This window comes from Lontra canadensis, unplaced genomic scaffold, assembly GCF_010015895.1.
Source record: "Lontra canadensis isolate GAN:19392208 unplaced genomic scaffold, GSC_riverotter_1.0 scaffold133, whole genome shotgun sequence".
NCBI lineage: Eukaryota > Metazoa > Chordata > Mammalia > Carnivora > Mustelidae > Lontra > Lontra canadensis.
The window spans coordinates 2,997,744-3,068,000 of record NW_022631127.1 but is presented as its reverse complement, the minus strand read 5'-3'; the positions used below and the strand labels follow the sequence as shown (position 1 = coordinate 3,068,000).

General features: G+C 50.0%; 3 protein-coding genes across 3 annotated transcripts in view; 1 reads left to right on the top strand and 2 right to left on the bottom strand.

Moving 5' to 3' along the window:
- Positions 1 to 34,570, bottom strand: part of UROC1 (urocanate hydratase 1) — a 40,282-nt gene extending 5,712 nt beyond the window's left edge. The window contains exons 1-18 of the mRNA XM_032842831.1: positions 34,368 to 34,570; positions 26,571 to 26,701; positions 25,377 to 25,470; positions 24,251 to 24,310; positions 23,806 to 23,934; positions 23,617 to 23,678; positions 19,571 to 19,637; positions 19,341 to 19,484; positions 17,721 to 17,809; positions 15,190 to 15,252; positions 14,704 to 14,883; positions 14,289 to 14,386; positions 13,461 to 13,533; positions 11,685 to 11,806; positions 9,986 to 10,056; positions 6,802 to 6,900; positions 4,438 to 4,537; positions 1,411 to 1,492 (exon numbers count right to left, since the gene is read on the bottom strand). Of these exons, the coding sequence (XP_032698722.1) occupies positions 1,411 to 1,492; positions 4,438 to 4,537; positions 6,802 to 6,900; positions 9,986 to 10,056; positions 11,685 to 11,806; positions 13,461 to 13,533; positions 14,289 to 14,386; positions 14,704 to 14,883; positions 15,190 to 15,252; positions 17,721 to 17,809; positions 19,341 to 19,484; positions 19,571 to 19,637; positions 23,617 to 23,678; positions 23,806 to 23,934; positions 24,251 to 24,310; positions 25,377 to 25,470; positions 26,571 to 26,701; positions 34,368 to 34,493 (1,790 nt within the window). The 5' untranslated portion in view covers positions 34,494 to 34,570. The remainder of the gene's footprint in view (positions 1 to 1,410; positions 1,493 to 4,437; positions 4,538 to 6,801; positions 6,901 to 9,985; positions 10,057 to 11,684; positions 11,807 to 13,460; positions 13,534 to 14,288; positions 14,387 to 14,703; positions 14,884 to 15,189; positions 15,253 to 17,720; positions 17,810 to 19,340; positions 19,485 to 19,570; positions 19,638 to 23,616; positions 23,679 to 23,805; positions 23,935 to 24,250; positions 24,311 to 25,376; positions 25,471 to 26,570; positions 26,702 to 34,367) is intronic.
- Positions 34,571 to 39,844: 5,274 nt separating this feature from the next.
- Positions 39,845 to 63,756, top strand: CHST13 (carbohydrate sulfotransferase 13). Its single transcript, XM_032842842.1, has 3 exons — positions 39,845 to 39,959; positions 59,065 to 59,144; positions 62,709 to 63,756. Exons 1-3 carry the CDS (start codon positions 39,863 to 39,865, stop codon positions 63,552 to 63,554), a joined length of 1,023 nt encoding a protein of 340 aa, XP_032698733.1. The 5' UTR covers positions 39,845 to 39,862; the 3' UTR covers positions 63,555 to 63,756.
- A 6,162-nt stretch (positions 63,757 to 69,918) lies between these two features.
- The window catches only part of CUNH3orf22 (chromosome unknown C3orf22 homolog), a 5,045-nt gene continuing 4,706 nt past the window's right edge, over positions 69,919 to 70,257 (bottom strand). The window contains 1 exon segment of the mRNA XM_032842849.1: positions 69,919 to 70,068. Coding sequence (XP_032698740.1) covers positions 69,980 to 70,068 — 89 coding nt within the window. The 3' untranslated portion in view covers positions 69,919 to 69,979.

Genomic DNA, 70,257 nt, shown 5'->3' with positions numbered 1-70,257 from the left:
CCTCATCTGTAAAATGCATTTTCTTCTACGATTAGGTGAGAGAGTAGATTCAAAGAGTTTAGCAAATGCTTGCCACACCATCCTTGTACAATAAATATTATTCATTATTCTTTGTGGATGTGATACTGTGATTTATAATGAGTTATATATTTGGTCTTCATCCCATTTCTAGCACAGAGCTCCTAAAACTTGGAATTCTGTAAGCGTTGAGAGTGGTTAAAGTCTCTTTTGTTATGTGAATGAGGTGACTTTTGGATTGCATTTAAAGAATGAGGGGGGGTTGCTAGTTTCCAGCAGAACCAACCATATCATTACAGGATTGGAACTTTCAGTCCCACACCCCAGACTTTCAGTGAAAGGAGAGGGGCTGGAGGTTGAATCTGGGGTCAATGATTTAGTCAATCATGCCTAAATAATGAAGCCTCCATTAATACCTAAAAGGATGAGTTTGAAGAGGTCCTAGATTGGGGAACCAGAGCACTCCCACGTGCCACAGTGCTAGGCCCCAAACTCTAAAAGGACAGAAGCTCCTTTGTTCCGGGAACTCTCCCTCTGTATCTCTTCAGCTGGCTCTTCACTTGTACCCGTTGATATTCTCTGTAATAAACTGGTAATCTAGTGAATATACCGGTTTCCTGAGTTCTATGAGCTGCTCAAGCACATTAATGGGACCCAGGGAGGTTACTGTGGGAACCTCTGATTTGCAGCATACCGGTCAGATGCACAGGTGACAACCCAGACTTGTGATCGGCATCTGGTGGTGGCATCCTTGTGGGATTGAGCCCTGACCCTGTGGGATCTGGTACTGTCTCTGAGCAGTGTCAGAATTGAGTCGAATGGTGGACACCCATTTGGGCATCAAAGAATTGCCTGGTGGTGTGGGAAAACCCCACATGTTAGAACTAGGAGTGCAGAATAACAGCACACCTCTTTATGATGGAATTGCCACTGTCAGCTGGAATAAGACCCACCTACTAACCCCAATTTCCTCATGACACAGACTGGAAACAGGCCTGGCTGGGCAGAGCTGTGAGCCAGGGACCCAGGAGCCCAGAATCCAGGTCTCCCGCCTCCCAGCCCAGCTGCCCAGGACACACATCAGTGAAGAAGGCCTGGGCTAGGACAGCACTGAGAATTCCTGAGAAAACATCTGGGAAAGCAAAGGGAAAATGGACAGGATAAGGGTAGGGACGGTTCTTACAGCCTTTGTGTCCAATGTGACAGGTAAGACCCTGAAAGGTAGAGTTACTCGGCTATGTCCTGTGATTTCCAGCTCACATGAGGAACACATCACAGTAAAGGCCTTAGCAGAGGGAGCTTAGGGGAGGCAGGGCCCAGGACCCTTGAGGGAACTCCTGAGACCTCGATACCAGCCCACACCCATAGCACCCAGTTCTCCAAAAACCTTACCAGCCGACACCCCCGCCATTGTGAAGAGCGACCCATGTGGCACCGCGAAAGGCATCTCCCACGAAGTTCTGCACAGCCATGTCTGCAGAAACAGAGGCCACGCCCCGTTATTCCCTGAATGCCGAGGGCTAGAGGCCAGGCCAGGCTCTGACCTGGGCGACAATGGGCTGAGTGGGGCCTGAAGGACAGACTCTAGAAATAGCCACAATGTATGTTTGCAGAGCCACACAAAGCTGGAGCACTGACAAGTGCCCAAGTACCCACTGTTAGCCTGTACAGTTACGCCCTCCAGCGCTGAAGGCCAGATAAAGTGCTCCAGAAGCAGAAAGAACAAAAGAATTAAAGGGATGGTGGTACTGATTTTAGCCCATAGATGCAGAGAGCCAATAGAGTCACTCCCACCCTTAAAACGAAATAAAAACAACAAAAAATAAGTGACTACAAATTAGTGATTGTCCTTGACCCCATCAGAGAACTGAGGTACCAGGCAACCAACTCATTTCAATCTGGGGAGAGAGAGGCCCTTGCACAGAGAATCTGGTCACCTTACACGTGTGTCTAACAAATTGCTAAAGGACAAGCATGAGCTTGCCTGAAACCTTGAGGCCTCTGGGACACAGATATAAGAAGATGTGCGTGTCCTAGCAGGCTCTTCTTCCCAAAACCCAGCTGGGTGTTCCCAGAGAAGATCAGGAGGAATCCTAAGAACAGTCTCCTCCCTATACTGGGTTGTGAAATGCAAGAAGCGCACCCCTAAAACCTAATAAAGGCCGGGAAACATTGTCCTCTAGGACCTCCTTAGATGTCCCGGCCCAGCCACATCTTGGCTTTAGCTCACCAGATCTGATTTCAGACTTCCAGCCTTCAGAACTGTGAGAGAACACATCTGTGTTGTTTTAAGCCGTTAAGTTTGTGGTACCTTGTTACAGTGGCCACAGGTATGAATATAAACTATATTAATATCAGAGAATTTCAGAGCAAGGAATATTATTCGGGACAAAGAGAAACATGACACAATAATAAAGATGTCAGTTCTCCAAGAAGACATCAGACACTGAAACGAGTGTGCACCTAACAGCATAGGTTTCAAATACTTGGAGCAAAGATGCTGAAGACCCTAAAGGAGAAACAGACAAATCCGCAAACACCGGTGGAGACTTCACCACCCTCTCTCTGTGTAATTTACAGAATAATTAGGCAGAAAATCAATAAGGATACAGATGACCAGAAGAGCATTATCAACCAACCTGACCTAACTGACATCTGCAGGATCCACCAAATAACACAGAACATATATTCTTCTCAAGTGCACCAGGATAGACCATCTTCTGGCCACCAAACAACCCTTAACAATTTTAGAAGAACAAAACAAATATAAAGTAAGTCCTCAGAGCATAATGGAATTAAACCTGAAGTCGGTAACAAAGGTATCTGAAAAATCTCCTAAAACTTGGAAATTTAAAAAGGTGCTTCTAGTTGTGCCAGGATGGCTCAGTCAGTGAAGCTTCCTACTTTTGATTTCAGCTCAGGTCATGATCTCAGGGTCATGAGATTGAGCCCTGTTTCGAGCTCCGCACTGAACATGGAGCCTGCTAAAGATTCTCTCTCTCTCTGTGTGTGTGTGTCCTTTTCCCCCTGTACTCACACACTCTCTTTCTTAAAAAAAAAAATTCAATTAATTAAAAAAGATACTTCAAGTAACCAATGGATCCAAGAGAAAGTCTTACGGGAAATTAACAAATATCTTGAACTGAATGAAAATGAAAATTTATAGAAATTGGCAGGAGGCAGCTAAAGCAGTGTTTAAAAGGAAATTAGAGCATTAAATACCTCTATTAGGAAAAAAAAAAAAGTTTCAATTCAGTAACCTCAGCTTCTGCCTTATGAAGCCAGAGAAAGAAGAGCAAGTCGAACCCAAAGCCAGTAGAAGGAAGGACATACTAAAGATTAGAGCAGAAATCAATTAATTTGGAAGCAAAAAATAGAAAAAAATGAACAAAACCAGAAGCTTCTTTTTGGGGGGAAGATCAACAAATTTGATAAATTTCCAGCCAGACTGATCAAGAAGAAAGAAAAAATACAGAGATGACCAATATCAAGAATGACAAAGGAGACATGACAACTGACCCCACAGACATTAGACAGATAAATATAGGAATACAACTCTATACCTATAAATTTGATAACTTACATGAAATATATCAACTCCTTGAAAAAAGTGATACAGATGGGGTTCCTGAGTGTGTACCTCCTTTCCTTGAGATCCCATCGTAATGGAAGGAACCCCCAAGTACAGGGAATGAACGAGCTATGCCAGGACTAGAACCCACCAGCCTCTGTGGTGATTATAACTGTAGTAGGTTTAGAAGCAGAAACAGTAACATCAGGTGCAGCAGATAACCTCACCAAACGCCAGCTGCAGGACATCGACCTAAAGCTGCACACGTATTAATTCATCTCATTCTTCACAACAAACCTCTGAAGTAGGGGCGCCTGGGTGGCTCAGTGGGTTAAGCCTCTGCCTTCGGCTCTGGTCATGATCTCAGGGTCCTGGGATCGAGCCCCGCATCGGGCTCTCTGCTTAGCGGGGAGCCGCTTCCTCCTCTCTCTCTGCCTGCCTCCCTGCCTACTTGTGATCTCTCTCTGTCAAATAAATAAATAAAATCTTTAAAAACAAAAAACCTCTGAAGTAGGTACTATAGTTATTTCCATCTTACACATAAGGAAATTGAGGTTCGGAGACTAGGAGTGTCTTGCTGAGGACCACCTAGCAAGTGACAGGGTCAGGAACACACCTGAGTCTACAGCATCCAACTGTCCCATTTTGCCTGACACTAGCCCAGTTTAAAACCAGAAATCCCAGATCCCAAAAACCCCTGTGTGCTGGGCTGGTCACCCTATGCCAAGTCTCTCAGACGCCAGAACCTTTTTTGCATCATTATGACTGACTGAAATGAATCAATTGATTTTTAAACAAAATCAAATCCAACATAAAAACAATTAAAAAAATATTTTTGTCTTTCTCACCTGCACAGAAGGCAGAGCCATCGTAAATGTTGGAGGTCTCCCTAAAGGGGCTGTCCGTGCCACTCACATCATGATGATCTCGGCTCAGGACCACCGGAGCCTGCAGCAGGGAAGGAAATGAGATGTCAGCAGACAGTGTCTACCATAGCTGCCTGGCACACACCAGAAGCCCTCCAGATTGCACCCCCAGGAAATATACCTTCCTCAACAAGAGGAAGCATAGATGTTTCTGATGGCTTCCTGTAACTACCAACAGATTCATTCCACAGATTGGGTGCTTTCTATACGTTCAGGCCACCCACATGTTATGTCCGTGTTGGCTCACTGGGTAGTCTCAACCACTCTAACCAGATAGGTATGCCTGTTACCATGCCTGTTTTATAGACAGGAAAACTGAGGCCCAGTGAGGAAAAGAAACTTGCCCAATGACATAGAGCTGGTGAGTGGACAGGTTGGGATTTAAATCCATACACAGTATACTAGATCTGGGCTTTCCCCTGAGTCTGCGCTCTAAGGATAGGGGCAGACAGATAGCCCAGGGGTGCCGAGTGGATGCTTCCTTTCTGGGCCTTGGTTTTCTGGACAAGGAAATCACCAAGATCCTTTCTGTGCTGCCGCTCTCTGTGAGGACAGAGATTTTTCACATGGTGAAAGCACAGGGGGTTCAATTTTTCAAATGCATGTGTTGGCAATTCTTCCTGTTCCCGAAAGATCTCAGTCTGCTTGGGAGTCTGTGACGTGCTGCAAGGAGGTGGGCAGCTCTGCACCCCAATGACAGAATACAGTGCAGCCCTGATGGCTGAGTGGGGCCATGGCTAAGGACAGGCCAACCAGGCTCCCTTGTGCCAGGCACAGGGTGGTTCCATTACAAAAAAAGTACTAACTGGAAAAATTAAGTGGTAGAGGTGAAGGGGCTGGGGCAAAGGGGCACATTCTGTGCCCACAAGCATGAGGTGAGTGCTAGCCAGTTACACCTTCCACTTGGCTGTCCTCAGGAGGAGGAAGGCAGTGGAGCCCACAGCTGCAATAAGCAAGCTCTTCCCAGCACCAACCTGGGATCTTTCTTGAGTGTCTCACAAAGGAACCATGGCTAGCCCTATGAGCATTGGTCTTCAGGGCCCTCCCCAGTGGTCATAGAATTGCATAGGCTCCATGTGTAAGAGGAGATATCTTGCTGAAAGGGGAACTCCTCATTGCTCTGAATTAAGAGGCCCTCTTCTCCTTTCCTTGAACAGGCCAAGCTTGCTCTTCACATTTGCTCTGAACTGCCAACCCCCAGAGATTCTAGCACCTTCCAGATATTCAGCTCTCAGTTCTACAGCCGTTAACTCAGAAGACCTGTTCTGACCACCCCGTCTAAAGTCAACACTCATTCCCACCCCTCACCTGCACCCCATCATCCCCACCGTGTCTAAAGCTACCGCTCATTCCCAACTCTTCATGCCCTCCCTGCCACTTCTACCCCATTACCCACACCCCATCACCACCATTCACTTTCTTCTCATGTTCATCACCATCTGATGTTCCCTCTGAACTTACACCTTTATCCTGCATCATCAGTTTCCCTTCCCTAGTGTGTGGATGAGGACGGGACACTGTCTATTTGTTCTCTGCCATGGGGTCCCCAGTCCTTTAGAATAAGCCTGGCACGGAAGAGGTGCCCAATCAAGCGTGTGGAATGAATGACAAAGACTCCCTGCTCTCCGTGCTAACCGGCCAACTACAGCCTGGACATGAGTGTGCCTAGAGAGAGGTCCTGGTGGAGCGGCCCCAGACCTCCTCCTAGGCATGCTGAGCTCGGGCAGTGCTCCCTGAGATGGGCTAGGGCTGTTGTCCCTGCCACCACCACAACCACCCACCAGGACAGGCATCACAGTCATCAGTCTGATTTCCCTTTCACAGCTGATCATTAATACTGGCACTCCCAAACCCAGGGCCACCAGCAAGAGCTCTGTGGAACAGCCTTCCAAATGGGTGTCCCCAGAGCTCCATGTTCTCCATGGTGGGCTGCTGACTGGGAGGAAAATGGGGGAAAGCTAGGAAAGTTTGTCATGGTTTATAAAAAGATAATTAAAAAAAAAAAAAAGGTAATTCAAGAAAGAGATCGCTCGATCCTCACACCTAGGCTTTGGGGTTAACAGAAAATGGCACCTGAGGCTCAGAGACAGCAGCTAACTTGCCCAAGGTCACACAGCAGGAACCACATCAGAGGCTGGCTTTGAGGACAAGCCTCCTCACTCCTGGTCCCCAGTTATCTGCCCCCCAGCCTGACACAAACACAGACCATGGGGCCTCCGGGCCATGCCGGCGCTGATGGCAAGGAGACTAGGGGAGGCCTCCAGCCTGCAGCCCAGGATGTGTCACCTTGATCTCCCCACGGGCGATGGCTTGGTTGAAGGCCACAGCGATGGCCACACGGCCTTTCTGGTCTGAGTACAGGATCCTCGCCTGGGACCCCACTACCTGCGGGGAAAAGGTAGAGAAGAGGCACTTCGGTGACCTAGTGATATGCAGGCAGCAACTTGGGTGACAGGTCCACCAGCAGCCAGATAGTGCCCTCGAGGCAGGTTGTGGAGCACCCCAGGGTGTGTGATAGCTCTTCAGTCTGTGGGCCTGAGGCGGGCCCTCACGTCCAGTCCCCCCATGCCACCACGCTGACCCTCTGCATGTCCACACACAGTCGGGGCCCCCAGATGTCCCTCTGTGATCCAGCACCTCATGGCTTAACCCCATGAGGGGTCTCTGAAACCCTGACCTGCCCATCTCTAGGGGTGTTACCTATTAGGAGTATACCCCCGCTTGAGTCCTCTCAATAAAAAGAATATGAACACCACCTAAGGCAATTTCAGATTGTGCCCAGCACAGCCGCAATTTCTCTGCACACTGTCACTCACTGGTGCGTTTGTGAGGAAGGTGCTGGGATCCTCATCCTCAGCTCCACTTTACAGATGAAAAAACTGGGGCACAGAGGCTGAGCCACCTGCCCACGACCACCTGAGCCGTAAGCAGCATGGCCAGGGGCCTGTGGACTGAAACACTGGGAGCAGCCCCTCTGGAGGGTGAGACAGGTCGCTCCCATGAAACGGAAGTGGCAGCAAGTGAAAATGAACAGTGGTTCTCAAGCAGGGGCAAAGCCTGGAGACACATTTGGGTGCTGTTGGCATGGGCATGGGAGGGGTGCTGCTAACCATCCTACAACATGACCCCCTGCCCCAACGGAGACTTGTCCAGCCCCCAGGCACTCGAACTGATATTTGAGGCAGCTGGCGGTAGTTCTTGTTCACAGCAGCATTATTCACAACAGCTAAAATGTGGAAGCACGCCAGGTGTCCATTGATGATGAATGCACAAGCAAAATAGATACACTCTGTGCAGACAATGGAATATTACTCAGCCTTGAAAAGGAAGGGAATTCTGACACACACTGCAGTGTGGATGAACCTTGAGCACATCATGTTGAGTGAAAGAAGCCAGTCCCACAAGGACCAGTCCTGCAGGATCCCACTCACATGAGGTCCCTAGAGCAGTCAAATACACAGAGACTGAAAGTAGGGTGGTGGCTGTGGCTGCCAGGGGCTGGTGGAGGGGAACGGGGGGTCGTGTTGAATGGGGGTGGAGTTTCAGCTTGGGAAGATGAAGAAGTCTGAAAACAGATGGTGGTGATAGTTGCACGCAATGTAAGGTACACAAAGCCACTGAGTTGCACCTTAAAAATGGTTAAAATGGAAAACTTTATGGTAATGTATATATTGCCACAACTGAAAAAAAAAATGATTTGGCCCAAACATCAGTTGTGCTGAGACTGGGAAACCCTGGATTCTCCAAAGAGGATGTCGGTGTTTCCCTCAGCTGCCTAGCCAGTCGTCCTGGAATGGGATGGAAGGTTCGGTAGTGGGTGCCGGAGGGAGCCGCAGCCCTGACCCTGAGCTGGAAAACAGCTCCGTATGGGCCGCGGCACTGGCCAGCACAGTGAGCTGAGCCACTTCTCCCTTGCATGTGGCTTGCTAACGGCCTTACTAGACTCCTGCCAGCTGCCTCAGAGCCCTGGGGGAAGGACTATACTAGAAATCAGCACTGCAGAGATTTTCAGATGTCTTGGATCCAGAAAAAGAAAATCAAGAAGGAATGGGCATAGGATTGCCAGCTTCATCAAGAGTATACCTTAAAAGAAACTCAATTAAAATATTTAAAAAAAGGATGGCCTTCTGTGATCACCATCTTTCCCTGAGGCAAAGAGCAATGTGAAATAAGTATGGAGAACACAACTTCCAGAAAACTTCAACTCAAACAAAGAAGAGACAATCTTGCTTCTCTATCACCCTTATAGCGGCATCCAGAGGGCCATTCCCCATGGCCCTGACCTCCCAACCTCCCCTCAGCCCCTTCTTGCTCTGTGGGAGCCCTTCCCTCAAGGCCAGGTCCTTGTCTTCTCCAGGCCACCTCCAGACTGGCCCTGCACATTTCTGCTTCTGCTCCAACCTCCCCACAGCCCAGATTCTCAAGTCCAACAGTGGGGTGGTTGTCTCAGATTCTGAGCAGTCACAGAGACCACTGTTGACAAGGGGGTTGTGGCTGAAACACGCATGCCAACCATTGGCCAAGGAGGAGTCTGGGTGGGTAGTGTTGGGCCCCAGGAGCCCAGGACGCAGGGACAGTGCTCAAGGGAGTCCCCCTCTGGCCCTAGGACCTCCAGGCCAGGAACACACTAGTCTGGACGTGTGTCCACCAGGCAGAGTCTGGCCATCGAGGTCTGTGGCCAAAGGCGTGTGAGCCAGATGCTCATGTTTCATTTGTCCCCAGTACACTAGACCTGCTGCTGCCTCAGGGCCTGTGCTTCTGCTGGTCCTGTGCCTCCCTGACTGTCACAGGGCAGCTCCCCCATCCCCCAAACTCCCAGCCTTCAGACCCAAACTCACAACTCAGCTCCATACTTACTATGTTCTCCATACTTATTGTGTACTCCATACTCGCAGACACCTCTCTGACCAGTCTGTATAAAGCAGTCCCCACCCAGCATCACCTTGATCCGTGTTCACGTGCATGTAAGCAGACACGAGGCAGCGGTATGCCTCTCTGCTCAGCCCTGGGCCCAGCCATGCCTCGTGTACAGACTGTCCCAGAGGGCCTGCTCCAAGTATGTGCACCACCACAGCTGGGGCATGCACACGGTCACTGGCATCTCAATGCACAGCTGAGACGGGAAGCTCAGAGAGACTGAGCCACTCACCCCAGGTCACACAGAGGAAAAGCCAGGAGGCCTGACTCAAGAGAGCTACATGTGGAGTAACTGGGTGAGCAATGACCTAACTGACCCTGGTCACTGCCCCAGGGCCCCAGGGCACCATTTTGAAAGGCACCAGGCTTCTTTGTTCAGAGGTCTGCTGGATGAGGCCGCTGCTGCTGCCTCCTATGAGGCCGAGGACGCTACCACCTAAGCAGTCTCACAGGGTATGTTGGCACCATCTTGGGGCTCATATATACCAGCCCCCCACCTCTGGGAGGGCAGTCCAGAGGCCCACCCCTGCTTCCCGCCAGGCCAAGCCCTCACCAGCCGGTGCTTGGCGGCCTCCCGGATCCAGCGGATGTTGTCCATATACTGCAGCTTCACAGCCGGGTTCACTGCAGGGAGAAAGCAGGGTGTCACAGGCCCCAGGGGTCCCTGTTCTGGGGGGCTCAGGCATGGGCCCTCCCTCTGGCAAGTGCTCAGCACAGCAGACATCTGTCCTACAAGCATCATGGAGCCCAGACACGGGGTCAGGAAGCTCCCATCCTCAGTACCCCAGCAGGCCGTCTGAATTCTGGAATCAGTAATGCCAACAGTCACGTGGATTAGCACAGAGACGTGTGCGACCCCCTGCCTAATACATTCATTCCCTCAGCAAACATTTATTGAGTCCTCAGCGTAGGCCAGGTGCTGTGCCAGGCACTGGGAACAGAGACTGCTGCATGCCAGGGAGGAAATAAAAGTGTGGTGAGGTACTCACTGCGGTGGGTGGGAGGGTGTCGGGGACCAAAGGCGTCTTTGCAGAGGTAATGGTCAAGCTACCTCCTAAATGCTAAGAAGGAACTAGCTACACAAAGATCTGAGGAAACAGTGCTCTAGGCAGAGGGAACAGCAAATGCAAAGGCCCTGAGGTAGAACAAAGCTAGGCCTATCTCAGTAAGACAGGCCAGTAGGGTAAAGTGTGGAGGGCGAGCTGGAGTCAGAGGGTAGCTGTGTTCCTCGGGACTTTTTTTTTTTTAAAAACTCACACTTTTAAAAATTTTTTATTAAAAATGAAGGCGATGCTCACAAGTCATCACTGCCAAATTACTTCACTACCTTTTACCAGGTTCTGTGCTCTTGAGGTTACGTGTCTGGGGGAGAGCTGGCTGCCGCTCCATGTGCAGCCTCGCTGGAAACCAGAGTATTTACACCGCGGCGGCCAGGAGGTGCACCAGCTCAGGGCTTCCTCCGGGAGAGCGTTTTGGTGAACACCCACCAGCCAGCCTGCTCCCCGAGCACCTGGAGGTGTCCGGCCGGATATCTAAGAGCGCACTAGGGCTTCCCTCCCCTTTCCCAGGAGGCCTTCCCGGCACTCCTCTTCCTCCTCCCCAGCGACGCCTCCTCCCCGACCCTCCCCGCCCCGCCCCGGCCCCGCCCGGCTCCTCCCACACAGGTGCACGCCCACCCTGCATCCGGGTAACCCGGGCTGGCCCCAATCCCCTGAGCCTGGAACGGTGCCTGGGAACTGAAAAGGAGCCGCCGAGGCTGAAGGACCCACACACACAACTGGCGAGAAGGTGCTCGGGACCTTCAGAAAAGCTGTGGAGAAGTGGGGGTAGGAGCTAGGACGGCTGAGGAAGTTTCCTAAAATTCTTGTCTCCTCCTCTCCACGTGATAAGCAACACGTCAAATCCACTACACATAAAGGGGCTGAGGTTAAACCAGGGGCGGGGGCCGGTCGTCCGTGGAGGGTCAACCACTACCATCCGCGCGGGAAGGCAGGGCCGCGCTGTGTATCGGAGAAGCCGCGGGCGGGCGCAGGAGCTCCGACGCGGGGAAAGCAGAGCGGGCACAGCAGAAAGGTGCAAGAACCAGGAGCACCGTGCACAGGCCCGACCCCGAGGCCCCCTGCGCTCGCGCCTGCGGGGCGGGGCGGCAGGCTGGGGGTGAGCGGAGAAGGGGGCCGCGTCAAGGGGGTGGGCTGCCCTGGAGCCGCTGCTGGGCCACATGCCTGTTAGCGTCGCCCGTCCTACAGCCTCACCTCCATCAGCGATGGCCTTCTCCAGCACGCACGTGGCCAGCTCATCTGTGACTGCCAGGTCCTGGGGGTCCCCTGACGTGCACACCCAGCGGAAAGGCCCAAATCCCAGGGAGAATATGTCCCTGCAAAGACAAAATGCCTCCTAGCCTCGGGACCCCCCAGCCTGGCTGCCCCCACTGATGAGGGCGGGGCCGCCGTGAACCAGGAGGCATGGCCTGCAGGTGCTCCAGAACTGAGAGGGGGTGAAGGTTGTATGCTGGCTGGGGGATGTGTCGGGGCGTGGATGTGGGCACACATAGTGAAGTTATCCAGTGTCCAGAATTGTTGCTGGAAGCCCCTGAACCACTAACTGGACAGCAAGTTTAGAAGCCTTCAGGTCCCCTCTCCCCCTCAGCCACCACCCTCCCTCCCCCCGCCGCCCCGCCCCGTCAGCCTCTCTCCCCTGTTCCCTCCTCCCTCTCACCTCCCTTCCCCAGTTCCCTTCAGTCTCCCTTCCCACCTCCCTCTCAGCCTCTCTCCTCCCCTCGATCCCCTCCCCCCTCAGCCCCCCCTGATGTGGGAAACAAAGGCAGAAGGAAAATGGTTAAATTTCCTCACGCCTACAGCCCATTGATAAGTCCTTGAAACAGGCAGAGTTACATTCTTCTAGGGACTGAACTGCCTCCATGTTAATACTTGACTAAGGGCAAAAGACAATCCTAGCCCAACTACTCATCCCCCAAGGATCCGGTAAGTCTACTTTAACATATAAAAATTCCTTTGGAAATTTCCTTTATCTCTATCCCCTAAGATACATGTTGGCAATCACCCCCCAGGCATATGGGCCACTGATATACATCTGAAGGGTCTCACGACTAAGGTTTTATTAGACAGTAATAAATTATCTTTTCCCAACAACAGTTAGCCTCCTCAAGGTCCTGGAAACCTTGCTTCCAGAATTCCTTAGAGGCTTTTGCTATCCCCTAACCCCCACCCAACTTGAAAGTAAATAATGTGCCACTCTTCATGACACCAATGCAGCACTTTCTGCCCATGGGTCCTGTCCCCATGCTTTAAGAAAACCACCTTTTTGCACCAAAGATGTCTAGAAATATTTCTTGGCTATTGGCTTCCAACCCTAACATCTTTCCTACATCATTCCCCCCTCCCCATCAGCCCCTCTGCCCTCAGTGTTACCCCTCTCCCCTCAGTGTTTCCCCTCCCTCTGGTTCTCTGTCCCTCCTCTTAGAGCTGCATCATTTCTTGCTGTAGGAGCAGGGAGCTGGGATACAAACAGGCAGAAATTCCTTTATAGTGTTCTTACAAAGACAACCTGAAAATCAATGAGCTAAATCGAAGTAGTTGGGAGCAACATTAAATGGGGGGCTTGACCAGGTTTTCCTTAGGCAAACTGACCTTCCTACGTGGGCTCTAGGCTCCTGGCCTTACCTGTCCCCTGAGCCCACCTTCCTCTCTGGACAGCCCCCCGCTGTATGTAGCTTGGCAGTGTGGCCCCCTGAGCCTCTGCTTCCTCACCCACAGTGAACCTGAGAAGGAGACCATCGCCTTTCTTCCCTCCCTCCCTCTCTGGTCCCATCTTGTATGCAAATGGGCTGGTGAACCTTCCAGAAGCATCCTGAGGCCTCCCATCCCCTGTCCCTGTGTTGCTGGGTTTGACCCTGAGGCCTCCCCACTCAGCCAGATCTCCCTCGGGTTATCTCCTGTTTCTCCCTACCTGAGGACTTTCCCAACCTGAGTGTCTAGGACCTAGAGGCTGGAAGTGACCCCATCACTTACCCCATGATGTGCTGGACATACGAGGGGTAGCGGAATTCCGTCTTGCTGGCACCTTTCTTCTCCACATCAGCTCCTGTGGGCAGAGCCAGCCGAACAGAATCAGCGGGAGGGTCTGAGGGCTGGGCCACACCGCCCCGAGGCAAGGACTCATGCCACTCTCCTGCCCTTGCTGTGGGGCTGGGCAGGGGCATGTCCACATTGCCCTCACGTGCCAGGTCCTTCGGTGCCCCCAAAGGCCCACCAGAACTTTCGAACTCCAGGAGGGGACCTGGTACAGGGACAGGGCTGGGAGGGCCACCTTCCTCTGTGTAGTTTTGTATCATCTAAACTTTACCTTCCAGCATGAGCCACCTGTACTACAGAAAAGTTTCCCACAGACATTAGGGAGGGCACATGATGGGACAAGCACGAGGTATTATATAAGACTGATGAATCAATCACCTCTACCTCTGACACTAATAATACACTGTATGTTAATAAATTGAATTTACATTTTTAAAAAATAATTTCCTTCTCAGAAAAGTTAAGCTATATTTCCCCCCCACCAGAGCTTATATCCAAGCATCCTACCAACTCTTTGTGGCACCAGATGTTCTTAAGACAAATGGAAAAACTGAGGCCCATAGGCCAAGGACCTGGTGGGACCAGCTCCCAGAAGGTTCAGGGCAAGGGCACAGTGAAAGCTGCATGCCGTGCCCCTCTTCCCCCGGGCACCTTCCAGGTCCATTCCTGGCCGGTGAGAAGGGAGAGTGCCCAGTGCCAGGGTCTTGGCCCCTCCCAGCCTGCGGAGACTGGGGGCCCCCTCACCTTGCCTTCGTTGTGTCTCACCTGCTCTTTGGGCCTCCAAGAGGAAGGCATTGCCATAGTCCCAAAAGAAGAAGTTCTCCTTGGCCAGTCTGTTGATGGCTGAGACTTGCCTCCTCAGGCTGCAAGAGCCCAGTGGTTCACAGTCAGCCCTGTCCCCCACCCCACCCCCCGAGAAGTCGCGAGAGCAGGCTCTCTGTTCCTCACCCGTCACCCCTCCACCGCACCCCACGGGGCTCAGCCAGCTCAGCTATTTCCTTCCCATCAGAGAAAGGAGGAAACAGATTCAGAGAGGTTAAAGTTCTTGCCTAAGGCCACACAGTTGGCCCCTGGAGAACCAGGCAGAGGCCAAAGTCAACCAGTCCAAAAGCTCCTGCCAGCTGTGTGCACCCCTCTCCCCCCACCACACACACCCGGAGTAGCCCTGGGACCTCATCACCTTTCCTGGACCAGGCCCTTGAATGCAGCAGGGTCAGAGGCCATGAGGCTCTGGGCCTCCGCGAAGCCCAGCTGCACAGGGTAGTAACCACCATTGAATGGGTTGTGGCAGGAAGTCTGGTCTGATCCCAGGTCCACCAAGAGCTCCCCTGTTGTGTCCAATTCGTGGACCAGGCGCTCCCTGGGGAAAACAAGGGGCAATCAATGTGGGAGGCATCTGCCCAGGGCAGGGGTAAGCATGCCCTGGGGCCAGAGTTCACAGGCCTGCTGGGAGGAGATTGCCCTCCTCTCTCAAAGGTACATCTGCAGGAAGTCTGCTATGAGCTCAGGCCAGGATCTGGGCCTTGAAAACTGGGAGCAGAGCTTAAGCTGAGTACATTTTAGAAGCTTTGTGTCCGGGGAGCACATGGCCACCATCAGTACCCTGTCTGGAGGGGGGAGGTTCACCCAGGGTCCCCCAGGCTGCCAACTCCCATCCCCCACTCACCAAAGATCCACCACATTGCCATGGTAACCAAGACTGAGCACCTCCTTCCTTTTCCTTGCTTCCCTAGAAGGGCACAAGAGCAGAGCAGATGGCCTATCACACCTGCCCGCAGATGCCCACCACCACCAACACCAAGCTGGCGAGAACACCGAAGAGCCTGGAAGTCACAGAAAGCACTGTGTGTGTCAGCATCCAGCCCGAGGTACAGCGACCTCTGAGGCGTGTCTTCTGAGGACCCGGAACTGTAACAGCAGACTTGAATGCTCCAGACGAGAGAACGGAGATGACAACAGTGACAAGCCTTCTCCAGGGGATTCACAGAATCAGGGCTGTTGCTGTTAGCGCTCTGTTGGGGATCATTCTAGAACTCATGCAAGGTGATCCTAAAATTGCAGGCATCACTAAAGGGGATTCCAGGGGCGCCTGGGTGACTCAGTCTGTTAAGTGTCTGACTCTGGATTTTGGCTCAGGTCATGATCTCAGGAACATGAGACTGAACCCCACAGAGGGGCCCTGCCTCGGGTTCCATGCTCAGTGGGGAGTCTGCTTGAGATTCCTTCCCTCTGCCCATCCCCACCGCGCTTGCATGTGTTCACACTCTCTCTCTGTCTCTAAAATAAATAAATTGTAAAAAAAAAAAAAAAAAAAAAGACCGGTATCTGGGTGGCTCAGTTGACTGAGCGTCTGCCTTCAACTTAGTTTGAGATCTCAGGGTCTTGGGATCGAGCCCCACTTTGGGCTCCGTGCTCAGCGGGGAGTCTACTTCTCCCTCTCCCCTTCCCCATCCCTCATGCTCACTCTCTCTCTGTCTCAAATAAATAAATAAAATCTTTTTTAAAAAAATGACTCCAAACGTTATTGGGAGAAATAAAAGGAGAAAAAAAAAAGGCAGCATATTTAATAGCAGAAAAACACAGAAGATTTAATACATGAAGCCCCACAGGTAGGAGAGGTGTCAGAAAGCAACAGTACGTGGGGAGCTTGGGCGCCCACTCAAAGGTGCAGGTTGACTACACACTGCGCTTGGCAGAGAGATGCCAGTGGAACCAACATGCTCCTCACTCCCAAGTGGAAGAAAACAAAGCGGGAAAAGGCATATGGTCCCAGAGCAGTGAGGAGCACAGAAGCAGTGACCAGTGGAGAAGGAAGACGGGATTGATCCCAGCAGCAGGACCAGCATGGGGACAAGGTCCCCACTCCCAGAGGTTCAATCCACTCCCATCTGTGTCTTCCGCAGCTCAGGGAGTAGAAGTATAACCCCACGGGCTACTTGTGGCACCCTGTTACACGGTTCTAACCTGATTCTTTTGGGGTGTGTGTGTGTGTGTGTGTGTGTGTACGAGTGCAAGCACATGTGTGCAAGTGTGTGAGTATGTTCAGGACGCTCAACAGCATTAACAGGGATAGGAGTCAGATCAGGCCAGACCCATCCATGTCCCACTAGAAGTCTGGAATTTCTCCTATATTCCTATATGCAATGGAAACTCACCTGAGAGTTTTACACAGGGGTACAATGGGGTCAAAGTAGGATTTTTAAAAGATCCTGGTAATGGGAGTATCTCCCAGTTCAGCATGTGCTTGAACATTTTCCTATAAGCCCCTTTTAAAGAGCCCTGAGCAAATCTAATTGCTGCAGGGCTGGAGAACGGCTGGGCGGTGTGTCCTCCCCAAACAGAGCTCAGTTCTGCAAAGTAAATCAGTTGAGAGGATGCTTCAAAAAACCGGCCCCCAGGGGCACCTGGGTAGCATAGTAGCTGAAATGTCCAACTCTCCATTTTGGCTGGGGTCATGATCTCAGTGTCATGAGACCAGCCCTACCAGCTCCATGCTCAGCAGGAAGTCTGCTTGGGATTCACTCTCCTGCCCTAGTGTTCTCTCTCTCAAACAAACAAAACGACCTTGGATGAGCCGTCCCCAGGGCAGTCCTCCCCCATTCCCACTGAAATACCTTAGAAGACATCACACCAGAGGGAAATGTTGCCAAGCCCCTGTCCTCCACCCAGAGAACCAGAGCATGAGTGAGGAGGAAGACCCGCTTACACCCAACCTGTAGTCGTGCTGAGGAACGGTTCCATCTTTCAAAGGCTTATTTTCCTCCAGCAGATTAGATGAGCACCTGCTATATGCCAGGCTCTAGGCTGGGCACTAAGGCCACAGCGAGAAATACAAGGCACAGTCTGCAAAACGGTGGCTCAACCTCAAGAAACTCATTTAGCAGTGAGTGTCTGACCACCAGGTACTGGAATTCCAGGGCTTCCTGCACCCTGGCCCTAGTGAGATATTCTGATGGAGTTAGAAGGGGAGCCTGGCTCGATCAGCAGAGCCTGCAGCTCTTGATCTCAGGGTCGTGATTCAAACCGCACAGTGTGTCCTGTGATGTTAGTACCATCCCACCTCTGTGGGGTCCCTTGGTGAGGCACCACCTGTGGCCGAGTGTAAGGCATTTAACAGACCCATGTAAAGCAGCCCAGCTTCCAGGCCCCTTCTTGGGGTCTCCCCACTTTTCCACACTCATGAGTCAGGCACTGTACCTGAGTCTTTCAATGCAGTGGTCCAAGCTGCTGGTCACTTCCATCAGCCATCCTTGCTCGTGGCGTTTCATGAGGGCGGCTTTATCCACCTGGGACCATGAGATGCAGGGTCCCCAGTTACAGGGCATGTCAGCCTCCACTGGGAAGATCTCATCCCCCATGCAGGTCCCCCAATTTTGTAACACAGCATCAGGGCAGATGCTGTGAGCTGCTTTCCAATGTGTGTTCCCCCTCCTGCTCTCCTTATCAACAGAATCCAGATTTTCAAGAAGACACTATGTTCAGCCCCAGTCTGAACAGCCCTCTGTCCACTGTCTCCAGCCTCCCTTTTAGGTAAAAACTTCCATTTGATACAATACTGATCAATGAAGTATAAGAAGGGGTTTCTCAAATATTATTTTCCTGCTAAAATAGAGTCAGTAATAGGTGGCACTTCCTTTCTCCCTCCTTCCTGTCTTAAATGGAGATGAGATGGCTGGGGCTGGGACAGCCATTTTGTATTCACAAGGGAAACCCAAGACAATCTAGAGATGTTGGCTGGACATCACTGAGCTGCTGGACCAATGCCAGCACTGGTGGCTGTGTGAGAAAAACAAAACCTTATTTGTGGAAGCTGCTATAGTTTGATTTTCTGTTACCTGAAGCCAGGTGGGCTCCTAAGAAGTACAAGAATGTATGACACAGGCTTAGTATCAACTAAATAAATGTAAGTCACAAAGGTGTGTATCACCAAGGCTTCTCTCTCTCTCTCTCTTTTAGGATTCCTTATTTACTCTTTGGGAATCTTATTACAAATACTGAGTGTTCTCTCTGTGGCAAACACGTTTTGAAGATACAGGGGAAAGGAGATGAGGATGAGGGTTGAGGATGAGGCAAGGGGAAGTCAAGGCTTTTTAAAAACGTAGGCTGTTTTCCTTCAGATTCCAGGGGATGAGCTCTTTGTGAGCTAACGTTAGCTGCTGTAACTTATTTTCTGTGTAGGAGCCAAAAGCAGGCCCCCCAAAATGTGCCACTCTGGCATATTGATTATTTTAAGTACAAGTCACTTAAGAGACGCCTGTGCAAGGACACTCAGGCCTTCTTCTGGCCCCCAAAACAGGAAATACATCTCCCATGAGAAGGTACGCCCTACCCCAACCAGGTTTGTCTTAAAGCTCCTCGCCTCCTCTCCCTGGCCCCCTTCCTCTCCTTGGCACTCCCAAAGAAAGCCGTGAGAGCCACTGAGCAAACGCCACCAACACTTCTCCTGAAGTCTGCACCCCCTACCCAACTGTGACCTGTCTGAACTGGAGAGGTCTATGTTCATTTATCCACATTTATTATCCACCGGCCGTGTTCCGGGATTTGGTGGGATAAGGGAAGTGCCCACAGAAGGCCAGTTTCGTGGGAGAGCATCAGCAGACGTTGACTGTGGAAGGTAATGGGCACTTAGCAGGCAGCAGGCATAAACTGCTGTGGGAAACCCCCCCCCCCCCCGGGGAGTTCTGGGTGGCGGAGAGAGAAGAGACAGCTAGGAGTGTGAGTGTGAGTGTGAGTGTCTCTAGACTGAGGGAGGAAGCAGGTGGGCAGAGAGCAGGATTTCTCCTATGTTCCTAGACATACGTCCGCCGCCGGGCTCACCTCTGCTATCACACCGATGCACCCCACGATGACTGCGGCTTTGGCTTGCGCACCACTCATTCCGCCCAGCCCAGAGGTGACAAAAACCTTCCCCGTGAGGTCCTTGACACCCAGGTACCGTCGGCCAGCATTCAACACAGTTAGCTGCCGGGAGAAGAGGCAGGCACTCACTGTCCCCTCCAGCACATCAGCCTCCCACCCCTGCAGCCAGGCATGGCCCTGTTTCTCACCACTGTGCCGTGGACAATTCCCTGGGGTCCGATGTAGCAGTAGCTGCCTGCTGTCATCTGGCCGTACCTGCCCACAGAGAAAGCAAGCCTAGGGGTGAGCCCAGAGCCAGGCACAGCTTCCACATGTGTTACATGGTTTAAAATTCCTTTTTAATTCCCCACAAATGCATTAATATACTTTCCTTTAAAAAAAGGAAACAGAGATAAAGCTATAGTCCCCCCAATTCTGGTCCCCTCTGGCCTCCTGGATCTTTCCTAAACAGATTTTTGTCTTATTCAAAACTGTACTATAATCGGTAAAATCACTTTGGGGACTACGGGGCCATATTGATGGAGGATGAGCGTGACCCAGCACCTCCACTGTGCAGGCTCACGCCCACGTAAAGACAAGCACACCACTGTTCCCAGCAACTGTATTTGCAGTGGCCAACCCCATGAAACAGCTGGAATGCCCATCACAGAGGACAGAGAAGCGACTGCAGCCTATGAACACAATGAAATGCTACATGGCAAAGAAAACGACCCACGTCCTCCTGTGTGTCAAGTGGCTCCGTGAAGAAGCCAGACGTGAAGAAGTACGTTCTGTGGGATTCCATCCTGTGACCTTCAATGACCTTCCACTGGGGAGTCTACCTGCGGGAGGGCTGGCACTGAGCTGCAGGAGGCAGGGGAGGTGTCTTCAGAGAGGGGCTGGCACAGCTCCGGCGTGTATCCGAACTCATCTGGCCACAAACGTCAGGTGTGTGTGCTGTGCCTCAGTGAGGCAGACTGCCCTGAAGGGCACTCAGATCACCGTTTGCTGTGCGGTTACTGTCGTTAGTATGGGTGTTATTTATATAAATGGTCTCACTGAGTAGGTAGCGGTACTGTTTCCGCAGGGGGCACAACAGCAGTGGGGGCCTTCCCACAACTGTCCACACAGATCCTGCCCACTCCTATTCATGGCTCCACAGTATGCAATATCAGAAGCCACAGAATGTTCGACCCTCTGACCTCACTCTGCAAACAACGCACCCCGCAGTGGCAGTGAGATGCCTCCTATCCCTCTCCCTGGGCCCAGGGAAGGAAGCAGGAAGAAGTAGTGCTAGGTCGTCAGGTGCAAACATTTCAAATATGAACAGATACTTCTCAAGTGCCAAAGTGACTGTCACCAGCAATGCATGTGCATGCCTGCGTCCATCACTTGATAATCATCAAACTCTTGAATTTTCTGGCAATGCAACAGGGGGAGGACAGCACTTTTCTGTTACCTGGACCTTCCTCCTCCCTGAGGACCACTGACGAAAGGAGATCCTCCAGGGCTTATGGATGCTTGCTTTACTCCTTCTTCAATTTCAAATCCCTATCTCATTTCTATCGGGTTCCTGTCCCCCAGCAACTCTCTCCAGCCCCTCCTCTCTGCTGAACCAACAGTGGATCCTGATTCTTGCAGATCTGTGTCTGATGCTGCGTCTATCCCATAATTTGGATAAGGTGCCGGACCACGTGGGACCTCTGCATCTTCTTCTCAAAAAGGGGGAGGCATTATCCTTGCCTTGGAAGGTTGTCTATTAAACAACATAAAAAACAGTGCTAAGATGGTAAATACCTTCCCAGGGAGAAGGGTGAAACCATCACACGGCCCACAAGGCTGCATGGGCCCCTAATGTCTGCCAGAAGGAGGGCTCCCTAGTGGGCTCACAAACATCAAGCAGAGTGCTCAGGGGGACTCCCTTTGCACTACGTGGAAAACGGTGTCCCTTCTATCTTTCATGAAATCTCACGAGAATCTTTGAGGCAGGAGCTATTAAATTCCCTCTTTAGAGACAGGATCCAAGTTCCAAGGTTACACAGAGATATGCACCAGAGCTGGAAAATTATTTTTAAATCCTTCTGATTTGGTCCTTTGTGCTCAAGTTATCCACTGCATGTTGCTCCCAAAATAGCTCTTGGAGGTAAGACTGTCCACTGTTCCAAATCCACTGCACTTGGAACTTTGACCCCAGCTGCTGAGATGGCCAGTCCTCCTGGCCACCCCCAGCCTTGCTGGATGGACCTCGACCTACCCACAATCTGAGACTGCCTGTTTTTCCTCCCTGGGACTCGTTGCTATCTGTAGCTTTGTGTTTGTCTGACTGGTAGCGAGGAGGCTTTGCTTTTGTTAGAGGCTCTCAGATCCCGGATATGAGTAAACCTCTTCCCACCCCTGTGGGCATTTTGCATCCATTTAGTCAGTTGCCCATGGCACCTGGGTCAACCCTCAGGTGTGGCAGACGGGTCTGACTCTGCAGTTCCACTCTCTTGAAACTTCTGTCCTCAACCTACAAACCAGAAGCACACCCACTTGTCCAACATCACACTGAGGAGGCACTGGACCCAAGAGGCAGACCGTGGATGGGACCTCTGACCCCGCAGCTGCTTCCACAGGCACAGAAGGGGCTGTCGGGCCTCAGAGGAAATAATAGTAACAGTAACTACTTATGACCAACCAGAAAAAGAATTGAGTTTCTGAGCCTCAGTTTCTTCCTCCACAAAATGCGCTGAGAAGGGCACCTAGTGCTGAGGCTTGGGTGGAGGACCGAATGTGAAGATATCTACAAATCTTGGTGACTATTACGATGATTATATTATAGAGTATTAGCCCGAGGCCTGGGTAATTGGTTCTCAATACGACAGACCTGATCACGCTTGGTCACTGGTGAGACCCCTCAATCCCCGAACTCAGGACTGACTCCTGAACTCAGGAAATGCCTAGAGGCCCCTGCCTATCAATTTCCTCTTCTAGAAACAAAGGAAGGAACTGCTGGAATGGGAGAAGAAACATTTGAGAACAACCCCCTGTGCCTGACAGTTACCTCAGCCTCATTAGAACATTAAAATCCCGCTCTGAACATTCATCCCAAGCCGTACTAAAAGGGACCTGCTTGCCCCCACTGGGAGAGTGCCTTTGGACGTTATTCCCTGTGATGTTCTCATTTGTATGAATAAAGTGGCCTTGTGAGGCAACACTGCTTGGTGTGGTCTCTGTCCGTAGCTCACGGAGGAGGGGAACCACTTTTTTGGTCCCGGTAATGGCTTCACATGGTTAGTCTAGAGCAACACTTCCAGATATCCACAAAAATATGCAGATGAGGACATTCACTGTAGCATTCTTTATAACCCCAAAGAACTGGAAACAACCCAAATCAGGGGGAAAGGGGGCCAAATAAATCATGCTACAGTTGAACAATGCAGGTAAAATAAGGATCACTTAGACTCACAGTCCCTGAAAGAAAACAATATTGTCAAAGGTAGAAGGGCTAGTGCAGAGGGCCTGTAATGGTCTACCTACAACTGTAACCACCTGTGTAAGAAGTGTTTGGAAAGACACAGACTTGAATCCCTTGAAATGGGGAATATAGGATGGGAGAGGGATTTCCCTTCCACTGTAGCTCTTTTTATAATGTTTGAAGGGGAAAGTCTGCAATTCAGAGCCTGCATTAATTTTATGACAAATGAAATGGTTGTACTTTGTATCTTGGGGTTAGGGTTGCAATGTGCACACCTTTGTCAGTCTTATCAAATGGTGCACTAGGTTGTGTGCATTTCATGTAAATTTCACTTTAAAAGAAAAAAAAATTGTAAACAAATATTGAATTCCAGGCCATCATATCAGCAGCTTACTTTCAGATGCATCAAAAACCAAGCTGGCCAGATGGATGGATAGAAGGACGATGGATAGAGAGACAGGGGATACAGACTTCAGTAGTGTGTTAAACACAGAATCTCAGTGTTCAATGTTAATTCTTTCAATGTTTTGTCTATTTGAAATTGTTCATAACATAACAACAGGATCCAAATTGTTCCCTTGCTCACAAATGTATGAAAATTGTAGTATGCATATCCACAAACACTCCTAGGCAATATGTCAACATGAAATCGTGCTTTGGTACTGCCATTGTGACTGTTTTTCAAATTGTTTTTAATATTGCTATATAGTTTTATAATAAAGCATGGCTGAAAAAAAATAAAGCATGGCTGAGGTGGAAACACCTTAAGAGAAACTGAAACAGTGAGATGGGGCTTACATTGTGACTCCCATGGCAAAGAGCTTCTCATACTCTGTCCTGGAGGAGTAGTTGGGAATGACCTGGAAAAGGGATGGGAGCCAAGGGCTGGGGGACGCACAGAGGAAACAATGGGGAGGCAGATGTTGGGGGCACCCGGTTCTCCCCCTGCCCCAAGGCATGACCATGCCCAGCTGCCCCAGGACCCACCATCCCATTAGTGATGACCAGCCTGGGGGCCCAGGGGGTGCTGGGGAAGAGGCCCAGTGGGTGTCCACTATACATGACCAGGGTCTGCTCCTCCGTCATCTGCGACAAGTAGGACATCGTCAGCCAGAACTGCAGGGGAGAAGAAAGCATGGAGGGATGTGTAAGGTGAGGGGCACACCGCCTCCCAAGTTACCACCCAGGCCCAGAGAGCTCACACAGCCCCAGGAGTCCTGCCACTGCCCCATCCCCCAGGCCTTCATTACTCTCCAATGGTTCCGGGTGCCTCCAGTAATGCCTGGAACCTTCAGTACGCTGAGAATCTCCAGTGTTGGCATCTCAGGCATCAGAGAGGCAGAGACCTGAGTCCAGAGTCCTGAGCCCTGGGTTGTAAGCTCCTACCAGGCCAGAAGACACGGTGGGGGGAAAACCATACAGTCCAGCGTACCTGAGCCCAGTTGCTGAACACCTGCCCATTTCCTCCATAGGTCACGAGCTCCTGCGGAAACTGGAGAAGACATGGTGTCATCTGAGATGGGGGGCTGGGAGGGCCCCCACCTCTACACTGTGCTCAACAGGGCAAGGTGGCTGATGGCCCTTGAAGAAGGAGTGTTAAGGACAGGGGGAGAAGGCAGAAAGGGCAAGGCCCAAGGACAGCAACCTCTGCGGGAACGTTGGCCCACCTGTGACTGGATACGATCTCAATGTGAGGAGAGGGTCAGACCTGGATCTGGGATCCCTCTGGGAACTCAGCCCAGGGTCAATGTCAAGGGTCCATCTGTGACCAGGTTCTGAGGCCAGGGCCAGGATTGAGGAAGCTCTTGCCTCAAGTGGAATATTTAAATTCTAGGGCCATCTTGCCCTCAAGTTTAATACCTGGACACTCACCCCTGCAAAGGCTATCCTTTCTCAAATATGGGTGTCTGAGGTACAGACTGGCCCCCAAGGATGTCTGTGCCAGACACACGTGACCAGACTTGGCCACCCATGTGTGGCTATCGCACACTTGAACCGTAGCTCATCTGACATGCTCTGAATGTAAAATACACCCAACTTCAAAGACTTAGTAGGAAAAAAGGTTGTAAAACATTTCAATAATGTGTATGCTACAGGTTAAAATGATAGTATTTCTAATACATTGGGATAAACAAAATACAATAGTAAATTTTTTTTTTACTTTTTTTTTACTTTTTCATGTGGCTTTTAGAGAATTTAAAATGACACGTGGGTCTATTATGCCCATACTGATGCCCTGGTGTTGGTGCTGCATGGCGGTTACAGAAGTTACAGGCCCTGGGAGAAGCTGGGAGCAGGTTCTGTGGTCTCCTCTGCATTGTCTTTACAACCTCCTATGAATCTATCCTTATTCCTTTTTTTTTCTTTGCTATTTTTTTAAATCATTTTTTTAATTTATTTTCAACATAACAGTATTCATTGTTTTTGTACCTCTATCCTTATTTCTAAATAAAAAGCTTAAAAGCGTTATATATATGTCTTGAGTTCCATTTCTGTCGGGCGGTGCTCCTCCCAACAGAAATGGAACTTTTCCCCCTGTTGTTACCCTCAGTTGTTACCTGGGCCACAGCAGGGTCCAGGTTGTTCATGACCATGTGCATGATGGCCGCCGCAGCTCTCGTCCGACAGGGGTACTGCTCGATGGGGTAGGCCCTGCAAGGGGAGTCCAGCCACCAGGTGTGATGATGGGAGGGCCCGGGCTGCCTGCCTGCTAAAGCTCAGGCCCACACAGGCCACAGCCCAGCACCTGGCCACGCAGGTGTGGACAGCAAGACGGCATCCTGCAGAAGTCGCCCGGGACTTGCCCGCAGAAGGCTGTTCCAAACTACCCAGGCCAGCCCACTCTGGTGCTCACTTTATGCTTTGCACACCTGCCCTTCCAAGCACAGGAAGTTAGGCCCCTGCCCACCTGGACCTCCCTTCCTCCCCACTTAGCAAGGTCCAAGTGGCAGAAAATGGACTTCGAGCAAAGCTGGTGTCTGCTTTCCAGAAGCCTCTAATCCAGGTGGACTTTATGCATCCCAGCTTTCCTTCATGCCACCAGTGTTCCTGGGCATCAATTCCAGAGCGGATGCCAGGCTGACAGGCCCTGACAGGAATGAGGGGACGTGGTTCCTACTTTATGGGCATTCCCTGGGGTGGTTCCAGACAGATCTGGCATATCCAAGAACAATGGCACTCAGAATGTGAGCTCTGAGTGGGGGCAGCATTGTCTGGGAACCGTGGGAATGGCAGCTCCTCCTGCCCCCACCCCCCAGAACTGCCAAATTCCACAATGTGGGGTGAAGCCCAGCCACCCACATTTTCTTACAAGGCCTCCAGTGCCATGCACCGCTCAGCCTGAGACCGCTGGAGGGAACCGAAGCTATTTGAAGACACTGACAGAGGTGCCCCTCTAAAGCTCTCCTCATCTCAAGGCAGGACAAGACATGAGGTTTAGAGAAGGGATTTCGTATACAACCGGGCTCCAGAATTGCTCAGGATTGACTCCCCTGGATGGCAGGCCAGAGACACCTGTCTGAAAAGGATTCCCTCACCTTTTGGCCAGGTTCAAGGCTACAGACCCTGCACAGACGACAACACAGCCACCACCCCCTCTCTGTGGGAGGGCTGTTGACTCAACCTACCATGACTATGGGCCTCCTAGTGTGGACAGCCTGGATCCCCCCAACCTGCTAACCTCCAGCACAGTCCCTCCCTCACACTTCCTGCTCTGGGTCCCCTTGGAAGCTGTACCCGTCCCCAGCACTGACCTCATTTTCATGGTAGGGCAGAACCGGTACATGTAAATATGCCCATACAGTCGCAGCTCCTGGGCAAACTCAGGGGCCAGTAGCTCCTGGACATCCGGGGGGAAGTAGCGCAGGGCATTCCTCAGCGCGAGCTGGGGGAAGAAAAAGAGGAGAGGCAGCAGGGGGCAGGGGAGCTCCGGGCCAAGCGCTGTGAGGCCATCCTCCTTCCCTACTTCGATTTGCCTCTGTTCCACTGAGAAACCTGTGGCCCCACCCAGAGACGACCTAGTTCTCACTCCAAGCCCATCTACAATGTCACCTCCTACAAGAAGCCTTCTCTGATTGCCATACCCTCTTCACGTAGACAGACCTCTAGTCCCTCCCTTTGTTCATCCCAGTCAAGGAGCAGAGAGGGGCCTGCCCTGAGGCTTGCAGTGGGAGATGGGGACTCAGGGGTGGGGAAAGCAGATCTGCTAGGAGCCCACAGGCACTTTGTGCATTTGTAGGGAAGAAACACTCCACCAGCGGCCAGCTTGGCAACCAGCCTCAGATGACGCACAACTGCATAGAGACTGCTCTGGAAAAGAGATCGCCCCAGATGCCAGCAGGCCTGGGGCAGAGCCTGGAGCCAGAGACAGCAGGCCAAGAGAAAGAAGAAACCTTCCCAGGGTTTCTCATCCACCCCAAATCCCAAGCCGTCTTGTCACTCCTCCAGACATCCCTCATGATCCTGGTCTGGCCGCAGGGCCTTGGTACTTAGACTTCCCTCTGCCTAAACCCTATCTGCCACCCTAACTTCTCTTGGAGGGTCTCTTCCTTCACTCGGGCCTCAGTCCAGGTGCCCCCTCCTCAGTGGCCTGCCCTGACCTCCCCCTCTTGACTCCCAGCCACTCCACCTGCCTCTGTCTCCATCCCAAGCTTTTCACTGTTGGATGTTCTAGGGCTTGCTTGTTTTATTGCTTAAAATCTGTCTCACTAAGCTCAAGGAGGACCAGAGTCCTGGCAGACCCCTTCGTAGCACTCCTCCTTCCAACACCTGGACTAGCGCCTGGAGGCAGGCAAAGTGGGAGACGGGACCATGGTGACAGCCTGGTGTCTGAGTGGACGTTGAGGCCATTTCTTCAACCAGCTGAATCTGGGGCACAAACTGCATTGGGGGTGGGAGAGGAGGAGCTAGGTATGCTGAATTTATTCCCTCATTCACGCAGTGCAGATCTGCTGAGGGAAGAGATAGCGTGATACTTGAGGAAGATAGGTGGGCTTTGGACACTGGGAGGCAGGAGGTGACGAGAGAAGATGCTAGGGCCCAGGACTGGGTACACAGCATTTGGCCTGGTGGGACAGAAGTGCCACCAGGGAGATGATGCTGGACACCCAGCTGGGAGCACAGGTGCCTGGGGCAGAGGGCTAGGGGCAGGACCACCTATCCGATGCACCCAGAGGTCGAAGGCTGCATGGGTAAGACACACCCAGGCCTGAACAGTGGCTAGGAATATGCTGCGGCAGGCGGGCCTCTAACTTCAGCAGACGTTGGAATCACCCTAGCGGTCTGGTGCAGCCTCTGACCTATGTCCCTGACCAGTTCCCAGGTGCTGCTGCCGCTGGCCCAGGGACCCCATTTTGGGAACCACTACAGGACAGCAATGGGGATGAACCTTCCACAGTGACAGTAGCCAGGTGGCTTCTCCCAACCTGCTGTTGAGTGAAAGAAGCCCACACTTAAGGGACATGCTGCATAACTCTGTTGACAGGCCATTCAAGAGCAGGTGTGACCACGCCACACATTAGAAGTCAGGACAGCGGTCCTCCTTCAAAGCCCGGGTCTGTCCCCTCTCCCTGTGTGCCTGTGACATTCGTGTCTGTGCACACGTGGTTTCGGCTGCTTTCTGTGCGGGCTACACCTCAACACAAAGATGGTTGTTGTTTTCTAGCTGGCGTAGAGCTTTTCTCATAAGAGCATGCCAAGCGAAACTGAGCATTTAAAGAAAAGTTTCTAAAGCAATACCTAACACACACACACACACACACACACACACACACACACAATCTACACAAGACTTGACCTCACTACACAGCCCCTGATAGAGTTATCTAATACACATGCAGTAAGTATTTCTTCAGTGAAAAAGCGTACAAAGCAGCAGCTCTGTTTGCTGGCCTGGATTCAATATTCCAAGCCTCTGACTGGGAGCAGCTTTCAGTATCAAGATGAGAAAATGATACTCAGACATGTTGTGTCTGCCCAAGATCCCACCACTGGCCTGAGGACCCTGGAAATAAAAGTCTTAAAAAAAAACAAACAATGTCAGAGGTGGATTATCATTGATGAAATTATAGCCCACTAATTATATAATGCATGTTCTAAATGGGTTCTTTTTTTTTAAGATTTTATTTATTTATTTGACAGAGAGACAGTGACAGATGGAACACAAGCAGGGGGAGAGGGAGAAGCAGACCCCCTGCTGAGGAGGGAGCCCGATGTGGGGCTTGTTCTGAGGACTTGAGGATCATGACCTGAGCCGAAGGCTGACACTGAACGACTGTGCCACCCAGGCACCTCTCTAAGTGGGTTCTTACTGATGAAATCAAACGTATTTAAGGCACATAAATTGGCAAGAATATTCTAGACAACTCCCGCTCCCACCTGGTCTTAATAGGCTTAAAACTCTAACACAACAGTGGCCTGTTCCCTTAGGGAAAGAGGATGAATTCATAAAATGCTCTGGGTTCAGCCATCAGGTTGGAGAATTCAGGATGCCTGATGGTGTGGTGGGCAGGATAATGGCCCCCAATGATGTCTGCATTCCACTCCCTGAAGCCCATGAATATGTTAAATTATGAAGCAAAAGAGGTGTGATTTTTGCAGATGTGATTAAGGACTTGAGGATGGGAGACTGTCCTGCGTTACCCAGATCAGCCCTAGATATTCACCAGGGTCCTCGAAAGAGGGAAGCAGGAGGGTCCGAGTCAGAGAGAGAGATTTGAATTTGGCTAGGCAGCTGGCTCTGAAGATGGAAGACAGGACAGGACAACCAAAACCTGTAGACAGCCTCTAGAAGCTACAAGAGGCAAGGAAAGAAATCGGCCCCCACCCCCTGAGAGACTGCAGAAGAAATGCAGCCCTGCTGCTTATTTTTAACTTAATATTTTACAATACATTTTACTATATATATATATTACTGAAAATATGTTATGAACTTTTGAGACATGTGAACATAAACCAGGACAATCTCATATGTAATATTTGCACCCCCAAAAATGGGAATCGCCAAACTCAATCAGAGCAAAAGAACAAGCATGATTTCAGTATCCTTGCATACGCATCGGTGTTGCTTGCTGTGGCCTAAGGGAACCCATTTCAGATTTCTGACACTCGTAATTGTAAGAGAATACATTTGTGCTGTTTTAAAGTCACTCCTTTCATGGAGATTTACTCCAGCAGCCCTAGGAAAGTAATAGACAGTGACAGAATCCTGACTTGGGAACAGTGTTACTTCTGCCAGAAGCAAATCTTTCCTGCGTGGTGGCGGATCACCTAAAAGGATACCAGTGTGTGACTTTGTTTAGCTCACAGAAGAGAGTGTGTGGCGTGGCCCTGTTTGAGTCACCCCAGCCCCCACACCCACTCTTGCTCAGGCTTCATTAGGCGCGCTCTGGCCCGAACTGGAGCTGGCCTCCTGGGTCTAAACTGTGGCTCAGGTGCTTGTAGCTGGGAACGGGGCAGCCTCTGCAGAGGCTGAGGCTACAGGGCTCCGGCTCTTCTGATCTCAGTGTATCCCAGAGCGGGGGGCTATGTGGCACATGCACGCTTCACCTCCCTTCTCCTCTTCTGGAAAATGAGCACAGGAACAGCACACAGGTCATAGGGCCATCTTGGCGACTAACTGAAGAGGGTCTGGCACATATATGTATCGTGGGAATGCCAGCCATCAAAATAATCACCTCCCACACTCATGGCCCTCCATGCTGCCGACTCCTTCTTCTAGTTGGGTCTCCTGCCCACCCTGCCCTTCTAGGGAATCTGGAGAAACCCTTATACTCTTCATAGAGAGTACTGTGAAGCAGCAGGTCATGCCCCTACTCAGAAACCCTCAGGGGCTCCCCATTCCTCATCTGACACAGTCAACACTGCTCTTGGCTTTCAGAGGCCTCAGTAATTTGGCTGGGCCTGACTCTCCAAGCTCCACAGCCAGCTTGGAACTCCACGGGGCCTCCTTCACCCCCACAATACTTTGGACAGACCCATCTCTGCATTTTTCACTCACTGCCCCCCTCTGTCTCCAAATGGCCTTCCTTCTTGGATTTCCCAGTCTAAGAACCCTGCCCACGTTGCCAAGACCACCTCCTCCAAGAGGCCCTCCTAGGTTTCTCCTGCCCACTAAACTCTTGTAGGATTTGGTTGGGGCGCTTAGCATAGACCCTTGCCTGTTCATTCAACAAACAGGTACTGGTGTCACCGAAGCCCCAGGAATGAACATTCTTAAGAATGTTAAGAACATTCTTTTTTTTTTTTTTTTTTTTTAATTATAGAAACATTTTATTGAATTGATTTTTTAAGCTTTCACTGGACAACGTATTAGTTTTTGGAAGCAAACCAGAGGTACATTTTTCTTGCTGCTTTTTTTTTTTTATAATTTTATTTTTTATAAACATATATATATATATTTTTTTTTCCCCCAGGGGTACAGGTCTGTGAATCTCCACGTGTTAAGAACATTCTTAAGAATGAACTTCTTAAGAGCCCCGATCTTAAGAAGCTCGAGATAGTGTGTTATTAGTGATGGGGACATGGACGCAGGTGAGAGGTCTTCGGGTCTTGGTATCTGATGCCCAGAACAGCCCCTGCGGGTGGGGCAGGATTTGGAGAAAATGTCACTAAGAGTAATTGGGTATGGCACCAGGGGTTGCTAAAGACATTTCTAGAACTGCTGCTCCTGTTCTATGATGAAAATTTCCCTCTGCACCACAGAAGCTGTCTTGTGTTTGTGCTGAGAATACACTGACTAAAATTACAGCCAGACCATACTCTATATTTAAACAGAGAAATCTCCTTAAAGAAGAACAAAGAGGGAAGGGCACCCTAGTAACGAAATACTGTGCACCAGTTACAAGAACAGGACAACTCTAAACTCACCAATAACGAACACCTAAAAAAACGGATGTATATAGGATGCGTCTATATTCTTAAGAAGGACACACACACACATTTTGTATGTACATGGAATGCGTGCGGAATGGTATGCCCCAAAATGGCCATGGTGACTCAGGTGGAGAATGGGGAACTTTCACAATTATAATACTTGACTTCCTTGTCTTATAAAATTACCTAGAAAGTCTACGCCAAAAATCAAAGAGACATGTTTAAATTTTAAAAAGAATTGAAAACAAGCTGAGGGAAAGCATAAAATGAGCTGCTGATGAAGTCACTGTGTTTGGGACTGCCTAGGAGAAGCTTCTCATGTTTCTCATACGTGTTCTCACACAGGAAGCTTCTGGGACTGATTTGAGGGGTTTCCCCGCATGACCAATTCTCCCCACCAGCTGGGGGGCCTACGATTCAGTCCTGACACCATCTACCCTCAGAGCTATCACACTGAGTCCCAAAGACTGCCCCTCCCACTTCAGATGCCTGGTCACACATCCTAGGCTTGCACCTTCCCACCAACCAGCTACATAGCGGGCCTCCCACAACCTCCTTCCTTGGGCTCCTAATCTGCTAGAGCAGCTCCCAGAACTCAGAGAAACATGTCTACTGGCTTATTATATAACAAAACTTACCAGAAAGGATACTGATGAACAACCAGGCGAAGAGGTACACAAGGCAAGGTCTGGGGAAGGAGCGTGGGACCTCCATGCCCTTTTGGGGCGCCACACCTGCCCCAGCACTTCGGGGCTCACAACGTGGAGGCGGGGCGGTGGGAGGACTTGGGGGCGCTGGGGCGGGGTGGGGGCGAGGCTGGGCGGAGCGAAGCAGGAGATGGGTGGGGGCGAGGTGCTGGGGGTGAGGGGTATTGCTGGGGGCGGGGCTCTGGGGCGGGGCTGGGAGGAGCGTGTTCAGCGTGTTCAGCAGCCCAGCTCTCTGAACACTGTGGTTAAGGGATTTTTATGCAGGCTTCATTCAGCACATAGCATGATGGATTATTAACTCCATTTCCTGCCCCCTTCCCCATCCAGAGGATGGGGGGGGTACAGCCCAAGGTTCCAAGTTTCTAATCATGGAATGGCCATTTGGGTGACGGTTCCCCATCCAGGAACCCACCCACAGTGGCTTCCTTAGAACAAAAGAGGCTCCTATCACCCAGGAAATTCCAAAGAATTTAGGAGCTTTGTGTCAGGAGCTGGGGTCAAAGACCAAGTACTAGCAGGAAGGGGGGCAGGACTGAGGTCAACATACATCTTTCTTACTGTGTAACAGGCCCACGCTGAAGGCTGGCTGACCCTGACATCCCAGGGAAGGTTAAAGGGCTGCAACAGCACAAACTCCCAGACCTGCCAGTAGCCCCTACTCCAGGGGTTTTGTTTCTGTCCTTCAAGCAAATGGCGACATCCCAGGGCAAAGCGGAGGTGACCCAGCCCCTCAGCTCCTGAGTGCCCTCCTCGCAGCACAAGAGGCCATCACACAACCTGAAAAATATCACCTGAGATGGGCAGGTGGCAGAGCCATTCGGGCCCTCAAGGTCAAAAGTCTAGGCCTTGGGGCCCAGCGGGGAGGTGACCAAAGGGGAGGAAGCTTTAATGACTATCTCCACGTAGTTGAGCTGGGCCAGATGAGCACCGCCCCGCCCCCAGCAACACCCCTCAGCCCCAGCACTCCGCCCCACCCTACCCCTGCCTCCGCTCCTCCCAGCCCCGCCCCAGAGCCCCGCCCCCAGCAATACCCCTCACCCCCAGCACCTCGCCCCCACCCATCTCCTGCTTCGCTCCGCCCAGCCTCGCCCCCACCCCGCCCCAGCGCCCCCAAGTCCTCCCACCGCCCCGCCTCCACGTTGTGAGCCCCGAAGGGCGGAAAGTTTGGGGGGCAGCCGCTGAAGCGCCGCAGTCTTTCTGTGGGGTGGGGTTGTGTGACTCCTTTTTTAATGTTCGTGCTTACCTATATTTTCTAGTAATGCTGAGCAAAGAAAAAGGAGAATACTGTTGGTGTAACCCAGCCACCTACTTCATTTCTCGCGCCTCCCTACCGCGTGGTGTATTTGTCCCCCAGCTTACGAGGGAGACAGGTGTACTCCCAGATGGTCAGACCTGCTGGGGGTGCTGGCCGGAGCGCCCCCAGTCCCGGGCCGTCTCCGTCCAGGCCAGGCTCTCGGGGCTGTAGGCGACGGTGGAGACCCCTGGCCTCCGCCCTGTTCTCACCAGCACTATCGCACCCCCAATGGGGTTCTAGCCTTGCGGCAGCAAACTCACTACAAAATTTAGGGGCAGGAACACAGGCGGAAATGAGAGCTGACTTCTAGACCCCCAAAGCCATATGCGTGTCTGGAGCAGGAGGGTACACCCGCTGCTGTGCTTTTGGGGTACTTTGCCCCAGCTTCACTGCTCTGACTGGAGGCAGCCACAGTGTCCCACCCTGCTCCCTGGCTGGATGACCTTGAGCCACGGGATCCCCATTGGTCACGGGTAGTTGGGGAGAAAATGAGGAAGGGGGTGGGTGGAGTGGCCGTCGACCTCCCCTCAGGACGCTCTGGCCAGCAGGGATGGGAGGTTGAGTTGAGAAGCTGCAGCTCCCGCAGAGACGGCAGAAATAGGAAGTGTCCATCCGGACCATCCATACGGCACCAGAGGGCAAAAGGCCTGGCGGGAATGGGGCCAGGGAATTCTTACCTGCTCCTCCGCGGGGCTGAGGCCGGGGGTCCTGACCGGTGCGTGGGGCACCCCAGCCCAGCGGCCCCGGTTCTCCGGGAGGGGCCGCAGCGGCAGGCCGGAGCATAGTACCTGGAGGCTGGACATGTCTGGCTGAGGCTGAGACGGAGGCCGGCTCTGTGGGGAAATCAGGCAGAGACCGCACAGTCACGGTCCAGCGGGCGGGGACCTTCCGCTCCATAGCCACCTCCTCCAGCGCCTCATTGGGCCCAGGTCCTGTAGAAGGAGCCATGATTAGGTCATTGGGTCGTTGGCCCCTAGCCTGGCTGCCTGTAGTATTGACCTGAGGCAGGGGCAGTGTTCTGGGGAGAGGCAGGCTTCATGCCAGGGAGACAGCTGCACAGGGGTCTGTTTGTCCTGTTAGTGGGGTGTTGGCCTCAAGGGGCTGTTTTCTAGGACCCAGCTTTGGAGAGCTGGTGGGCTCTAATGTGGGGGTTTGCTTTGGCAGTCTTACCCATGCAGGTGATGCTGGGTTGGTATCTCGATGATGGGGAGGCATGTAATACTGAAGCTGCACAGAACGCATAGTTTGTGCAGAAGGCGGGCAGTGCCCCACCCCCAGCAGCAGGTGTACTCTTCTCGACTCCCAGTGAGGTACACGCTGCTTCATCCCCTGCCCAAAGATCTCTGTGAAGGGCCCGACTGGAGATGGCTCTCATCCTTGATTTCATTAACAACCTTGCAGGAAAGTGCTCCTAATCAGTCGTGTGCTGCAGACGGGGAAACTGAGGCCCGGGTCCCACTCGCACAGCCAGGAAGCGACCACACTCTAGAATCCTGGCGGTCCGCGGAAAGCAACACATTTGGGTGTTAATCTAGCTCAGCTCCTGACCGGCCCTGTGGCCTTGGGCCTTGTCCCTGTCTACACAAGTGGGTGGTAACTTACCACTCAGGCTGTGGGAGGCACAAACGAGTTGTGTAAGCACTAAGGGCAGTACCTACTCAAGGCAAGGGGAGAAGAACAACAAACATCTTCCAGTACTAAATGCACGCTTTGGAGCACGTCACGTGATCCAGTTCACTCTGTCCCCTCGTCAGCCCCATGGAGTTCACTGTCCCATTCTATGGATGTGGAAGCTGAGGTGGAGAGGGGTGGCAGGAACTAAGACCACAAAGCTGGATCTGAACCTTCAGAACCCAGAGCTCGGGCTCTATGCACCCTCCCAGCCACTCTTGAGGTCCCCCTGGCGGACCTCATCTGGCAGATACGCCAGAAATCAGCTTTTTTAAGATCTCCTCATTTTGAAATGTTTGCAGTCCGTTAGAAAATGGTTTTAAACATGGGTGGATTTTATCAGCATCAATGTCCTGGTTATGATACAGCTCTGCAGTTTTGCAGGATGTTACCCATGGGCGAATGGGGCACAAGGGATTGTTTCTTACAACATGAATCAACAAGAATTGCAAAATAAATAACTTCATTTTTAAAAACATCGTACAAGCTAGGCAAAAGGATGGGGTCACGGGTGTTACATAGGCCAGACTGGCTCTATGGCTCACTAGCTGTGTATCTTTGGGGAAGTTACTCAGCCTTCCTGTGCTTCGGTTTCCTTGTTTGTAAAATGGAAGTAGTAATAGCCCTCCCTCACAGGGTACGTCCGAGGATTAACTAAGAACACGTGAGGCACATCTTAATGCCTGTCACGGAATAAACATCTGTTAAGATACTGTTCATTTTCCAGTTGTTGCCTGTATCAGAAAGCAAGGAAAAGAGCAGTGTGTGTGTGTGTGTTTGTGTGTGTGTGTGTGTACACTACAAAGAACTGGGGAAGGAAGGAGACTTCTCACCGTAAAACTCTGACACTTTCAACATTGTCAATGTACTAAATGCCAGGGAACTGCACACTTTAAAATGATTAATTTTATGGTATGTAAATTTCACCTCATTTGAAAAAACCTCTGGTGGTTTTGAATTTTGCTCCATGGACAAACCAAATAAATAAAAAATTTAAACTAATAAGGAGTAAAGAAAGGCAGGAAGGCACTAAAATCCAAACCCAGTTTCACTCAGAATGTGCCTCCCTGGTGATTGATGGGGCCTCTTTCCAGCTGTCAAGTGCCCGCCTTAGTTTCCCCTCTGGTTGACCCCAGTGGCTGCTTCTGTCCTAGCCAGCCTCTCCTCCTAGCAGCACCTGGTGACTAGCACTATATATCCCAGCCTTGCCTTCCTGGTGCCCCCCAGTCCAGGCCACACTGGACCCCAGTCTCTGTAGTATCCAGCTGGCCTTCCTGACCCAGGCAGGATTTCTGTCTCTTGAACCATCAGCCTGGTCTCAGCTTCCCCTCCTACTCCTCTAACCACTTTACCACCTGGGATACATTCCCCTGAACCACCCTGAACCAACCCCTCTAACTTAAAAATACACCCTGGACGCTGAGAACACCCCACCCAGGTCCATGCCCATCTTCTCTCCCAGAGATGGCACCAGCCTCTCTCCTGGCCCCCCACCTTCTCCCAGCTACCTCCAGCCAATTAGCAACACAACTGCAGACTGCTTAGACTAACCCACATGTGGCCCAGGACACTCTGGGGAGGTAGACCACCTGCTTGCCTCTCTGACTTCTCCATCCACTCTCATCAACTCCAGAGCCTCCTTCCTGCTCCTTGTTCACACCAGTAGTGGCTGTAAAACCTGCCACCCAGTCCTTGCTTGGGTGCTTCTCCTAGTGATGCTGGGGTATGGTCCTGCCCTTTGAGTCTGGGTCAAACTTTGTGATTATCAGGAAACAAACAGAAGGAAGTCTAGACTCTGTGGAACAACCCAAGTACCCTGGGACCCCAGGCTGGGGTGTGCCATGCAGAGGTATCCAGGTCAACCGCCCAGCTGACCTCCGGCACATGAGGGAGCCACCAGGGATGGCCAGTCTCAGCTGCCCTCTGATGCAGTAGGATGAGGCCCCCAGGGAGAAGCATCAAACTCAGCCCCTTCCCCAAATCTTGACCCACAAATGGTGAGCAAAATTTGTTATTAAAAGATTTTATTTTATTTGAAATCAATTAACATATACTGTATTATTAGTTTCAGAGGTAGAGTTTAGTGATCCATCAGTTGTACAGAACACCCAGTGCTCATTTTATGATGTGCCCTCCTTAATGCCCATCACCCAGTGACCCCATCTCCCCAACACCCCTCCCCGTCTAGCAACGCTCAGTTTGTTTCCTAGAATTAAGAGTCTCTTATGGTTTGTTTCCCTCTCTGATTTTGTCTTATTTTATTTTTCCCTCCCTTCCCCTATGTTCCTCTGTTTTGTTTCTTAAATTCCACAGATGAGTAAAATCGTATGATCATTGTCTTTTTTGTGAGCAAAATTTCAATGGTTGTTTTAAGCTGCTAAGTTTTAGGGCAATTTGTTAGTTAACAGCTCCTGGTACATGGCATCAGGGCCTCAGCAAGGGCTGGTCCTCTGCCTGGAAATGTCCTCTTCCAGATACCTGTGTGGCTCTTCCCCACCTGACTCAAGTGTCACATCCTTCCTGAGGCCAGTGCCTGTCACCCTCACTCCTTACAGGCAGTATACACACTTCCCATCCTTTATCTTGCTTTATTTTCTTTATCGCACCATTTACCACCTCGCATGATCTTATATTTTTATTCCTGTTTTCTGTCCCCTACCCATTCTATAATGTAAATTTCATGAGGGCAAAGGCCCTGTCTTGTTCTGTCCCCCCAAGCCCCCACACAGAGTAGGTAATTCAATATCTACTGAATGAATGAATGTGAGCCCCTTTAAGAGGACAGAGGATGCACAAGGTGTCCTCATAGGGAAGATACTGAGGCCCTGGGCCTCTGGCAAGGCATAGTCAACCCTTCCATCCCAAGACCCTGAACTGAGGCACCCCCATGGGTCTCTAGGGATCCAGTCTCCAGGAATTTTCTCCACAGGGATAGGCTGAGGCATTATTCTCAACTTTGGCCACCAGGTGGCAGCCCAGGAGACCAAGGACCCAGAGGCTGGGACCCCTTATGGAGAATGTGGGCTGGGGGAGGATCTGGAATGCACGTGTAGATTAGATTTGGGACCCACTGGGCACGCGGATAACTGGAAATCTGGGCCAGTCCCAAGGCTCTCTGTCCAAGTCATCCGGAAAGTCATAATAATGAGCTTCTGTTTTGATCTGTGAACTGTGTTTCCCACTTCTCTGCCATTTGAGATCTATCATCACCATTTGGAGCCATCTCTTTAAGCCACAGAACTATCATTTACTTAATATGTTTCCTTAAACAGACCTTTAAAACCTCAATAAATACAATAGGAAAGAACTTCTGTTATCACCACTGTAAGAGAAACCAGTCTTTTGCCAGAAACAGGCAGTAACTGTAAAAATAAATTAAATCATCACGAACATCTAGGATTTAGATGGCACTCACTGATCCATTGTACAGGGAATTGGGGCACAGAGAGCTTAGGCAAATTTCCTGATCTCACACAATAGTTAGGTGGCACCTGCAGGATTTTTCAAGAGCTACTATAAAACTGTAGTTCACTGCAGCAGCGCCCTTTCCCACACACTCACACCGCTAAGTGTTCACGCAGGTGCAGACACACACACACCTGCATATGGTATCAGCTGCACCCTTGGTTCCCTGTTAGCCTGACTTCTGGGCAGCAAGGCACTAGGGTCAGGCTTGATCCCTGGTCTTCCCACCCCACAGGGCTAGCTGGATGTTTATCATTCAAATGTGGGACTTCACTCTCATCCCCCCACACACAGGAGTCCTCAGCAAGGTGAGTGCGGTCCTGGAGTGCGGATCCCTTGCTGGGACCAGGTGAAGCACAAGAGCCCCGACCCCCATCAGGGCGTGAACTGAGAACTCCCACCTCTCCTCCCAGAGCTGGCCAGGACCTACTTAAGCCAGAATTCAGGCAGGACCTGGAGACACCTGTGGAAAACAAGGCTACAGGGGGAAGTAAGAGGCACTCAGGCCTGGTACTGGGGACAGAAGATCGGGGCGGGTTGGGGGGAGGGTTATGTACAGAGGGCTTTTCCCCATACCAGCCCTTAGCCAGCCCCCTGGAATGCGAGGCCGCGAAAACACACCGAGGACACAGGGCTCTTCTGACCCACCCACCGATCTGCTACTTGGATGGCAAGCTTCTTGGCCTCGGGTGGAGGATGGTACCCCAGGGCAAACTGAAGGAGGCGGAGCCTCACCGGCGAAAGGGCTCTTTCCACCCGGTCTCCAGCCTTTGCGTCCTGGACCGCTGCCCCACTTGACGGGGTGTGTGGCGTGGAGGCCAAACGAGAGAGGCTCGCCACCCGCCGTCGCGCACCTCCGCAGTCCCCAGCGGTCTGCCGCCACGCCACCCTGCCCCCAGCGAGCAGGGCCCTAGCACCCCCGTGCGGTGCCTTGGTACGCGCCGCCGGGCGGGCGGGACCCGGCGGGGCGGCTCCCGGGGCGGGTCCCGGGCCGGGCACTGTTGCCCGGACTGCAGCCCCACGGGCCCTGCACAGCATGGGGAGGCGCTGCTGGCCGCGGCGCGCCGTGGCCGCCGCGTGTCTGGGTGCCGCGCTCCTACTCCTGGGCGCCGCGCCCCGCGCCCTGAGCCCGGGTGAGTCCCCGTCGGGCCCTTCCCGGGAGGCACCCGCTGTGTCCTCCCGGTCTCGGGGTGGGGGGGCGGGCGAAGTGGGGGGGGCGAGGTGGGGGTGGGTGGGTGCAGAAAGGCACTAGGCGCCCCCGCCCATGGCCCAGCTCCCCGCAAGGGTGTTGGGCCCCTCGGGAGTTGGTCTCTCAGTGACCAAGAGATGTGATCCTTTGGGGCCTCATAGGCTGTGCGCAGGGACCGGGGTCAGTTGTGGGTGGCCGAGGGCATTGGACCCACCCAGGAACGCAGCCTCATTTACCTTGCCCCAACACCCCTTGGCGCCCCGAAGTCTCTTGGCATAAGCTTGGGTGGGTTGGAGAAGCTTGGCGCTGCCTGGTCCTGAAGGTGGTCCCTCTGTGCCACAGTCACCGCTGCCTGGAGCACCCTGCTCCGCCCCCAGGTCCACAGGGGTAAGGACTTGGGGCTCCTCCGCCCACATTACATGGTCTGGTTGGAGAAACTGAGGCAGCTCGTCATGAGTCCGCAGTGCAAAGTAGCTGCTCTAGGCCAGGCGTGCGCTGAGTCTTACTTCACTTCGTCTCCTCCCCACTTAAAAGTGGGAAACTAAGGCCAGAGAGAGTGAGGGACAGGTGTGGATGGCTAACCCACAGGCTACACAGTATGCCTGGGGGCTGAGATGCCTAGTCAGCAGTGTGTTCCCGTCTCTGGCTCTATTTGCCTTTTCTGGGTGTGAGTGTGTTGGGGTAGGGAGCAGGGACGGGTGGGTAGGGGGTCAGTCTCTACTCCCCGCCCCTACCCTGTGTGGGCTGTGAGAATCCTCAGAGCCCCATCTTTGGTGACTCCCAGACAGGGTCCCAGGAAGTAGATAACCACGCCCCCCAGGGTGGGCAGGGACTGTGAGCCATGGGGTCAAGGTGGCCCAAGAGATGAGGCTGAGGAATCTATTTTGGGGGGACACTCACCCCCCTGGCTGGGTCTAGATTCGTGAATAAAGGTCATTCCACAGCTTTACCTGCTGGATGACCTATTCCCTCTCTCCCCAGGTCCTCAGTACTCCCATCTATCACATGGAGTGCTCAAGTTCTTCCTTATGGGGTTTCTGGGGAGATGAAGTTAAAGGAGTTAGGGAGACAGCACACAGAAAGTGGCTGGTCATGTTTAGGACTCATGATTAGGGTCAGCTGTCCTGATTAGGGGTAACATTGTGCTCCCTTCATGCCGGGGTGAGGGGCTTCCTTCTCCTGCTTTCCCTCAAACCCCCATGCCTGCCTCCGGGCTGGAGGCCAGGGTATAGCTGGGGTCCAGGTGAGCACCCCTTGGAGAGGCCTCCCTAGTGTTCACCCAGTCACCCTGCTACTCGCACTGTTTCCCCCATGTCTGGACTCAGCCGCCCAGATCTGGAGCCCTGTCCAAGCCTGTGGAAGGGAGCTCTGGACAGTTTCTACCACCACCCCTTTCTGTGAGCAGGCGGGCCATCTGAGAGTGGTGTTCCAGGTTCGCAACAGGTGCTCCTGTGTCCTAGCTGAGCAGCGTGTCCCCTAGCACGGTGTGGGCTGTGATCCCAGGGTCTGTGACCGTAGGACAGTTTCTGTCCACCCAGTCATTCAGGGACAAATGTTTACTCAGGACCTGGACTCCCAGCCCCCAGAGCTCAGCATCTGGGGTGGGGTGTGAGAGAGAGAAAAGACCAGAGCGTCTGGGTCCTGGTGTGGGGGGTGTGTCTCAGGGGTATCTACAAAGGAGTAGGTACGATTCAGTAGGCATCTGCGTGTCTGTATCTCTGGGGTTGTATGGCTCTCCCCTCCTGGGACATATCTCTCCTGCTACCTCCTCTACCCAGGTTTGAGAAAAGAGAAATGAGCCAAGGCACTGGTCACTCTCTGCGCTTTGTTCCTTCTCCTTCTAACCCTCTCCTGCAAGACCCAGGAGAACAGGAGCTAGAGAGAGGGACTTATGCCCCCCCCCCCCCAGTCTTTGCTTGGGCCATGTGCCCTGCTGGGCTTCCCTATTATTTGAACACCTTGACACCTTGGCCATGACAAAAGAAGATTAATCAAACCAACCTACCCAACCACCTCTGCTGTCTCCTCCCACCCCCAGCCATGAGCTAAACCCCCTGAGCTCAGAAGCCAGTGAGGGTGTGCTAATTTTGAGCCCACAGGCACCAGGCAGACACCAAGCGCAGACTGCTGGGTGGAAAGGCCTTCTGCCAACCAGCTGGAGGTGGATCCTTCTGTCCAGGGACTCTGAAAATGGCCTCAGTAGGATCCTCGGCATCTCTAAACATGTCCCTAAAGCTGTGTTCCAAGTTGGAAGGGGTTGAAGGCAGGGTGGGGAGCGGGGTGGGGAGGGAGTGAGTCTCTGGCCTGGGGATAGGGCTCCAAGGCACAGGGAGAGTGTCAGCACCTTACTCCAGGCAGGCAGGTCTGTTGCAGTCCCCTCCTTCTCCGAAGCAGACGGTGTTGCCACACATTGGACAGGGGACCCCTGAGCGGCTGCCACTATAGGCCTGGGGCCCATTTACTAGAGCAGAAGTCTGGAGCAGCCCACCCTGGTACCCCCTCGGCCCCCAGGATTCTACCAATGCTGATCTAGTGCCCAGTCACAGGGTCCTGGGGAATGAGGAAGATGCTGGGGGCAAGGTGGGACAGCTGCCCAGGATGCCACTGCCCTCAACACCTACCCTCACGCCAGGGTCCCAGGGGTACCTCCACTGTCCCCTCTTGTCCCCTTCTACCCCTTGCTTCCTCTGTGTCCCTGCCTGGGCATAGCGATGTAACTCTGTCGACCACATATTTGCTGGGCACATGCTCACGTGAGGTGCCTTTCTAAGGCTGGGAGCCAAACTTATTAATACCCCTGCCTGTGCAGACCTTACATTTTTTATATTAAAAATCCAAATTGCCAGTTTGCATCCTCTGTCCCCAGAGGCACCCACAGGGAGAGTCTCCATGCACCCCCTTAAATCTCCTACCTCTGGTTCACAGGGGTGGCATGGGGAGGGGCTGGACCGACTTTCTAGGTTTGCAGGAGTTGAGCATCTTCCCTGATGTTGGGAGGAGACTCTGTCCACTTCCCGGAGACCTGGGGTTGGGGGCAGGGAAGGGAGAGTAGCAAAGAGGTTGGGGGGGTGCTTATTCCCAGTGGAGCCCGCCCTTCCTTCCAGGCTGGACTGTGGCCTTCCTTTCTTCCAGCCACAGCTCTTCTCTTGGGGTCCAGTGCTCCCTGTCTGAGGTCCAGGGGTGATGTGTGCTCACAGAGTTCTTCTCCCCTACCATCCTTCCCGTAAAGTCTCCAGATGGGGAAGGACTCAGGAAGCTCAGGTGGGGACCTTGGCTCTCCCTCCTGCTCCTTCTCCATGCCCTTCCTTCTCTGGCACCACAGCACCTGGGGACTCGGGCCACAGAGACAACTGTACAGACTAAATGCAGGGTCTCTGATAGGGTGCCCCTGCGGCCAGGCAACATAGCAGTCCCAAGGCAGCCATTGCTTTTAATGAAAAAACGGTATTTTGGTTCTACACAGAATAAATGCAGAAATGCCCAATGACTACTGGGGAGTCAGGGAGCTGGGGTGCCAGGGCTCAGGTGGGTCAGTGAGGCTTGGAGCTGAGCAGGGTCGCTCGAGGACCCGGCAGCGGCCCCTCAGTGCAAAAGCCAGGGATCTCTGCGGGGTAGCCAGAGGAGGCTGGAGCAGGCATCTTGCCCTCTACAGCACCCCCACCCGCCTGGTGCCCCATGTCCCCTGCCTCTCACTGAGCCCCCTGCAGGACCCCATCCCATAGACTCTCCCTCCTCTCCCTTGCACAGCGGGGCCCCAGTCCGGGACTCTGCATGCTCCTTTCTCAGTCATGGCTCTTCGGCCCTCAACAGCAAGTGAGGAACCAGAGACTGGGAGCCACCCAGAGGACAGTGTCTCAGTGCGGACATCTCAACTCCTGCCCACTTAAGCCAGATGTGGCTGCCTTCAAAAATGGGTGGATCCAGGGGCTGAAACCATGTCTCCAGCTCTGGGTTTGGCCTTTCTCTATGCTTGCCTCACTTTTAGCTCCCTCAGTCCAAAGGGAGGGCTCTTTTACTGATAATGCCAGGCAGGGTCTCAAGGATGTGTCATATTGGCCAGAATTGGGTCACCTGGTGTCAACCTCTGAGCCAATTGTTGTGGCAGAAGGGGATGGAATGCTCCGATTGGCTAGGCCTGGTCACATGTCTATCCCAGCTGCTGTGGGAGAAGGATGCTTATCAGAAACATGTGGATGGAAGGTAAGCAGGCTCCTTCCTGGAGGGAAATCACGTGGGCTAGCCAAAGGAGGGGAGTGGCTGCTGGCAGCCAAATAAATAGATGCTCACCAAACTGCTGTCCGTTCTCAGAGACTGCTAGAGTGCCCAGGGCTCAGAGGCACCTGTCAGGCCTCCAGAGAGTACCATGAGAAAAGGCTAGCTGGCAAGCGGATGGCCCACTAGAGAAAGCATTAGTAATCCCATTTTGCAAAGAAAGAGACTAAGATCAGGAGCAGGGAAGTAACTTGCTCAAGGTCACCCAGCTAGGAAGTGTGGGGGACAGGATTTAAATCCTAGTCTAAATCCCTAACCTTTATGCTTCCTATTCTGCAGGGCAGGAATATTTGGGTTGGGCTTTGAAGGCTGCATAGGAGTTCACCAGGTGGGAAAATGAAGAAGGGGAATTTTGGGCAGAGAGAATGGCACAGACAAAAGCATGGAGGAGTGAAAAGTCCTGCTGTGCTAAGGGCTGTGCTGTGGGTGGAGCTCTGGGTTCATGAGAAGAGGTGGTGGGGTGGAAGCCGGAAAGGTACTATAAAGTGGGTGTTAATCGGTGGCCTTGAATGGCATACCAGGAAATGGGGTACTCTCCCCATGGCCATAAGCGGCTATCAGTCTTTAAGTAAATATTCACTGACCTTAGGTGAGCTGCAGGGGTTACAAGAATTACAAGAAATCAAGACAGTCCCCATACAGAGCTGACCTTCTGAAGAGGCAGCCAGAAATAACCACATTATTTCAGTGGTTATAAGTGCCATGAATAAATTAAAAGGAGAAATGGAAAGATCCTGGTGTGGAGTGCGGCTCAATGGAGAGACCCTCTTTCCAGAGACTTCAGAGTTGAAATCTAAACATGAAGTGTTTACTCTAAAGTGTAAGGGCTCCAGGAGGAGCATCCCAGCCAAGGAACAGTGCAAAGGTCCTGAGGTGGGAGCTCACCTAATGTATTCATTGCTTGGCAGAAAGACCAGTGTGGCTGGAGCTGGGGGTAAGTGGAAGGTGGGAGGTGCACCAGGAGGGCCTCTGGGAAGGAACAGGAATTTATTGTTAACAAGTAGGAAGCCATGTGGGTTTTAATATAACCAAAGTAGAAGGAAGAGAAATAAGAAGCTGAATGAGGAGACTCTAGTGATTGTCCTTGACATAGCCAAAGGGGCTTGCTGCCCTGAGCTGACTACAATGGAGGGGTTGGGCGACAGGGGTGCTTCCTGATCATTCTGGAGGCAGAGGTGATGAGATTATACCCAAGATCATCTGGCCAGATCAGGGGTTCCATTCCAGGTGGTTTATGGAGTTCAAAAAATTGAGTCTGAATTTTAAATACAAGTGAAGAAATCTCTACTTTTCTTCGGGGGTGGGGGGGTGGGATTGTTTTTTTTATTTTTGAAGGTCTTGTTAATGTGTTCCTCCACGGGCCTGATTACCAGAAGGAATGTCCCTGACCCGGAGACATGCAGGTCAGCCCTGAAGTCCCAGGTCACCCAGGGGACCGAATGGGCTGGGGAAACCCTCCCTCCCACTCCCCCAGCAAGGTCCCCAGGGCCTGTCGGTGCTGTTTGGGCCTGGCTGTCCCTGCCTGTCTGGTCTTGCAACACTATGCCCAGCTAGGACTTATTAACCAGAAACCACATGTTGTAATCTTTGCTCACTGGACTGGGAGTCACCAAAGAGCATTTTCCCCCCAAAAGAATGAAGTTTCAAGTCACCCACAGAATGACTTGCACCCCGCCCGGCTCCAAGGGGCAGCCAAAGCCTTTCCTTAGGGGTGTATGTGCGAAGGGCCATGTATTGGCTTTCTGCTTTCCGTTTCCCTGTGTGGTGGCTCAGCCACTTACCTGTAGGTTTTGTGGGGATGGACCAGGCTGTGCACTGGGCAGAATGGGTGCCCAACAGATATGCCCTCTGATGTGTACATGTGCTCTGGTCTGGGGTGAGATCCTGTTCCTGGGCTTTACTTGCTCTGAGGCCTCAGGCATGTTTCTTTTCCTCTTTGAGCCTCAGTTTCCCTATCTGTCAAACGGAAATAATAATAGTTTCTCCCTGATAGGAGTAAGTGTGTCAATGTCTGCAAAGTGCTGAGCACGGTGCCAGCTGCTGGCTGAGCCCAGGGCTGTGCCCCAGCTGCCTCTTCCCTGGCTCCCCGACCCTGCCGAAACACTGCCTCTTTTGCCAGCTGCCATGCTCTCTTAGGGGCTTCCTGCCCACACGCAGTGGGCCCTGCAGGGTGTTGGGTTGGTCTTCACACTGGTCTCCTGGACTGGGACTGTGGTCTGCTCATGAGGCTGGGGCTGCCTGGTTTCCATGGTCTGGAGCCCTCTGGGCATGAGCACTGGGCTTTCCCAGACTGTGGGCAGCTCACCCCACATTGCTTCCTCCCCTTCAGCCCCAGCTGGTTCGCTTTGAGCTGTTCTACTACTATGATCTCCCTGTTTCTCCTTCTGCCAACCTCTGTCCCCATCACTGTGTGTAGCTCTGTCTCTTTCTCTGTCTGCATCTTTGGCACCCCCTAGTCCCTCCCACCTCCCTTCCACCACCCTCTCCCCGCACCCAGCCCCTTCCATAACCTTCTCTATTTTGGTTTCCTTTTTCAAAGCAGAACCCCATAGAACCCCATTGCGGTTTTGCCTGTGGCTGCCCTGGGCGGGCCCAGGCTCCTCCCTGGCTGTGAGACTGGGCCTGCTGCCTGGCTCTTCCTGGCTTGTCTGCTCATTGGTGCCCTTGGCAGGGAGCCTGGGACCTGAAGCCTCATGGAGGGGCTGCAGGGTGGAGGACACAGGCCAAGAGAGGCTAGGGGCAACCAGAGTGGAGGTTGGGGAATGCCTCTTTGGGGCTACCCGGCCCTCAGATCCAAAGCCCCAGCTTCCCAGAATGGAGGGCTGGCTCCAGGGAACTTCAAGACAATCCCCTTCTGACCCTCCTAGACCCATCTGTCCCCTTCCATGGCCACCCTGCCCATCCCACTAGACTGTAGGTTCTTCTGATCTGTGTGGTAGAAGGGTGGAGTGGGTGGTGTGGCCCAGCCCTGTAATCACTGGCCATAGCTACTCTATAAATAGGGCCTCCCTCTTGTGCCTGTTCCCTCTGACCCTCCACCCCCTGTCCCCTGAGGTCTGGTATGGGACCCATTTTCCTGCAGGCTGTAGCCTGAGCAGGAAATGAGAGTCCCCACACAAGGGCTGGTGTTTCTGAAGGCTGGTTGCCTCCCTCCAAGTTGGGGGGGGTGGGACTTGAGACTGCCAGAGGCATTGCCAGGAGTCCCTAGACAGTAGGCTTCAGATGCACACAGAAGGTTCTGGAGGCCAAGGCGAGGCCTATCCATCTGTCGCTTATTCATTCCTTTGACCAGACTCTGCCAGGCCTGGCTCCAATACAGTGGTTCTAGAAGTGCGATCCTGGGCCAACAGCATGAGCATGACCTGGGAGCCGTTAGAAATGCAGATTCTTGGGTCCCACTCCAGCCCTACCGGGCTAGAACCTCTGCGTGTGGGGCCAGGTAATTATGTTTTCATCCACGCATGCCAAAATCTGAGAACCACTACTCATGGTCAGTTTGCCAACAGTTAACCAAATTTTCAGCTTATCAAATTTTCCAGGTTTATTTCTTCGTCAAAAACACATCTTAAAGAAAACGCCTGAATCTTTTTGATGAATATATTCTTGGCAGTGTTTTGAAGACTCTTCATTTTGTTGAAAGCCAAGGTTCATGGATATGTTCATCCATCTTATGAATATAGTCTCTTCCCATATGATCCTGAATTCTTGAAGATAGTCTTGTGAATAGGCCATAGTCTTATGAACTCAGGAATATATTATGCTAGCCATTTTCTGAATTTGTAAGCTAGACTTACATAAAATGTCCTTGCATATATTCTTTTTTTATGACCAGTATTTTTATTTATTTTCGTTGAGATCTAATTCTCATTCCATAAAATTTCACTTTTTTAAAGTACACAATTCAGTGGTATTCACTGTCTGTAAAAGTTGTGCGATATGACTTCTATATAATTCCAGAATATTAGCCATTAGCAGTCACTCCCCACTTTCCCAGGGACTCCGCTGCTGTGTCCCTCAGCCTCGGGCAACCACTAGTTTCTGTCTCTATGGATTTGCCCATTTTGGCTGTTTCAGGTGAATGGCATCAAACAATACGTGGCCTTTTGAGTTTGGTTTCTCTCACTGAGTAATGTTACAAGGTCTAGCCATGTCAGGTACATGTCATGTACATGTCAGTACAACCTGGGTCAGTACTCCTTTCCTTCTTACAGGTGAATAGGTGTACACGTACCACAGTATTTAATCCTTCATCTGCTGATGGACATTTAAGGCTTTGGTTATTAAATATAATGCCAACAGAAACATATGTGCATAAGTTTTTGTGTGAACGTGTTTTCAGTTCTGCGTATGTACCTAGGAGTGGAGTTGCTAGGGCATAGGCTAATTTTATGCTTAACTTTTTTCCCCCCAATTTTTGTTATTATGGTGAAATACATGTCAGATAAATTTTGCTGTCTTCATTGTTTTTGTATGGTTCAGTGATATCAACGCCTTCACAGTGTTTTGTGACCATCCTCTTCAGAGCTCTTTTTGTCTGGTAGAACTGAAACTCTGCACCTATTAAATGACTCCCCGTTCTGCCCTCCGCACCCCGGCGACCATCCCCTGCTTTATAACTCATTGGTTTTTACCACTCCGGGTACTCTGCAAGTGGAATCATTCATAAGTGGTCCTTTTGTGACTGGCTTCTTTCACTCAGCATAATCTCCTCAGGGCTCACCCATGTTGTAGCCTGTGTCAGAGTTTCCTTTCCTTCCCAGGCTAATACTGTATGAATGGACCCCATTTTGCTTATCCATTCTTCTCTTGATGGCCTCTCGGTTGCTTACACGTTTTAGCTATTGTGAACAATGCTGCTGTGAACATGGGTGTGCAAGTATCTCTTAGACATCCTGTTTTTTCAGCTCCTTTGGGTATATACCCAGAAGTGGAATTGCTGGGTCATATGGTAATTCCACATTTAATTGCCTGAGGGGCCTCCATGCTATTTTCCTAGAAGCTGCCCCTTGTTATCTCCCCACCAACAGTATACAGGGTTCCAATTTCTCCACATTGACAACACTCGTTTTCTCTCTTTTTTTTTGATAGTAGCTATAATAATGGGTGTGAGGTGGTAATCTCATTATCATTTTGATTTGCATTTACCCAATGATTAGTGAAACTGACCATCTTTTCATGTGCTTCTTGATCATTTGTATATCCTCTTTGGAGAAATGCTACTCAAGTCCTTTGCCCTTTTAAAAAATTTTTTGTTGTTGTTGAATTTTAGGAGCTCTCTATATATCCCTTATCAGATACATAATTTATAAATATTTTCTCCTATTCTTTGCATTGTCTTTGGGTGCACACATTTTTTAAAAATTTAATTTATTTTAATTCAATTAATTCACACATACTGTATTATTAGTTTCAGAGGTAGAATTTGGTGATTCACCAGGTGTGTATAACACCCAGTGCTCATTACATTATGTGTCCTTTTAATGTCTGTCACCCAGTTACTTCATCCCCCTACTCACCTCCCCTCCAGCAACCCTCAGTTTGTTTCCTAGAGTTAAGAGTGTCTTATGGTTTGTCTCCCTCTCTGATTCCATCTGACTTTATTTTCCCCTCCTTTCCCCTATGATCCTCTGTTTTGTTTCTTAAATTCCACATATGAGTAAAATCATATAATCATAAAAAAGAAATTTGCCCATTTCTTGACTGGATTATTTGGTTTTTGGGGGTTGAGTTTGATAAGTTCTTTATAGATATTGGATACTATGGATGCAACTCATATAATTATATGATTGACTTATTTTGCTTAGCATAATACCTTCTAGTTCCATCCACATCATTGTAAATGGCAAGATTTCATTCTTTTTGATGGCTGAGTAATAGTCCATTGTATATAATATACATATAATATCACATATATATATAAATTATAAATATATATGTGTGTATATATATAAATATATATGTGTGTGTGTATATATATATATACACATATATATATATATATATATCACACTTTCTTTATCCATTTATAGGTCAATGGATATCTGGGCTCTTCCTGTAGTTTTGGCTGCTGTGGACATTGCTGCTATAAACATTGGGGTGCAGGTGCCCCTTTGGATCACTACATTTATATCTTTGGAGCAAATACCCAGTAGTGCAATTGTTGGGTCATAGAGTAGCTCTATTTTTAACTTCTTGAGGAGACTCCATGCTGTTTTCCAGAGTGGCTACACCAGCTTGCATTCCCACTAACAGTGTAGGAGGGTTCCCCTTTCTCCATATCCTCACCAGCATCTGTTGTTTCCTTTATTGCTAATTTAAGCCATTCTGACTAGTGTGAGGTGCTATCTGATTGTGGTTTTGATTTGTATTGTCCTGATGTCAAGTGATGTTGAGCATTTTTTCATGTGTCTGTTGGCCATTTGTATGTCTTCTTTGGAGAAATGTCTGTTTATGTCTTTTGCCCATTTCTTGACTGGATTATTTGTTTTTTGGGGGTTGAGTTTGATAAATTCTTTATCGATATTGGATACAATGGGTGCACAAAGTTTTTAAATTTCCAGCAAGTCCATTTACCTATTTCTTCTTTTGCTACCTGCGCCTTTGATCCTATCCAAGAAACCATTGCCAAATCCAATATCATGAAGATATTGTCTTATGTTTTCTTGTTTTAGGTCTTATGTTTAGGTCTTTGACCCATTTTGACTTAAATTTTATCTATTATGTGAGGTGAGGGTCTGACTTCATTCTTTTGCCTGTGAATATCCAGTTTTCCCAGCACCATTTGTTGAAAAGAGTGACATTTCCCCTTTGAATGGTTAAAATCATTTGACCATATATGTAAGTGTTTATTTCTGGGCTCTCTATTCTATTCTACTGATTTATATGTCTGTCCTTACACCACCCACTGTTTTGTTACTATAGCTTTGAAGTTAGTTTTGAAATTAGGAAGCATGAGTCCTCCAGTTTTGTTCTTTTTCAAGTTATTTTTGGCTATTTGGGGTCCCATATGAATTTCAGGATGGGTTTTTCTATCTCTGCAAAAAACGTCATTGGAATTTGACAGAGATTTCATTGAATCTGTAGGTTGTTTTGGGTAGTATTGACATTTTAGCAATATTAAGTTTTCTAATCCATGAACATGGGGCATGTTTCCATTTCTTTGTGTCTTATTTATTTCAATAGTGTTTTGTAGTTTTCACTGTACAAGTCTTCCACCTCATTGGTTAAGTAATTCCTAAGTATTTTCTTTTTTACACTATTGTAAATGGAATTGTTTTTGTGCTTTCTTTTTCATATTGTTCATTGTTTTTGTATGGAAATGCAATGGATTTTTGTATGTTGATGTTGTATCCTGCTACTTTGGTGAACTCATTTATTAGTTCTAACAATTTTTGTGGGTGGAATCTTCAGGGATTTCTGCATCTAAGTACATGTCATCTGCAAACAGAGATAATTTTATTACTTCCTTCCAGTTTAGATATCTTTTCTTTTTCTTGTCTAATTTCTCTGACTAGAGCTTCCAGCATTATGTTGAATAGAAGGGGCAAAAATGGGCATCCTTGGAGCACCTAGGTGTCTCAGTGGGTTAAAGCCTCTGCCTTCAGCTCAGGTCATGATCTCAGGGTCCTGAGATTGAGCCCTGCATTGGGCTCTCTGCTCTACAGGGAGCCTGCTTCCCCCTCTCTCTCTGCCTGCCTCTCTTCCTAGTTGTGATCTCTGTCTGTCAAATAGATAAATATATAAATAAATCTTTTTAAAAAATGGGCATCCTTGCCTCATTCCTGATGTAGAGGAAAAACTTTTGTCTTTCACTACTGGGTATGATGTTCGCTGTGGGTTTTTCATATATGGTTTATATTGTGTTGTAGTAATTTCCTTCTATTCCTTGGTTTTTGAATTTTTTTAATCATGAAAGTATGTTGAATTATGTCAAATGCTTTTTCTGTGTCAAGTTTTTCCCCCTTCATTCTCTTAATGTGATGTATTACGTGATTGGTGTTTGTATGTTGAACTATCCTTGCATTCTAAGAATAAATCCCACTTGGTTATAATGCATAATCTTTTAAATGTGCTGTTGAGTTACATTTTCTAGTATTTTGTGGAGTATTTTTGCATCAATATTCATAAGAGATATTAGTCTGTAGCTTTCATTTCTTATAGTGCCTTTGGCTCCCCGCCCCCCCAATCAGAGTTGTACTGGCCCCGTAGAATGAGTTAGGAAGTGCTCCCTCTTCTTTGGTTTTGGAAAAGTTTGAGAAGGACTTGTATTAGTTCTTTAAATGTTTGATTGACTACAGCAGTGAAGCCATCATGTCCATGGATTTTTTTTGTCTAGAAATTTTTGATTACTGATTTGATCTCCTTACTAGTTATAGGTTTTCTCAGATTTTCTAACTACCTATTTATTTAGTCTTAATACATTTTGTGTTTTTTAGAAATTTGTCTATTTCATCAAGGTTATCCAATTTTTTTTTTTTTGGCATACAGTTGTTCATAGTACTCTTATTTTTTTTTATTTCTGTAGTCACTAGTAATGTCCCACTTTCACTTCTGATTTTAGTAAGCTGTACCTTCTTTTTTCTTGGTCCATCTAGCTAAAAGTTAGTCAACTTGTGGACCTTTCCAAAGAACCAATGTTTGGTGTTCTTGATTTTCCCTATTTTTCTATTCTCTATTTCATTTATCTCTGCTCTAATCTTTATTATTTCCTTCTTTCTTAAAGCTTTGGGTTTATTTTTTCTTTTTCTAGTTCCTTAAGTTGTAAAGTTAGATTGCTGATTTTAGATCTTTCTTTTATTTTTTGATGTAAGCATATATAGCTATAAATTTTCTCCTAAACATTTTTACTGCATCCCATAAGTTTGGTATATTGTTTTTATTTCTGTTTGTCTCCACGTATTTTCTAATTTCCCTTGTGATTTCTTTGATCCACTGGTTTTTTAGAAGTGTGTTCTTTGATGTCTACAAATTTGTGGATTTTCCAGTTTTCCTTCTGTTACTGATTTCTGACTTCACCCTGCTGTGGTTAGAGAACATACTTTGTATGATATATGTCTTTTAAAATCTATCATGACTTATTTTGTGGCCTAACCTATAGACTATCCTGGGAAATGTTCCATGTGCATTAGACAAGAATGTGTATGCTGTTGTTATTCAATAGAGTGTTTTGTATATGTCCATTAGATCTAGTTGGTTTACTGTGATACATAAGTCCCCTGTTTCCCTCCTCATCTTCTCTCTGGTTGCTTAATTCATTATTATGAGTGGTATATTAAAATCTCCCACCTATTATTTCTCCCTCCTATTCTGTTATTTCTCCCTCCTGTTTCTCCCTTCTATTTCTGCTATTTCTCCCTCCTATTCTGTTAATTTTTGTTTCATATACTTCGATGGCCTACCATTAGGTAAGAAAATGCTGTAATTGTTTTCTCTTCTTGCTGTATTGAAACTTTTATTTATATATAAAGTCCTTCTTTGTCTCCTATAAACTTTTGATTCAAAGTCTATTTTGTCTGGTATGAATATAGTCACATTTACTCTATTTTGTTATTACTTGCTTGGAGTATCTTTTTCCATCCTTTCACTTTCAACCAGTTGGGATCTCAAGTGAGTCTCTTGTAGACAGCGTATAGAGTTGGGTCAGATATTTTTATCCATTCTGCCAATTTCTGCATTCTGACCACAGAGTTTAATCCATTGACATTTAAATTACTGATAAAGAGGAACATCTGTCATTTTGTTATTTGTCTTCTCTATGCTTAGTTTTTTTATTCCTCATTTCCTGTTATACTGTCTACTTTTGTGCCTAGTCAATTTATTTTTTGTAGTAAAATGTTTAAATTACTTTCTCATTTCTTTTGTGGATACCATGGAGATTATACTGAATATCCTAAAATTATACATTGTATTTTGAATTTATACAAATTTCTTCATTTGAATTCGCCATACTTTTCCTGTTTCTTTGTATGACTTCTAATTTTTTTGTTGAACACTGAACATCTGAATCAAAATGTACCTCTGGAAATCAGATTCTCTTTCTCAGTGATTGCTGTTTTTAGTTTCTGTTTTTGTTTTTCTGATTGTTGTAGTCTGTGCTGAGGTTCAGCCCAAGGTATAAATTTAAAGACTTCTTAGGTCTTTTCTGAGCTCTTCCTGGGCATTCAGTCAGTTTCTATTTTTCCCCACCTATGCGGTTGTTTTGAATGTTTTAGTATGTAATATCTGGCTCCAAAAAGGGGAAAAGAGAAAAATGAAAGGTGGGGAAAAGTAAACCAGCTCTTCAAAGTAAACCAGACTTCTCCTGGAAGTCACTTTATGTGGAGGGGGAGGGGCTTGCAACAATGTGGGGAGGTACAACCAATCAAAGCACAGATCTCTGATATTTGGAGAACAGGTCTCTTTTGCCCTCTCTGGCTCTTTTGTGCTGTATGTAAACTGCTCCATGAACACATGCACAGCTGCATGCCATGTGGTGGGGGTGGGGGATGGGTAGCTGCCCTGTGCTAAGAGCTGAAACTAACTGAAATTTACCACTAATTACCATTTAAGCCTTCCTTTGGAAGTTGAAATCCTTCAAAGGACTCCAGAATTCCAATTCGCTCCGATGTATCAGATAGATTCTGCTAGTACAATTGTTGCCTAGGTGGAGGGACAGATTCTTGGTGTTCCTAGTCTGTCATCTTTACAAAATCATCTAGGCTTAGCTTTTTTTTTTTTTTTTTTTTAATTTTTTATTTACTCATTTGAGAGACAGAGAGAGCACAAGCAGGGAGTGGGAGACTCCCTGCTGACCCAGGAGCCCCACATGGGACTCTATCCCAGGACCTAGAGACCATGATCCAAGCTGAAGGCAGACACTTAACCATCTGAGCCATCCAGGTGCCACTAGGCTTAACTTTTTTTTTTTTTTTAAGTTTTTTTTTTTTCTTTTTTTTGACAGAGAGAGAGATCACAAGTAGGCAGAGAGGCAGGCAGAGAGAGGGGGAAGCAGGCGCCCTGCTGAGTAGAGAGCCATATGCGGGGCTCGATCCCAGGCCCCTGAGATCATGACCTGAGCTGAAGGCAGAGGCCTAACCCACTGAGCCACTCAGGTGCCCCCCTAGGCTTAGCTTTTAAGGAATTGCCAAACTGTTTCCTGTGGCAAAATATCTCTGTTTTTACATTCCCACCATCAAAGTATAAGGGCTCCAATTTTTCCACATCCTAACCAACACTTGTTTTTGTCTTTTTCTATTACAGCCATCTTGGTGGGTGAGAAGTTGTGTCTTAAGGAGGTTTCCTAACAGCTAGAGATGTTGAGCATCTTTTTATCCATTATTGGCAATTTGTATATTACTGGAGAAATGTCTATTCATATCCTTTGCCTACTTGAAAAGTTGGGTTATGTCTTTTATCATTTGGTCATAGACGCTCTTTATATATTCTGGATACTAGTCCTTTATCAGTTATATCATTTGAAAATATTTTCTCCAAGTTGGCGGGTGCTCTTTTCACCCTCTTGATGGTGTCCTTGGAAGCAGAAAAGTTTTTAATGTTGTTATAGTCTAGTTTATCTATTTTTTCTTTTGTTGTTTGTGCTTTTGATGCCATATCTATGAAATCACTGCCAACTCAGAGATCATGGAAATATATGTCTATGTTTTCATTATGAGTCTTATATTTTTATCTCTTACATTTAGGCCTATGATCCATTTTGAGTTAGTTTTTGTATATGGTTTGAGGTAGCGGTACAATTTCATTCTTTTACATATGGATATCCAGTTGTCTCAGCAAAGTTTATCATAAAGACTATTTTTTTCCCTATTGAATTGTCTTGGCACCCTAATCAAAAAGATCCTTAGATCTTAAAACAATTTTTTTTTTTAAAGATTTTATTCATTTATTTGACTGACAGAGATCACAAGTAGACAGTGAGGCAGGCAGAGAGAGAGGGGGAAGCAGGCTCCCTGCCGAGCAGAGAGCCCGATGTGGGGCTCGATCCCAGGACCCTGGGATCATGACCTGAGCCGAAGGCAGAGGCTTAACCCACTGAGCCACCCAGGCGCCCCAAGATCCTTAGATCTTAAATGTAAATGTTTGTTTCTGAATTGTGAATTCTATTTCATCAGTCAGTATCTCTCCTATTCCAGCACCACATAGTCTTAATTACTGTAGCTTCATAGTAAGTAGGTGAAATTAGGAAGTGTGAGATCTCCAAATTTGTTCCTTTTCAAGATTATTTTGGATATTCTAAATCCCTTGAATTGTCAAATTAAGTTAAGGATCAGCTGTCAATTGTCAACAACTGTAAATCTGCAAAAAAAGACAGCTAGGGGGGCGCCTGGGTGGCTCAGTGGGTTAAAGCCTCTGCCTTCGGCTCAGGTCATGATCCCAGTGTCCTGGGATCAAGCCCCACATCGGCTCTCTGCTCAGCGGGGAGCCTGCTTCTTCCTCTCTCTCTGCCTGCCTCTCTGCCTACTTGTGATCTCTGTCTGTCAAATAAATAAATAAAATCTAAAAAAAAAAAAAAAAGACAGCTAGGGTTTTTATAGCAATAGTATTAGTAATCTGGGGAGGACTGCCACCTTAATGACATTAAGTCTCCCAATCCATGAACATGGGATATTTTTCCATTCATTCAGGTCTTCAATTTCTTTCAGTGATGTCTTGTAGTCTTCAGTGATAAGTCTTGCACTTCATTTGTTAAATTTAATCCTTAATATTTTATTCTTTTTAACTATTGTAAGTGGAGATTTTTTGTAATTTCAATTTCAGATATATCATTACTAGTATTTAGAAATACAATTGACTATTGAATATTGATCTTTTATTCTACAACCTTGCTGAACTCATTTATTAGCTCTTAGCTCTAATAGTTGATGGATTCTATGTATTATAGAATATATATATATTATGGTGGATTCTATATAATCTATATATATTCATGTTATCTACAAACAGACATAATATTACTTTTTCTGTTCCAATCTGGATGCCTTTTCTTTCTTTTTCTTTCCCAGTTACCCTGGCTAGAACTTCTAGTACATTGTTGAAAAGAAGTGGTAAAAGTGGGCATCCCTTGTTTTGTTCCTGATCTTAGAGGTAAAACATCTGGTTTTTCACCATAAAATATGTTTTTCCTAGATGGCCTTTATCAGTTTGAAGAAGTTCCCTTCAAGTTCTAGTTTGTTTAGTGTTTTTATTATGAAGGGTATTGAATATTGTACTTTTCCTGCATGTATTGATAATTATGTGGGTTTTTTCTTTTACTCTATTAATATGGTAGTGTATTACCTTGATTGATTTTTGTATGTTGAATCACTCTTGCACTCCTGGGGTATATATTACTTGGTTATATATAACCATTTCATATGTTGATGGGTTCAGTCTGCAATCTGCAGTATTTTTTTTTTATGTTCATAAGAGATACTATTCTGTCATTTTCTTTTCTTGTGATATCTATGTCTGGTTTTGATATCAGGGTAATACTGGGCTCATATAATGAGTTAGGAGGTATTTTACACCCCCAATTCTGTTTTGTATTTTTGAGAGGGGTAAAGAGTTTGGAAGATATTGGTTTTAATTCTTCTTTAAATACTTGGTAAAATTCACTAGTGAATCATCTGATTCTGGGCTTCTCTCTCTTTTTTTTTTTTAATATATTACTACTTCAGTATATGTATACATATTATCATACATTGCATTATTATATATATTATTTTACACTGCATTATTATACATATTATATAGTACATTATTACACATATACATTATACATAAATGGTTCTATGTCATTGGGATTTTCTATTTTTTTTTGAGTCAATTTCAGGAATTCTCATCTTTTTAGGAATTGTTCATGCCGTTCTCATTTCTGTAAGATTCAATTCTAATGGTTTCTCTTTCATTCCTGTTTTTAGTAATTTGAGACTTCATTCTTCTTGGTTGGTCTGTCTAGCTGAAGGTTTGCCAGTTTTGGTGATCTTTTTGAAGACTGCATTATACTGTAGAAAAATGTGATCAAGAAGCAGAAGATCATGAGCCTATGCTTACCTAAATCAACGACATTATGTTAATTGAATATGTAGGAAGATATTCCTTAAAATGCCTTTAGAGTAAAAGAATAAATTTAGTAAGGAGAGTTTTTGGTAGTTTTAGGAAGATTGAAGAGTGCAGCAGCGAGACAGATTGTATACCTGCGCACTGTCTTCCAATCTGGGAGACAGTGAAACCTGCATTTACCATCAAGTGACATACACATTGGCCAGGGAATTACAGGCTGCTGTAGGAGTCATGTGACCTGGTGGGCTGTCACTGGAAAACCTGCAGCTTGGCTGTGCTACCTCTATTGCTACCCAGCCCTTTCTGGCTGCCCACATCCAGGATCTCAGGAGGCTGCAATGCCAGCCAGCTTGGTGAGCCCCTTAGGGCCCCATGGACATGGGGCTGGTAGGCGTGGGGCATGAAATGAAGGCAGATGGAGATGGGTAAGTTTGGGTGGCCAGGTCTTTACCAATGGGCTGTGGGCTGAGTTCCACATTTCTTCTCATCCCTGCCTACCTGGTGTCCTCCAGCTCTGAAGGTGGGGGGGTGACATGGGGCAGGAGCAATACCAAGTATCCTGCCCTGGTGGATTAGGGGGCCTATCAGTGGCCCACACCCCATCAAGCCTCCTGGAGGCAGGTGAGACACAAGAGGGAAACTGAGTCCCAGAGGTAGATCAAATGTGCCTAAGGGAGTTGGCCAAGTCCCCCAAGGGCTACAGCCAGCCCAACTGATGTCTCTTTCTTTATGTCCCATAGCATTTGAAAACAGCTTGGGCTCTGGCTGGCTTGGTGGGAAGAGGAGGAGTCCCCTGCAGATGCTTTATGACTTGGACCAGGTAGGTGGACAGACCCCTATCCAGTGATGCCTCCCTCTACCTCCAGCCACAGGAAACTGAGAACTGAGTTTCCAGTGTAGAACTTCCATCTTGGGATTGGAGCCCACAGTTGGACTTAAAGAGGCTTCCTCTGTAAGTCAAGGCCCCGTGCAGAGAGGAAAATGTCTGTGACAAGGGCAAATCTTAGGACAAGCTAAGAGACCTGGTCTCCACCCACCCACCCACCTACCCTCCTACCCATCCATCATCCACCCAACAACAGGCTGAAGTCACGCTGTGCCAGGCACTCTACCATGTGTTGAGGATATAAAAGAATAAAGGACCTTCAGGAAGTTGACAGTCTAGTGGGGAGACAGGAATTAGGTGACCCCCCCCCCCCAGATCTTAATACCTGCTGTGATAGGGAAACATGCAGGGAGCCCTTGCCCTCACGCTGTTCTCAGGCACTGGGACCAGGAGGCTTGCTGTCTCAGACATTCCACTTCTGCTGTGAACCATGCATAGCCCAAACACACACACAGACCCCACTGAGAGCCACAGACCCCCGCTCACACACACATCAGCAGGCACAAGGAGAGGCACCCATTCAGACAGCATGTATAGAGCACCTACTGTATGCAGGCTGTGATCGGGATGCTGCTGATCCAGTGGCAAGCAGGTCAGCTGGGTCCCTGACCTGTATAGCTGACCTCACAGCTTAAGTTGTGTGAGGCTGCTATGACTGGTTCTTCCCCCAAGGCTCTGCACATGATTGTAAGTGGGGTCTGCTGGCAAGGAAGGACGGTGACTGACAGTTGGGTGGATGGCCAACTTGACCTGCGACAAGAAATATGTGGGGATGTCTGGAAGCTGAAAGCAGACCTTGGCTGTGGGGCCACTAGATACAGCCTTCTACTGGCACCCATGTGGAGCCAGGCTTTTGAGGCCAGTCCTGTGAGTCTGCCTTAGAGGGAAGGGAATCCTCCTAGTTCTTTCACAACCCTCACTGCTCTGAGGTTGGCAGCCAGCCCTCAGTGAGATTTTGAAAAAGAAAGATAAGCACATGATAGGGCATCCAACCCTTCAAAAGAGTACATCCAGTGAAGAGTACCTTCCCTTCCCACCCTGGCCCTGGTTACCCCTGCAGGCGACCAGTTCATTCCCTGTGTGCCTTTCCAGGCATGTGTGTAGTGTCCAATGCTGTCAGGTGCTTAGATACTTTTCCAGCATCATACCTACAGGTATATATGTCCTCTTTTTTTCTGCTTCATGTTCAAATTGAGACAAATTCAAACACATACAGAAATAAAATGTACAACGAACCCCCACATTCCCATAACCCAGTTTAAACAGTGATCAACTCTTGTCCAATCCTATTTCATTCAGACCCCTCTCCCTCCCTTCCTACCTGGGCTTATTTGGAAGCAAATCCCAGCCTTGTTCATTACATGACAATTTCAACATACATCTAAAAGAGAGGCTCCCAGGGCACCTGGGTGGCTCAGTCAGTTGTGTCCAACTCATGATTTTGGCTCAGGTCATGATCTTGGGGTTATGAGATGGAGCTGTGCATTGGGCTCTGATCTCAGCAGGGCACTGCTTGGGATTCTCTCTCTCTCTCTCCCTCTGCCCCTCCCCACCATGCTCATTCTCTCTTCCCCCCATTCTCTCTCTCTCTCTCTCTCTTTCTCTGAAACAAATGTCTTTTAAAAACATTAAAATACGAGAGGCTCCCTACAACCTATCCTTTCTGAAACATTTTTTCCCTTTCTTTCCTCACCCTTTGTAAACCGAAAGTGTGACATGTCAACTCTTATTCTGTACTTTAGCTTTTATCACTAGCAGGATCTTGGATTTCTGCAGGATACTTTTAAAGTCATGAGAAGCTCAAGTGAGCACCTCCCCACACACAGACACATTCTTCCCCTTCCCACCCAGCAACAGCAGATACTCTTACGTGGGCACTGGACCAAGTGTCCCACCATTTCAGGTGCTACTTTGTCCTTCCCTGAAATGGAAACACAAGGCTTTTTTTCATAATTGGGATATAACTCACATACCACAAAATTCACTCTTTTAAAGTGTACACTTCAGTGGTATGTAGTGAACTTACAAGGCCGCATAGCCATCACCACTCTCTAACTACAGAACACTTTCATCACCCGCAAAAAGAAACCCAGCACCCATTAGCAGTCCCTCCCCCTCCCTTCCCACCTGCCCCTGACAACTACCAGTCTACTTTCTGTCTCTATGGATCTATTCTAGACATTTCATGTAAGTGGAATCCATCATACAACATGTGGCCTTTTGTGTCTGGCTTCTTTCACTTGGCAGGCATAATCTTTTTCTTAGGGTGCATCAGAACTTCATACCTTCTATGGCTGGGTAATATTCCCTTTTATGGACAGACCACATACTATGTATCCAGTCATCATTGATGGACATTTGAGTTGTTTCCACCTTTTGACTATTATGAATAAGGTTGCTGTGAACATTTATGTACCAGTCTTGGCCTGACATATGTTTCTAGTTATCTTGGGTATATACCTAGATGGATCATCTGTTTGTTTTGTTTTGTTTTGTTTTTTGAGAAGCTGCCAAACTGCTTTCCACAACAGCTGTATCATTTTACATTCTCACCAGCAATGAATGAAGGTCCCATTTTCCCACGTCCTGCACAATGTTTATTATTATTTTTATTATATCTTGAAGGTTTTTAAGGCAATTTTGAGAAATTAAAAACACTTTTCCTAAGAAGTCTTGGATGAAAATCAGGAAGAGGAGGGGCGGGAGGGGGAGTCTTGGAAATGGAGACCCTGTTTGGTGCAGAAGGGACTTGAAGGAAAGGAGCCACCATTCTGTAGCTTGGATCTTAGCACAGCTGAGACAGGCTGGGAGGGGCTGGCCCATGTATACTAATACCACCTAATTTATAGAGTTGTAAGGTGCACAGCAAAGTGCCTGGCATACAGTAGGTGCTAGATAAATAGTGGATGTTAGTATTTCACAGAAGAGAGACGGGCTTCAGCGAGGGCAAGTTTCCTGCCCAACTACTGAGGTTAGAATTTGTTGTTGGGGAAAAAAAAATCAAGAGCCAAAGGAACATACCAATTCCTAAATACAGAATTCGCTAATTTTATTATTGAACAAAAAAGTATCTTAGTAGCCTACAGATGGCTGCATTTCTCAGCTCTTTATATGGAATTAACGCTGTTGTTCTTATACACTATCTCGCTTTTAGTAAACAGTGAGCAGATATTCAATTTGTGCCCACGCTCACCACTCTGATGACTTATTAATCAGGCTTACTCTGACACCAGCATATGCATTACCAGGACCTCCTTGGTCCTGAGTGTCCAACCCTATTTGTCACATCCTTCCACCTGCCTCAGTGAGGTTAGAGTCACACACACACACACACCCCAATTCTGGTCTACGGCAGATCCCTGGGTCCCAAATCACAATGATGGGTGGCAGTGCCGGGGTTCAAATCCTCCGTTCCTTCTCCACGGGCTGGTGGGCGCAGGGCCCGCAGCAATGACCCCACCTCCGCTCCCCTCCCCCCACCTCCGCTGTCGCCCGCAGGGCCCGAGCTCCGCCCTGGCGGAAGTGCACCGGCAGCGGCGGGACCTGCTGCGCCGCGCCTGCAGTCGCCACACGCGCCGGCAGCGCCTGCTGGGGCCCGAGGACCTGCGGCACGTGCTGGTGGACGACGCGCATGGCCTGCTCTACTGTTACGTGCCCAAGGTGGCCTGCACCAACTGGAAGCGCGTGCTGCTGGCGCTGAGCGGCCGCGCCCGCGGCGACCCACTCGCCATCCCCGCGCACGAGGCGCACGCGCCGGGCCGCCTGCCCTCGCTGGCCGACTTCAGCCCGGCCGAGATCAACCGGCGGCTGCGCGCCTATCTGGCCGTCCTCTTCGTGCGCGAGCCCTTCGAGCGCCTGGCGTCGGCCTACCGCAACAAGTTCGCGCGGCCCTACAGCGCGGCCTTCCAGCAGCGCTACGGCACGCGCATCGTGCGGCGCCTGAGGCCGCGCGCGCACCCCGACGCTCTGGCGCGCGGCCACGACGTGCGCTTCGCCGAGTTCCTGGCCTACCTGCTGGACCCGCGCACGCGCCGCGAGGAGCCCTTCAACGAACACTGGGAGCGCGCGCACGCGCTCTGCCACCCGTGCCGCCTGCGCTACGACGTGGTGGGCAAGTTCGAGACGCTGGCGGAGGACGCCGCCTTCGTGCTGGGCCTGGTGGGCGCTTCCGGCCTGCGTTTCCCGGCGCCCCCGCCCGGGGCCAAGGGGGCTGCCGCCCGCGACCTGGCCGAGCGCCTCTTCCGGGACATCAGCCCCTTCTACCAGCGGCGCCTCTTCGACCTCTACAGGATGGACTTCTTGCTCTTCAACTACTCTGCCCCTTCCTACCTGCGGCTGCACTAGGCCGTGGAGCCCCCGTGGGGTCCGTCACACTAACCGATGCCCCGGGGTCTCAGGTGGGGCCGGACAGTGCGCGTGCTGGGGCTGCCTGCCCGGACTCCACTCTGATCACCACGGCCCCCCGCTTTTCCCTGCTTGGCCGGCCCACCGGGGCCTCCATCCCACCTGGCCAGGTTTGGGTGCCGCCCACCTCAGACAGCTGTACACCCGTGTGCCTGCCGGTCACTTGGTGCTTGCTTCTTCTGACTAAGCCATCTGGCAGGCACTCCTCCAGACTCTTGGGTGGGGAAGCATTGGATTACTAGTATTTTTTTAGCTTGTGAGAGACCATTTTGGCAGGGGGCGGCGGGGGGTGGTCAGCTTTGACCCCAGACCTGTTTGTGGTGCAACAGAGCAGAATGCTGGTTCAGTGCCATCTGCGGCCTCGCCTAGTGCCCTTTTCACCGCCCCTGCCCTGGCACCGGACAGCCGTAGCCCAGGAGGAAAGCCCTGTGTCTTTGGGCTCAGGCTCTGGCCGTCCTGGTCAGTGAGCATGGTCCTGGAGCCCACCCTGAGCTGCCTTCCACTCTGCCTGTCACGGAGGGGTGCTGCCTCCCCCGTGGCTGGCCCCACCTTTGATCTCCATCTGGCCAGATCCTAAGTCTTCCGTGTGTGCCCACAGAGCCCAGAGTGCCCTATGGTGGCAGGTGTTAGAGGACCTTGGTGAGCTGGGGAACTCATGTTTTTGAAATAAATGTTTTGTTTTGTTTTGTTTACTTCTGACGTTTTGGGGTTTCTCTGCTTTGTTTTGCCATTTGCTCTGCTACTGAGGGTGTCGGATCTTGGGCATCTCAACAAACCTCCGCTCCTCAGTTTTCCTTTGCTGCCAAAGGGCACAAGAATGCCGGGTGGTCGCGAAGATCAGACACGAGAGGTGGAGAGCCTGGCTTTCCTTCACAGCAGCCCACACGGGTGAAGGGCTCTATGGGGAGTGGGGTAAGGAGCGGGTGAACCATGACAAGGGGTGCTAAATTCTGGCTGGAGGTGCAGTGGTGAAAACTCTGGGAGGGGGGCGTTGGGAATCTGACCTTTCATTCTGCCTGGGCTAAAGGTAAAAGCTGAAACCAGCTCAGTGGAACCCCGGGCCTCGGGCTGCCTCCCACCCTTCTGTGGGTGTGTGGGCGTGTGGGTGTGTGGGTGTGTGGGTGTGTATTTGCAGTGTGTGTCAGGCCACTTGGCAGTGAGGATACCCCCTTCTGGCTTTGGGAAGACAGCCAGCCCTGGGAGTCCCTTAGGAAAGACTGAATGTCCCCTTAGTGACTGTTTGGATATGTGGTGTCCTTTCTCAGTTTCCCTGAATGTAAATCGAAATGCCAGAACTTTGGGAAGACCAGGGCAAGGATATGCCTGAGGCTTTGAGAAACAGAAATCAGAGCACAGCTGAGGAAGGGCAGCTTGGCAGGGCAGAGGCCAAACCTGGGTTGTGGTGCCCCCACACCCTGTGGTGAGAGCCCACGAGCATGGTTACAGGACCTTACTGGCCTGCGGGGGCAGGCTGGCCAGGGACTGGCAGCTCAGTCCCATTCATGCCTCGGCCTTTGCTGATGTTGTTACCCCTGCCCTAGAACTCCCTTTCCAGGCCAGTTCTAGGGCTCCTCCTCAGAAGCCTGTGGAGGCCTTCACGGACGCCGTGTCCATGGGGCCTACCAGCAAGGGTCAGTGATAGCTGACCCCTGTGGACCTGGGAAGGGGCTGCCCCTGGGCTCCCCGTGAAGACTCACCCTGCTGGAGAGCAGTGGAAAGCCCAGGAGCCTGAAACAGCACCAGGATGAGGAGGGAGGAGTCAGGCCTGTGACACACCCGGAGGCTTGTTCCCATGCTCCCTCGTATGCCATACCCACAGTGTGTCACGTGCCACCTCGCGGTCAGTTGTTCCACACACTTCCATGACACACACCTTTGTTCCAAGCTCCCTCAGTGCGCACGCAGCCTTTGATGCGACCTGTTTGCTGAAGTTATTGCCCATCCAGTGCCCCCCCGCCCCAGGTCATCACCATTAGAAGTCACCCTCTGGTTCTGCAATCACAGCACCTGCTGTCATGTCCTTCAGCGCCTCCTGCATCCTGAAGCATATCACATCCACGCACACTCCCTCATACTGCACACCCCCCATTGATGGCACTTGATGTCACACCCTCTGCCGTGAGTATGAGGGCCACACGCCAGGCCCCGGGGCTGAAGGCGCCTCTTCTTCCTTGTGTGGGCCACAGGGAATTCCTCCCACTCTGGTGTCCTCTGACCGGCTTCCTCTCCGGCTGGCACCGGAACATGTCTGTCCTTGCAGGCTGACTGCCCGCCCCTCAACAGCAAGGTCCCAGCCGGGTCATCAGATGGCCCGAGGAAGACACGTCTCACGTGAACAGCTGGACAAGACAAGAGGGGGTCTGGAGGGGTGCCCACCCGGGCACCCTTCAGTGATTTATTCTACGAACAGGCTCCCCCAGTTCCTGAAGGAATCAAGAGCGCAAACTGAAGGTCACTTGGCATTTTAGCTTACTGGCAGCTGTCTTCCATTTTGTGGTTTTCCATCTCAGAGCTGAGGGGTGCTGGCCAGCAGCCTCCCCAGCAAGGAAAGGACACTGGTGGATTGGGTTACAAAGACTTGTTTAAAATGTTTCAGTGTTCGTCTGCTGTTTTTGGCTTTGTGAGGAAAATGTTTCCCGGATTTTTGTAGTTATGGTGTTGGTTTTTGTTTTGTTTTGTTTTGTTTTTCAGTTTTCTGTGGTGGCTTTGTCATCCAGGCAGCTTCCTGGGAGGCAGAGTTCCATGATTTAAAATTTTGCTAAAATAAACCCCTGGTTCTTAGTCCGAATGCTGCTTCATGTATTATTCAGCTTGGGGGTCTCAGCCGGCTGCATCTGCTGGCCTCGGCCACTGGCTGCATAGTCTTGGTGGGTGAAGGTGGAGGCGGCCAGGCCTAGAGCTGCTCAGCCTGCCGGGCTGCTACAGCACCCCATGAGGTCCTTGGGCCAGGCGTCGGGGTGCCGCCCTTCCCCGCGGGGCTGGGGAGCTCTTCCTGGGGTGCAGGCGCTGCTGTCTGTGGCGAAGGCTCAGTGACAGTGACAGATCATCTGGGTTCTCTTTGTGCAGAACAGCTCCCTCATGGAGCCATTGGGAGCTCAGGTCCCTTCTCTCCCATGGCTCCCCCACCCCTAGGCTATATGTAGCCCTTCTCCGCATGGTCCATGCAAATGAGCCATTCCCTTCTCGGGCAGCAGAATGTTGAAGACACAGACTGTGGACTGTACATTCCAGAGCCTACCGTTCTGGCAATGCTCCCACCACAAGGGAGACTGGGCATGACACCAACCCCCGCAAGCCACATCCCTGTGGCAGTAAACACTTCCAGGTAGCGTTCCTGAAGGCTCCCAGCGGCTCCATCTGCCACCCTCCTAGAGGTTCCCTCTGGCCACCAGACCTGCTTGGCCTGAGCACAGGGATGTTGGGTGTGCAGGGAGTCAGTGTCCCCCAGCAGCCCTCAACCTACATCTGCTGGAAGATGGGGAGAGAAATACTACAGCTTTGGCCCCTCAGGTAGGAAACTATGTGCATCCATATGTTTCTCTCCAGGGAAACTCATGATTCCATTGCAGACTTGCTGCTTTTATTTCATTCATCCCTGAATTATGGGCAATTAGATTACTTTGTGTCCTTTAGTGTTACAGCGCAGCAGTAATATCCCTGTGTACATCCAGTCCTGCCTGGGTGGGGTGTGACCGTCGGGTACATTCCTAGAAGACAGAGCCACACCCTGACCACACTGTTCACTGCTCCTGATCCGCAGGAGGCTTCAAGCATCTGCTCATGTAAGTTTTACTGTCACTGCGCTCAGGGCACGAGGACAGTTGGGGATCAGGATGGCCTCCCTTAAATGCTGGCAGCGTGTCCCAGGTTGCTGTCTGGGCTGCCGTGATATGCTAATTCATCCCTCTGTTATCGAACATTCAGGGGTCGCCCATGTCCCTGTGAGGACTTCTGCAATGCATGTTCCTGAAGGGTTGGTTTTCTTTGAGGCATCATGTACATAGAAACATTCAGGACATAGCAGGACCAACAGATAAACCACCAGACACCATGCATGTTTTAGGACTCACTCTGGCTGGGTGACTGGTATGAGTTTTCTTTACTTACAGGACCAGATTTCCCCACGTGCATACCCTCCCGCCTACTTCCTGAATGCTCAGGGGCCACAGCGAGAGTGGTGCATGGGGGGGATGCAAAGGGACTCCTTTCTATAAGGGGCTGGTGGCCACAGGCAGTGGGACCCCTCGGGGAAAACAGGGTGGTGCTGGCTGGCATTCAGGAGCCTTCTGGCCAGTGACACCACTCCAGTGGAGAACGTGCGCCCAGGATGGGGCTGCGATGCTCACAGCAGCTGTATTCACAACAGCAACAACTGGAAACCAAGCATCTGTCAGAAAGAGGATGGACAAGCTTCGTTTAAATGACTAAACGATTAAATGACCCGCACCTACCATCAGGTGACTTGTAGTAAGTTGCTGTTGAAGACAAGAAGTTGCATGGAGCATAATACAATCTTACATCACTTAAAAAAAAAAAGAAAAAAAGAGAGAGAGAAGTAAACAATGTATTGTTTCGAGATACAAGTGTTAGAAGGATAGGAAAGAGCTGTGGTTACCCCGGGGAGAGGAAGGAGGAGGGGAGTGGCTGGAAAAGCAGCTCCTGGGCAGAGGGACTCGGTAACGTGTGTCACTGCACCCCTATCCTGCATCAAAGGCTTATGGTGCTGTATTTTGCAAATATCAAGTAGGACGTAGCTGTGAACATTGGAGGAAAAGTCCTGAGACTTAAACACACTGTAAATGGAGATTAGCCTGCCTCCGACCCCAGTGGGAGGAGATCCTGGGGTGTCTGCTTCCTTCTACCAACAGGCCAATACTGCCCTGTGCATGGTACACCCGATTTGCTTCCCACCAGAGCCTGGATGGACAAGAGACCCAGGTCCCCCGACCCCCGCTCCCCATCCCCCCGGGGCAGTCTTCTGCCTCCAGCAGGCTTGAAACCACCATCCTGTTCCTCCCCAGGGCTTGGGGAGGGCCTCTTTTCAATTCTCACCAGGTACCTCATTCCACCTTCTTTCCAAGACAATAGGGCCACTTCCCACCTTACTCAGTGCAGCCCCCTTAGTCATCTTCAGAGCCCCCACACCCTTCTCTCCTAGCAAGGGGGCTATCGTTATCATCCCTGATTGTATTTACCCTCCCAAGGACTCCAAGATGAACTTCTGGTCCCTCTCTCTGTAAAACAGAGAAGCGGGAAACCCTTACATCTCCTGCAGGCACCCTCCTCCAGGGGTGCTGCTGTGACAAATCCCAAAGCAATCCCACCATTCTCTGAAGGATTCCATGCTACTTCTCTTTGAAGACTTTGTAATACACCAACAACGTGGTATTAGGCTCCTGTATTAAAATTTCAGAAAATAGGGGCACCTGGGTGGCTCAGTGGGTTAAAACCTCTGCTTTCAGCTCAGGTCATGATCTCAGGGTCCTGGGATCGAGCCCAGCGTTGGGCTCTCTGCTCAGCAGGGAGCCTGCTTCCCCGCTCTTTGCCTGCCTCTCTGCCTGCTTGTGATCTCTGCCTGTCAGATAAATAAATAAAATCTTACAAAAAAAAAAATTTTTTTTTTTCAGAAAATAGTAGGCTGTCCCCAGGTTCCCCATCTACCCAGAGACACTGATTATTACCTACCACGCACACACAAACACATACACACACATGCACACACGTGCACACACACAATTTCCTAATGTACGTAAGATGGGAGCATATCTGACACACTTCTGTCGTGCTTTAAAAAAATCTGAATACACTTTGTAGATTGTTCCAGACCAGCATGTAAAGAGCTGGTTCTTCATTTCTGTGGTGGCCTGGTAGTTCAGGGTCTAGCCGTGGAAGATCAGTGAACAGCCCCCTAGTAGGGGACATAGGTGGTCTCCAATCCTTTGCTATGGCGCTGTAATGAATACCGTTGTCCATATATCCTTATCAGGTGTGTGAGTGCGCCCTCGCCAGAACTTCAACTTCTGGGAAATGACATTCCTGCTCTCTCTAAACCGCACACCAACCTCTTGAGATTGAGCTTCACCTCATTTTATAGACAAGAACATAGATGCTAGGAAAACAAAACACTCAGTCCAGGCAGAAATAGGATTTGAACCTGAAAAGTTTATTCAGACGGTGTGGCTGATGAGGCGATGAAGAGCCCCGTCAGAGCGGTTCCCCTCACTAGAGTTCACCTCTGTCAGTGGCTGCTGCCTGGAACACCAGGGACCGGCAGCCGAGAGGGAGGCCGCTGGGAGCCGGGCCCTGGGAGAGGCTTCTGGAGGGGTGGGCGGCGTGGGCACCTGGCCCAGGGAAGCGGCGGCTCACTAGCTTGAGTTCCCAAAGTTGGCTCTGAGGTGGCGGTAGTGGTGGAGTGTACAAGCAGGACGATGATGTAAAATCTGGGGCCCCAAGTCTAGAAAAGACACACAGAACCCCACGGGTCCAGAGCTGTCAGCCAGGGCCATGACCAAGACTCTGCTCCCAGCCCAGACCTGCCCCAGGACCCCACACTGAGCCTCTGCTGCCCTCCTAGCCACCACCACGCCCCACTGATGTCCATGTCAGAACCCCCACAGGGTTCCCATGCGGGGCCTCAGACATG

Coding starts and splice junctions, on each gene's coding strand:
- CHST13 (XM_032842842.1), top strand. CDS start 39,863: ATGGGGAGGCGCTGCTGGCCGCGGCGCGCCGTGGCCGCCGCGTGTCTG. Junction 39,960..59,064: donor GCCCCGCGCCCTGAGCCCGG/GTGAGTCCCCGT, acceptor TATGTCCCATAG/CATTTGAAAACAGCTTGGGC. Junction 59,145..62,708: donor TGCTTTATGACTTGGACCAG/GTAGGTGGACAG, acceptor TGTCGCCCGCAG/GGCCCGAGCTCCGCCCTGGC.